Below are 72089 nucleotides of genomic sequence, written 5' to 3'. Positions count from 1 at the left end.
AAACAAATGAACAGAAATAAATTATACAGACATATGTATATGTGTGTAAGGCAATGGGTTCTTGGGTTCTGGATTTTTTGCTTTTTGATCGTCTCCTTTTTGACCCTTTTATTGTAGATGAGTCTCACACCTGCTGACTTACCAACAGTAAACACATGGTAAATGGATGCACCTCTTTACCACCAGTGTCTGCCTTTTAAAATAAGGCTGCTGCAGCACAACAAGTGAAAGGGGCACTTGGCTGGTTACACATGTGAGAGCTGCACATGTGAGACTCCTGTTGTGTGCAGTGCAGTAACTGCACATGGGTAGCCTGGCAGAGGGGACTCTGCAGGATTGAATATTGACCTGGGTTAGGCCTCATAATGTTAATGAACACTCATCGGGTTAGTCAGTGTGATATACTCTCTTGTCTGCAGTGGCACTCCATTATACACCAACAGGAAAGAGTGCCTTAGAATGCAGTTTTGTTTCCCTTCGGCTTACGGAGAACAGCAATGTATTGAGATATGGTGGAACTTTAATGCCCAATCCAACTCTGAGAGTTACAAGATGATATCTGTACAACATATGGGAAATTCAGGATTGTCATATTTCTCTGGCTCAGCTCAGGATCAGACCTTAGGCTTTGTGTCACCCTGCTGTGCCAAGTTAATTACATTTCTCTCCCAGCAGCAGGAAAAAAGGCCTCCACACACAAAAGGAACAATTAACAGTGCTTCACTTAGCTCCCGAGGAGGAAAGGGGTGGGTATGAAGGATCTGCATTAATCAATCAGCTGCCACTCTGTACCAGGGATGGGCCAGCCCAATCCCACTGAACAAAGGAGGGACCTGAGATATTAGCAGAAGATGTATTTGACCTCTGACCCACCCACAGCGATCACGGGGCATGTGGAGCTCCTCTACCCAGTTGCTAAGACCCACCAGGGTGGGCCAAGGTTCTGGGGTCACCGCAAGTAAGGCTTTTTAAGTTGAAATCCTGGGAAGGGGTGTGCGAGGGCCCCCCACCCCAGCATGAGAAGGCCATTTATTTTGAAATATTTTAAAATATTTTATTTAGTATTTTTTAGTTTTTAGAAGTAAATACAGAAAGGAAACACATTGGGCCCGATTCACAGAATTAACTTAAGACAAAATCCTAAACTTACTACTTTTGGTATTCACAGACTGCACTTACTACTTTTGGTATTCACAGAATGCACTTACTACTTGTGGTATTCACAGAATGGATTTACGACTACTAACTTTACGTCCGCACAAGAACTGTTCTCACACCTCAACGGGTGCAGCGCGATTGCATTGATGGCACAGAAAAGAGTGCGTACTGGCTGGATGCTGTACCGAACACCAGGGGAGGAGCCCCTTGACTTGCCTGGCCGGGGGTTGTGCGCAGCCTACTCCTGCACACCTGAAGGTACAGGCTGTGGTGCGCAAGACACCCTTTGTGACCCAACACTGGTCTCAACCGCATTGGCGCCTTTGAAGAGAGCAGCCGTCTTTTCTACCTGCTGGGCGTCGCGGGAGCCATCGCGGACCCCAGCAGGGCTACTTGCATTATGGGACTGCTCTCGGCTCCCAGAGCTGCTGGAGGCATCATCTGTGGCGACGTTTGTTCACCGCTTGCTGGTTTCACCATGGGGGAGAGAGGAACCTGACACAGAGCACCCGACCGGCCTGCCCGGAGGACGTGAGTGGCCCGGTCCGGCATAACCACCAGTGACGGCTTCAGCGCTCTAGGCGGCCTTCATGACTCACCACTCACTCGTGCCGCATGAGCTCCAACGTGGGCAGTAACCACACTTAAAGTGAATGTAACACCACAGTTGCCAGCTTGTCGAGGAAGGCCCCAGCAGGCCCATTGAACTCAAGTGAATGCTACCCACCCAGGCAGGGCGAGAGGCCCCAAGTTACAACCATCAGGACACCACAATACGAGGGTGCAATATTTGGGAAGTGCATGAGTAATAAGGGCAGAAGACTCCACCAAAGACACACTTTGCTCCGTGAAACCTCAGTACAGAAGGACGAATGAGGAAGTGTCCAGAACATGATACTAACGTAATCCGATAATCATCGATGCAACTCCCCCCTCACCATATCCTGTTAACAGGAGCGTAACAAGGAACTACTCTAGGGGTAGGAAACCCGAAAGGCCATGTGTGGTTACCCTACACACTGGCAGGCAGTGGTGAGTACTACCACCTAGTTCATCACAAATCTAACCGCTCAACTTTTACTTGGAATCATGGGAGGCAGGGTTCTGCGTGTCATGTACCAAACCAAGTTGGACAAATACACTTGTGACAAATCGAGCCAGGAGCTGCTGTAGCATCCCGAGACGCCCACTGAGGAACACGCCGGGAAGGCGAGCGAAGAAGTCACTTTGCAGGACATAATGTCGACGCTTAACAAGGTACACTTAACAATAGACACTGTTGCCACAGAACTCATGCTAATACGAGCGGATTTCCGTAAAATGAGCACCAGAGTGTCGGAAGTAGAGACAATAACAGCTAGCCTCTCTGTAGATACGGCTGCCCTCAAAAGACATGTGATGCACTTAGAAACTGAACACTGGCGGCAAACCTGGATGATTTCGAGGGCCGCTCCCAGTGAAATAATGTGCGCATTTTAGGCGTGCCAGAAGGATCGGGGGGACTGGCAGTTGACCTTTTTGTGGAAGACCTAATCAAAACCACTTGCAACCTCGAGGTCTTTCGCAGTACTTCTCAGTCGAGAGAGCCCATCGAGTCCCAGGAGGCAGGCCCAAACCAGGTGCACCTCCAAGATTTATTCTAGCCCGCATTTTCAATTTTAGAGATCGTGATCTCATTCTGCAGACTGCCAGAATAGCTCCTCCAGTGCAATACGAGCACAGTACAATCTCATTCTTTCTCAATTACACAGCTGCCGTAGCCAAACAAGAAAGAACTTCGTGCTCATGAGCTCAAATCCTCAATGATATTCCCATCGAAATTGAGAGTAGTAGCGGACGGGAAAGTGTGGTTCTCTGCATCCCCGGAGGAAGCGCAAGAGTGGCTTAATGGGTGGCGCCAGGTCACCAATCGCAGAACATCCGGAAGAGACAACTATCGAATGGCATTAAGTGCAACACAGACACAGCAACAACAGTAAGGAACCAAGTACAACAGCTCCAATAAAGTCAAGTATTTCACAACGCACTAGAGTTCCTCTCGGAGGCTGAAAGCCTCACACACTACCTGACAAGATAACAAGATGTTGGGGTAGCGTCAGTATGGAGGCGGCAATAACCTACTCGACACGTATGACCCAGACAATCTACATGAATATTTTCTTGGACGCTCACAACTTTCAACGCCACTTACAGCACTGCCCTCGGACAGTATACCAAGACCTTGGGAGAAACGTGTTCACCACTGTGGACCCATGCACAACCGCAAGATACACCGCAACAGATAAGAAAAGGGGCTGGGGGATACCAGGGAGGACTTTCCCCACAAAGGTACTGAACAATGGGTACTAGGCCCTCTGCTAGGTTGGCGAGGCGGGTAGTTCGTAAACTGTCATGCAGGGAGGCAGGGATTGGGGGTGCGGCAACAGTTTTAGTTCTTAGTTTTTGTTTGTTTGTTTCATCTTCTTTATTTGATGTTCAGGTTTATGGTACAACAGGCCTATCTCCGTGTGAGACCGCACTTCATACGTCAGATAAAAAGCTCTGATTTTAATAGTCCTAATGTCACACATAACCACACACCCTAACCCAGTTATTCGCCAGTCCACACATGCCCAGCACCTGCCATTAATTTCCTGGAATGTGAATGGCCTCGGAGATAAAGTGAAGAGGGGATTAGTGCTACAATTTCTTAAACGCAGAGCACCTTCAGTGGTGCTCCTGCAGGAAACCCACCTAGTAGACACTACATGGAAGGCCTTAGACAGATGGGGCTTCAAACTAATTCTCTACGGGCTCCCGAGGGTTTGGGATTCTAGACAAACGGGAGCGAGAGAGCCGCTGGGTGGCAGAGCTCCAGCCCGTGCCGGGTGTGGTGGTAAAGGATCCCCAAGTTATCGTAGACACATTAGCGTGCCACTACTCCGAGGTGTATACCCCAGCAGTCTCGATAAAGCAGGAAGAAGCAGAGTTATTTCTCAGAGATATCCGCCTCGCTACGCTAGCAGAAGATGATGCCAAACTGCTAGAGTCAGGGCTCACTACTGAGGAATTAACGTTGGCAATAGGAAACATACAGTCCGGGAAAGCCCTAGGAGCAAATGGCATTCTTATTAAAGGATTTTTAAAAAGCACAACTACGCTTACCCCCTACCTATTGAAAATGTACAAAGCCTGCTTAGAAAGAGATGAACTCCATAAAGATCAGAGAACAGCAACGGTTGTGGCCATACATAAACCAGGGAAGCCAGCCAGAGACTGTGCTTTCTACAGACCCATCTCCCTAGTCAACGCAGAAGCCAAGATTTTGGCCAAAGTGTTAGCAATTAGAATCACACCCCACCTCACTAACTTGATCCACCCAGCCCAGTCGGGGTTCATGCCTGGCAGGAACTCAGCCCTAAACTTAAGGTGACTCCAGAATGTACTAGGACGTAAACACACAATACAGGAAGAGGCCGTGATAGTGTCCCTTGACGCCTGTATGGCCTTTGATACGGTAGAGTGGCCAGTCCCATTTGCAGTCCTCACATGGTTTGGTTTTGGACCTAGATTCTGCTCATGGGTAAGATTACTCTACGCGAAACATCTTGCGCATGTAGTGGCGAATGGGCACATTTCTAGGGAATTCCTGCTAGGGAGAGGCACAAGACAGGGAAGCCTGTTGTCGCCGCTGCTTTTAGCACTGGTTTTGGAGCCTCTCACGGCATGGATAAGACAAGACCCGGTTACTCGGAGGCTCTGCTGGACGGAGAGCTGCGAGGAACGCATATCCCTATATGCTGATGATATCCTGTTATACATGGCTTCCCCCTATCGTTCCTTAAATAGCATCCTGCATATTTGCGAGGCCTATGGAAAACGCTCAGGATATACCATTAATTGGAGTAAATCCATACTCTATGTCCTACACGGTCCACCTCGAAGACTGCCTAAAGGCTGCGCAGTGAAAATAGTAGAAGACTGCTTCAAATACATTCCATCTGACTCAGAGGATTTTTATGATCCTAAACCTGCCTGAACCCCTAAAGAGATTGCGTAAGGACACCAAACAATGGCAGTTCCTGCCATTGACACTTCTAGGAAGGGCAACACTTTTTAAATTGATGGCACTTCCCCGATTTTTATATGCCCTACCGAACACCCCATTCCTGGTTCCTCCAGCCTACTTCCGGGCCATTGAGACAGAGGTGACCAAACTCTTATGGAATGGGAAACCGGCCCCGATATCAATGAGCAAACAATTTCGCTCATGGTATGATGGGGGCATCGCACTACCTAGCATACAAATGTACTATTGGGCATCTCAGCTGACCGTAATAAACCAATGGATACATGTCCCACACACTGATCCGGCCTATCATCTTGACAGACTTGCACTAGTGGTAGGGGGTCTTAATCGAGCACTGTATAACACTAACCGCCATTTGGCCCTGGTAGGGCTGACTAAACATGCGGTCCATCTTTGGCACACCGTACTCAGAAAGCTCGGATGGAATAAAAAGATCACACAAGCAACACCCCTTTGGGACAGTGCCATGTTGGGTACACTACGCAACAGTAAAGGATTCAAGCGATGGGATGACATAGGGATATCGCACGTTCTCGCGCGATCTCTGGGCCAAGGGAAGGTAATTCCATTCACCCAACTCCAAGACCAATACAAGATGGCGACTACAGAAATGTTTCGCTATCACCAAATTCGACACGCTTTAGAGACAGATATTCTGCCTGTAACCGTCCTTCCAAAGGCTTCCCCCTTGGAAGACAGGATACTGACTGAACACATGCACAAAAACGCCACATCCTTAACATATCGTAAACTCACTAATAATCACCCCAACCTCACACTTTCCCTAAAGGAAAGGTGGCAGGAAGAGGTAGGAGAAATGGACGAGACGGATTGGCAAGAGGCGCTAGCGTCCCTGAGGGAGGTGGCGATCTCTTCAAAACTACGTTTAATCCAACTGAAAGTGTTACACTGGATTTATTACACTAGGGTAACGCTATACAAAATAGGAAGGTCGGACAGTCAGCTCTGCCTAAGACAGTGTGGGGCAACGGGTACATTTTACCATACATTGTGGGAGTGTCCTGAAATTATGACATATTGGGAGGCAGTGATGTCCACAATCACAAATGTAAGTGGGGCCCCGGTACCAACGGAGCCTAGGAGATGTTTTCTGAATATCTGGGAGGCCACAGACCTTAATAATGCAGCACAAACTTGGGCGACACTAGGTATAACTATAGCTAAAAGGAACATTGCAAAACAGTGGGGAGCACAAAATACTCCCACCGTAAGGGACTGGAGTAAGGATATGGATATGGCGATGGTGGCCGAAAGAGCGGTATACCTACATAGGGGGTGCCCTACGAAGTGGAAACGGGTGTGGGGAAAGTGGAATGCCTTCAGAGGTAACATATGTGCATTGCCGACCGGCGATTTATCAATGGACAACAGTGAATGAATCACGGACTACAGAATGACCCTAACTGTACAGACTCAATGTTATATTGTACGAGATATTGGGGAACAGCGGAGAATGCTACAATGTAAAATGATTGATGGTCTCATTGTTTATTAAACCTGATGATGTTTCATACCAATTATCAATAAAAAGAGTTATAAAAAAAAGAAAAGGGAGATATGGGGAGTTTTGTGTCACAGTTCATTCTTGGGTTGCGGCCAAAGCTCAGTATGCACATACAGCAGAATGTGATTTGTTGGCAGACAAAACCTTTAGATGAGATCCTGGGGTAAGCGAAAATTTGCAGTCATGAGTAGAAAAGGGTTAGTTTATGCTTGCACAGACAAAGTTGGCTCAAAAACGGTTTCAGAATCAATCATATGGAAGAGATGTTGGTGGACAACAAGGTGTTGGGTTTCAGGTTGGAGGTCAAATGGCACACGGTAGAGGTTGTGTTTCACATGGTGGAGTTCGAAGTGTTTTGGTTGATCCAAACCTAGGAATGGACATTGAAACATTCAAGTAAACAACTCCTTGTCACTACTGTAATAAGCTTGGGCATTGGAAGAGAACGTGTAGACAGAATCCAAATCGATGGTGATGCTCAAATGCAGGGTGTAAATCAAAGATGCAAAATGTTTCAGTTCAAGTACCTGCTCAGAGAAAACAGATGCCAGTGCAATCACCAGGCCCCATGATGCAATTCCTACAAGCTCTAATGGCCCCACAAGTTAAGGGGAATCCTAGAGTTATTATGAATTAGGTACCAAGAGCAAATTTAAATCCATTCCAAAACCAAAACTCATTTATACAATTTCACATAAGTGTTATACTACAAATATATGTTAATATATGACTGTATTTAAGGAAATCAAATCCTATTTTTTAATTACCCCTGCTGCCTATCTGCTTAGCTTTTGGAATTCATGAAAGACAGCATGGCGAGTCTTTCATAAAAAGCAACATTTTCAGTCTTTGTTTAGCTTTTAAAAGTAAATACAGACAGGAAATACATTGTTTTCTGTCTCTATTTACCTGTAAAAATAAGTAAAAATGGAAAACTGGGAGCCTTAGTTAAGATACAGTGGAAATACCAAACTGCAGGTCCATGTTAGAATTCTCCAGCACTTGGGAGCCATGGTGAAATCCGATTCAACCTATCATGTCATTTGACACTTTAAACAGTACCACAATAACAATTTCAACTGTCTAAAATATTTTGTTATTGAATCGATCTTAAAGTTGAGGCAGGGTGGTAATCGAGAAATACTGCTTAGGCAATTGGAAAGTCAATATATATTGATTTAAATCTTAACACCAAGGCACCCAAAGGGTTAAACCTTGGTGAAGATTTTTTTTTTATAAACAACAGACTATGTTTGACTATGTTACTGTATAAAATTCAAACAAAACTTGACTGTACCAAATGTGGAGACATGAGACGATTTGGATGGTTATACCATGTTTGTTAGGAAAATGTATGCTGCTATTCAATATTTTTTGCACTTTAGCAGGTATTGCACTTTATTAGGAAATAGGAATTGCAGAATCTGCAATGTTTTGGACATAATGGAATCAATTAACTAAAGTTGTTTGCTATTATGTATGCTGGGGCTGCTATAAGTTGAGGATAGCTACAATTATATGAAAAGTTATTTAAGAGTAAATGACTGTTGGAAATGAGGGTCTCTTTTTGGCAGAGGTATGTACCTTTGTCCAAATAGGGACCCTTGCTTCTACTTAGCATAAGGGGAATACACACTTTAGGTTAACCCATGCTCACCCCCTTGGTAGCTTGGCACGAGCAGACAGGCTTATCCCAAACCACAAACAATAACACCACAAATGGACATGACACCAGTTTAGGAAAATAAACGACAAAAATCTAACATACATGTAATAGGAATATGACATTAAAAAGGTTTCAAGCAACTGGGTCCATAGAAAACCATGGATGCATAATTTCTCACAAAGTACCTGTAGATGTGTCAAAATTCTCAAAGGCAAACAGCCGAAGAGATGGGAAGTGTTGAGAAACAAAGAGAACGCATCAGTTCCTGAGATTATGGTGAGGCAATGCAACAGTTATGCGGCACGTAGGAGAAGTGATGCGTTGAATCCGGTCTATAGGGGTGTTAGACCTGGTACCATTGGCGTGAGTCCCCCTTCCATTTTTTCTGATTGCCTCCTCTGTTTTTGATATGTTTTGCTGGTTTAGGCGCTTTGGGCACTGTGCCACTGCAATTCAGTGCCACAGTGCAAGTGCTCCCTATGTTAAATTAATGTATTGATTAGTGACTCCATGACTGGGTTATTTGATTTACTTGTCAGACCCTAGTACAGTGCACCATGTGTGCCCGGGGCTTGTAAATCAAATGCTGCTGGTGGGCTTGCAGCTCCGGTTGTGCCACCCACAGAAGCAGCTTGTAAAGTGTGTCTCAGGTCTGCCATTGCAGAGCCTATGTGCACTCTGGTACTGCCATGCTGACTGACCAAGTGCACCCACTTGCCAGTCCCTAAACCTTCCCTTATCTTCATATCAGACACCCCTATGGTAGGCCCAAGGGCAGGGTGCATTGTAAGTATAAGGTAGGACATGCCCTGGTGTGTGTGTGTGGCATGTCCCTAATGTGAATTACAGCCATTTTCATTTTTCACTGTTGCAAGGCTACCTGTTCTCCATAGGCCAGAATGGGCAGTTAGATTATTACATTTTATAATCCTAACTGACTCAGGGAACATGGTAGAAATTCGAATTTAGTATGCCTGAACTCAAAATGATAAAATACATCTTTAATTGAAGTTGGTTTTAACGTTCTGTGTTTGAAAATACCACTTTTAGAAAGAAGGTATTTTCTTGTTTAACTGTCCAAGCCTGCCTCTGCTAGGTTGTGTATTGTGTGTCTGGGTCTGTGAGTGACAGGGGCTGGGGATTCCAGGGGAGAGGGTGAGTCAGCACAGGGCTGAATAGGAAGATCTGCATGTAGATGGGTGGGAGGAGTTGCACCTGCGACCTGAATAGGGCTGTGCCTTCCCTCCACAGTGCTGGCTCTAACTCCTGTGGTGTGTCTGATGTCTCTGCCCTGCACTCTGAAAGGAAAGAAGGAGTCAGGTAAACAAAGTGCTCCAGGACGAACCAGAACTGGTTTGGACTAGGCAAAGGCCTCTCCGCCTTCAGAGAACAAAGAGAAAAGTAGTATAAATATGGGGACCCAAACCCCAAGACTTTAGATCACTTCTGGAATAACAAGACAAACCTCTCCCAAGGAGAAGAACCAAAGGAAGCTGTAGGAGTTGGACTGCCCCCCTGCCAGTGTGCTGTGTTGTTGGGTTGGCCTGCAGTAGTGTCTTCATTGCCAAGGAGAGGAGAAGGAACTTTTACAGAACTTTAATCATCTTGCAGAATATTTCTCCAAGGGCTTGAACTTGTGCTTGCCTCCTGCTAAAGTCTCAGGGACAACAGACTTCACCACCAGCTCCCCTCTGAATTTCCCTGCTGGGAATTCTATCTGCAGAAGCCTGCGTGTCGCTGGGAGATGGAAGCGGGACGCACCAAGAAGAAGCGTGTCGCTGCTGCAGCTGTAGTCATCGCATCGCCGGAGAAGCGTGCCTCTACTGCAACTCCCAGAAGCGTACCTTCGTCGCAGCTGTCTGCTGTCGCATCACCGGAGAAGCGTGTCGCAACCGTGAGGGTTGCCGTTGCATCATCGGAAAAGCGTGTCGCAGGGCCTGTCGCGGCTCCAAAGTACGAGAGTCACCGCAAGGCTGCCATGGTGTGTCGCATTGTCTCAACAACGTTGCATCAAGGGCGCCATCTTATTGCATTGCACCGGATTGTCGCATCGCATCGAGGTGCCATCTTTCCGCATCGCAACCGGGATGCAGCACGAGAATCTACACATCACCTCATCTCCGGTAAGGATCAAGACGCATCCCCTACTCTGCGCAAGCATTGAGGCGTGACGCATTGTATCCCCCGAAGCAAGGAACCGACGCATCTCCAATGCTGCGAGCCTTTTGTTTATTTTGCGTTACGCATCCAGGTACTTTTGTGAGAACTGTGTCGCATTTACCAACAACTTGAACTAATTCTACCATCTTTGAAACCAATTTTAACCCCTTCGCTGCCAGGCCTTTTCCCCCTCCTGTGCCACGCCCTTTTTTGGCTATTTGGGGTAGTGTGCGCTGAGGCCCCTGTAACTTTTTGACTACATAGGGTATCCACGCCAAATTTGCGTCCTTTTCTTCCAACATCATGGGGATTCTGAAGGTACTCAGGGTTTGTGGATTCCCCTGGAGGGGTCACAGAAAAGAGCCAAAATACAGCAACATTTTTTTTTTTTGGGAAAATGGGAAAAACGGGCTGCAAATGAAAGCATCTGGGTTTTCCCTGCAAATGTTATCAAAAAAGGGTTTGTGGGGCTGAAATCACCATTTTCCCAGATTTTAGGGGATACCAGACTTTTGTCAGAATCCCAACATTTTTACACAGTTTTGGCATTTTTCTGGGACATAGAGTATTTTTGCTATTTTTTGTGCTTTCAACCTCCTTCCAGTTAATGGTAGAAATGGGTACAAAAGCAATAATGGATCCTGGAAAGCTATACATTTGAGAGAGGTAGACAAAATTCTGAATTCAGCAAGGGGTCATTTGTGAAGATCCATCAAGGTTTCTTTATAGAAACTAACAGTTAAATATAGGATAAATTGAAAATTTGTTGAAAAAAAAAAGCCTTTTGTGTCAACGTTTTTCACCTGTAACTTCTTCTAATTTTGACAGCTCTTTGAAAGCAATATACCGTTACATCTGCTGGACATTACTGGTTGTGGGGATATATACGACTTGTAGGTTCACCAAGAACCCGACGAACCCAGAGCCAAAAACTGAGCAGCAACTTGCAATGGTTTTTTATTATGTACCGGGTATATAGTAATTATTCTGTAAAAATGTGTACATGTAAAAATCGGTATGAAAGACACCTATGTATTTCTGAAATGGGAACAAAATATAGAGTTTAGAAACAGTAGATATTTGCACATTTCCGAAATTGGGAATAATCATACTAGCATGAGAATTATCAGTCATTCTTTAGAATGACTTCTTTTTTACACAATGTCTTTCATTTGGAAGGCAGAAATGCATCAAAAGTCAATAGGTAATACCAGTTCCTTTACAAATCTGAATTACACTAAGTCTCCCGATAAAAATGGTACCTCACTTGTAGGGGTAGGCATAGTGCCCACGACAGGAAATGCCTCAAAACCCAACGTGAACACACCACATTTTCACAATGCAAAATTACCCTTTTTTAGCAAAGTGCCTAGCTGTAGTTTTTTAACCCTAGCTCTGCCGACACCTAGGGAAACCTAGCAAACCTATATATTTGTGAAAACTAGACACCCAGGGGAATCCAGGATGGGGTGACTTGACTGCCTCCCACCAGGTTCTGTTACCCAGAATCCCTTGCAAACCTAAAAAATTGCCAAAAACCCCACTTTTTCCCCACATTTCTCTGGTGGAAAGTTCTGGAATCTGCGTGGATCCACAAATTTCCACCCACCCCGCTTTCCCCAAAGTCTTCCGAGAAAAATGGTACCTCACTTGTGTGGGTCAGCCTAGTGCCCGCGACAGGAAACGGCACAAAACGTAACGTGGACACACCTCAATTTCACAGCGAAAAATGGCCCTTTTTTGGCAAAGTGCCTAGCTGTAGTTTTTGGACCCTAGCTCTGCCGGCACCTAGGGAAACCTACCAAACCCACACATTTCTGAAAACTAGACACCCGGGGAATTCCAGAGAGGTATGGCTTGCGTGGATCCCCCAACGTTTCCTTACACAGAATGCCCTGCAAACCTCACATTTTTGTGTGGGAAAGTTGTGGCATCACCGGGCTGACACAAATTTCCTACCTCCCAGCGTTCCCCCGGGGCTCCCGATAAAAACGGTGCCTCACTCGTGTGGAAGGCCCAAGTACCCGCGACAGGCAAGGACCCGCAACGTAGTGAGGCGACATGAAAATTGCCTACCTCAAAACAACGTGGTTTTGCAAGGGGGGGTCACTTGGGTTTTTGGCCCGATGCTCGGCGGACACCTAGGGAAACCTACCAAACCCACACATTTCTGAAAACTAGACACCCGGGGAATTCCAGGGAGGTATGGCTTGCGTGGATACCCCAACGTTTCCTTACCCAGAATGCCCTGCAAACCTCAAATTTAGCTGAAAAAATCACCTTTTTCCCAAATTTTTGTGTGGGAAAGCCCCCACCCTAAAAAAAACCTGAAAACAAATCCCTGGTGTATAGTGGGCTTTCTGCCCCCCCGAAGGGGCAGATTAGGGGCCAATGCCCCATCTGCCCCCCAGGGGGCAGAAAGACTGTGATAATTTGGGGGTGGGGCGGGGGCATGGGCCTGCCCGTTTTGGGCAGCCCCCACCCCTATTTCCATTTTTTTTTAATTCCCTGGTGTCTAGTGGTCTTTTTGCCCCCCCGGGGGGGGCAGATTGGGGGGCAATGCCCCATCTGCCCCCCAGGGGGAGCAGAAAGGCTGTAATGGTGGTGGGTGGGTGGGGGCATTGGCGTGCCCATTTCGGGCAGCCCGCACCCTAAAAAAAAACTGAAAACAAATCCCTTGTGTATAGTGGGCTTTCTGCCCCCCCCCCCCGAAGGGGAAGATTATGGGCTAATGCCCCATCTGCCCGGGGGGGCAAAAAGACTCCATGGTGCCAACATAATTAGGGGGGAGCAAAGGCCCTTGCCCAAGGGGCTGCTCCCCTCTCCCTGGTGTCTAGTGGGTGGATCCCCTTTCCAACGATACCTCTCCCGTCTTTCTACGTGCTCAGGGGGCTGAGATACCCCCTGAGCACGTAGAAAGTGAAACTGAAATGAGCCTCTTGGCTCATTTCAGTTTCAGTGTAATGACGTCGGCGCCGATCGTCATTACACTGAAAGCAGGGGGGGGGCCTTCAGTGAAAGGGAATCCCTCTGGTGCCCACACCAGAGGGATTCCCCAGGGAATGCCTCATGACGAGCTGGACTCGTCATGGGCACAGCGCAAGTGTGCTCCATGACGAGTCCAGCTCGTCATGGGCACAGAAGGGGTTATGTACAGTATTGTGGATTTTTGTTGTTTGTGGTCTTGTGTTAAGTTTATATAAAGAATACTTATTTTTATAAAACCTGTGTGTTGTCCAGCTGTAGTGTTTTCACTGTATTACTGTATGTGTTCACAAATGCTTAACACACTTCCTCTGAGATAAGCCTGTCTGCTCATGCCAAGCTACCAAGGGGGTGAGCAGGGGTTATCCAGTAGTGTAATCCCCTTTCCCTGACTTAGAAGCAAGGGTCCCTATTTGGTCAAAGGTACCTATCTCTGCCAACTAAAGACCCCCAGTTCTAACAAGGGGGAAGTGATGCATCGACCCCAAGGTGATTCTGGTCTGCGGGTGATGTGTCAGGAAAACTTGCCACACAGGTACAATGCGTGGAAATCCGGGATGCGATCCATGCAGTGGTGTTGAGCGGTGCTGCTTCGGTTTCTTCAGCCGTGATCCCTCAATGTGTCAGTTCTTTGATCTGTGTCGGTTCGACAATGATCGAAAATGATGATTTAGAAAAAACAGCCGCAAGAAGAGAGATGCGTTGAAATCTTCAGTTCTTTGGGTTTCCAGCTCTCAACAGCAGCAGCAATCTCCAGAGACCCACAACTGGAATAGGCACCTCCAGGTATGTCAGAACTCACAGCAGCAGAGTTCAGGGGAGCTGGGGGTGACGTCTTTGTGTCCCTGAGACTTTAGAACAGGAGTCCAGCACACACACACAGGCCTTTGGAGATATTCTTCAAGAAGGTTTAAAGTAAAACATTCCAGTCTTTGTCCTCTCCTTGGCAAAAACAGCAACTGCAGGCCAACCCCCCAAAGCACACGGAAAAGGGGCAGTACTCCTCCTCACAGGTCTACAGCTCCTCTCCTTGCAAAGGCTCCTTTTGTATCCAGAAGTGATCTAATGTTCTGGGGTTAAAGTCTAATACTTATACCCCATTTTGTCTTTGTTCTCTTTGTGCAAGGGTCTCTGAACCCAGTCCAAACCAGTTCTGTCCTCACTGGTGTAGTATGACCACAAGGGGCAAAGACAGCATTGCGCAAAGGAGACAGGCCCTATTCAGCTGCAAGGAAATCTCCTCCCATTACTCTAAATGCAGCCAAGCCCCATTCAGCTCAGCTCTGAGTCATCCAGGAAGAGCCAGGCACACCCCAATCTCCCCAGTGGCTGTCTGCAGTGAATGCACATCCCCAGCCTATGTCACTCCAAAACCAAGCAGTCAATCCACAAACAGGCAGGGGCACACAGAATGGTTAAACAAGAATATGCCTATTTCAAACACACAACTTAAAAAACACCTTTACTAAAAGATGTGCTATTAAATTCTGAGTTCAGGGAGCCAGAAGTTATACTTCCCATTTTAGCCTACGGGCAGATAGCCTTTCAATACTGAAAAACAAAATTGGCAGTATTTTACTATCAGGACATGTCACACACACCAGTACATGTCCTACCTTTCACATACACTGCACCATGCAAATGTTATATTATGTTATAAAACTTGTAAAGCGCATGGCTGTAACAGTGTTAAATGCCCGGACAGAGAGTGGGAGAGGAAACTGCTGATCACTGGAAAAGCCAGGTCTTCACCGCCCTTCTAAATAGTAGAAGGTTGGGGATGCTTCTGATGGACAGAGGTAGAGAATTCCAGAGGGTTGACGTAAGCACCTTGAATGAACACCCTTCTGCACATACCAGATGGAGGTCGGCTGAGCATAGTACATGTGTCGGGATGTAGGGAAGGCAGAGGTCGTTCAGAATTGCTGGGCTAGAGCCAGCCAGAATTTTGTGCGTGAAGCAAAGCACTTTAAAATGGATTCTTTGCTCTATGGGCAGCCAGTGAAGGTGGCGCAGTAAGCCGGAGACCAAGCAGTGCCTAGGTAGGGCAAAAAGCATGTAGGCTGCAGCGTTCATAGAACGCTGAAGCCTTTCAATCACAGATTTATTGGTGCCAAGCAGCAGACCGTTTGAATAGTCCAGCCTGGCCAGAACAGTAGCTTGAAAAATCAGCTGAAGGGTGTGAGGGTCAAAAAATCCCAGAATGGGGGTAAAGCTCACACAGCAAGCCAAAGCATGTCCCTGCAACAGACTTGGCGTGGTCCACGAAAGGGAGCTAACGATCCAGTTGTCTAGATTTTTCTACAACGGTTTTCAGCAGAGGGGTCCACCAAGCTAAGGAGTCCAACAGTTGCTGGCCCAAATGTGGGACTCTCTGCCTAGTAGGAGGATCTCAGTATAGGGGAGTTGAGCTGGGGTAGTTAGCCTCCATCCAGGCTATGTCCTCCTGAAATTTGGCAGTATCCAGGCTAGGATTCTTAGTAAAGGACAGTATTAGCTGCGTGACATCCGCATATGACACTAGAGAGATATTACAGGCTTTGGCCAGAAAAGCCAGCGGCCGAATGTAAACATTGAACAGGGTCGGGCTAAGTGCTGATCCCTGGGAACGCCGCAGCGTGGGGAGTGTGTCTGGGAATGGAAGGGGGGGGGGGGGGGGGCGATGACTTGAAAGGACCTGCTGGTAAAAAATGATGTGAACCAGGCGAGGGCTTTGCCGGTGATACCAATCTTCCACAGCCGAAAAAGCAAGATGTCGTGAGAGACCGTGTCGAAGGCAGCACTGAGATCTAACAGGATCAGTGCTGACGTTCTGCCCTCATCCAGGGATGCCCTGAGTTGTTCAGTAACTGCCAATAAGGCTGTTTCCATGCTATGATGTGGCCTAAAGCCATTTTGCAAGGGATCTAGTATGGAGCATGCTTCCAGATACTGAGTAAGAGTGGTGTTCATGTGGGATTCTAGCTAAAAAAGGAAGCAGAGAGATCGGAGGGTTATTCTCTTGTCTTGAAGCATCTAGTGATGGCTTTTTCAAAAGTGGAATGACTTTTGCATGTTTCCAAGATTGCGAGGACCCTGCTGACGAAAAGGACATATTGATGAGTTCCAGACAACGAGATAGGAGGCAGTCTTGGAACTTAAAGATGAGTTCCGGTTTAAGGGGAAAATCTGGAGACCCAGATTTTACCTTAGTGAATAAGGCCAGAAGGCCTTCGGTGTTGATTAAAGGGAGGGCTGGGAGGGAGTGGATATTCGTGCCAGTAAAAACACCCTTCACGGGTTCCCGAGTGTTGGTCTTAGAATAGAAACTGTCATAGATGCCCTTCACCTTGTTGATAAAATAGGTGGCCAATACCTCACATTGGAAATTTGATGTTGTGGTGTTTTCGGGTGACGGAGGAGATTTCACCATATCCTTTAGCAAAGAGAAAATTGTTTTAGAGAAGTTATTGCTGGTATTAATTTTATCTGCAAAATAGGCGGCGCGGGATTTCTGTATCAATTTATGATAGGTTGTAATGCCCGATTTATAGTCAAGTTTAGCAGTGGGACTATATGACTATATGCAGTTCTTCCTGGCTGTTGTAAGGTACCTTGGGCATACTATAGGGGTGACTTACATGTAAGAAAAGGGAAGCTAGGGCCTGGCAAGTGGGTGCACGTGCCAAGTCGATATGGCAGTTCACAAACTGCACACTGACAATGCAGTGGTAGGTCTGAGATACCTTTTCAGGGCCTACTCATGTGGGTGGCACAATCAATGCTGCAGGCCCACTAGTAGCATTTGATTTACATGCCCTGGCATGCTCAGTGCAATTTACTTGGGAATTACCAGTAAAACAAATTTGCCAATCATGGATAACCAATCATGACAGCAATTTTATACAGAGAGGATATGCATTTTAGCATTGATCAGCCCAGAGTCCTAAAGTCATCAACACCATGTCAGGAATGAATAGGAGGAAGAAGCAAAAAGTTTGGGGATAACACTACAAAAAGAGCCAAGTCCAACAATGACAAAGCCCACTAAGGGTACAATTTCTGCATTTTGGCATCATTTGATGACCAATGTTATTTCATTAATGAATGAATGAAGCAATCAATCAGGGGGTTTGTTTAGCGCAAGCTACTCACCCAGAACGGGTCTCAAGGTGCTGAGGGAGAGGGGAGAATGGGGGGGATACGTAGATCCTGGAGGTTTACTGAGTTCCATCGAAGAGCCAAGTCTTGAGGTCCTTTAGGAATTTGGGGAGTAATACAGTCTGTCAGAGGTGGAGAGGGAGGGAGTTTCATGCCTTGGCCACGAGGAGGGAGAAGGAGCGCCTTCCTGTTCTGCTTTTCTTGATCTGAGGTACTGTTGGGAGGGAGAGCTTGGCTTAGCGGAGAGAGTGCTGGAGACCGTGGTTCAGGTTGGCTGGTCCTGCGTTGTGGAGGGCCTTGTGTGCATTGGTAAGAAGCTTGAAGGTGATTCTCTTCTTGATGGGGAGCCAATGTAAAGTCCGTAGGTGATGGCGATGTGGCAGTGGTGCAGTAAGTTGAGGACTAGTCTGGCAGCGGCGTTCTGGATGTCCTGGGGTTTGCGGGTGAGGTTCTTGCTGATCCATGCATAGAGTACATTGCCGTAGTCCAGTCTGCTACTGATGAGGGCATGTGTGACTGTTTTCCTGTGTTTGGGGAGGTACACTTGAAGGTCTTACGGAGTTGGCGGAGGGTGTGGTAGCATGAGGAGGTGATGGTGTTGATCTGGCAGTCCATTTTGAGTTTTGAGTCCAGCATGATTCCAAGGTTGCATGCGTGGTCTGTGGGGGCAGGGGGCTCCCCGAGGGTAGGGGGATCACAGGTGTCATTCCAGGCATTGGGGTGTGGGCCCATGATGACTATCTCTGTTTTGTCCATGTTGAGTTGAAGGCAGCTGTTTTTTATCCATATGGTGACGGCTTCCATTCCATCTAGAAAGTTGCGTTTGGTGATGTTCGGTTCATTGAATAGGGAGAGGATGAGTAGGGTGTCATCTGCGTATGATGTGATGTGATGTTGAGTCCATGTGCTCTGACAATGGCTGCAGGCGGGGCCATGTAGATATTGAATTGAGCAATATATAATTATCTTCTATTCCAATCAGTATGTATTTCGTAATTATATGCAAGACCCTATCAGCTGAAATAATTTGGAATGGTCTTCTGAATGTACATATTTATTCTTATAATTATGGATATTCTTTTTGTAGATTGTCATTAGTATTTATTTATGCTACATATGTACGATTTTACCAAATGGATACAATGGTATAGACATAGTGCCATAAAGCAAATTGTATGTCTGTTTTTTGTTAACAACAAGATCGATCAATATATAGCCTGTTGTCAGTTACCGTCGTTTGCACTTGATCACATAGTGAATACACAAAGAGACGCTTCAGCTTATAGCGCATATGTGAGCAAGGTCAGTCTTGGCCGAAACACATCATATGGTGGACATGCTTTGAAAATAATAAAATGCACTTACAAATGTGGAGTCTGCACCCAGATCTAATTTCAGAGTTGTTGCGGGATTTCAGCTGATATATATATATATATATATATATATATAATTTTTTTTTTCACTTAAAAAACCATAGGTTTCACACATGTTATAGTTAGGTGGATATTTCACTCGTAAAAAAACAATGAAATTCCCCCGTTATAGTTAGTTGAGATAACTATAACTCGCGCGCCCGCAATCCTCTGCTCATGACGTCACATATTACATCACTCATGACATGGTCAGTGGCATCACTCATGACATCACTGATGACATCATCCTTGTGATAGAGTGGCGGTCGCGCGAGTTATAGTTATCTCAACTAACTATAACGGGGGAATTTCATTGGTTTTTTACGAGTGAAATATCCACCTAACTATAACATGTGTGAAACCTATGGTTTTTTAAGTGAATTTGCAAGGTTTTTTAAATGCTAATTCCTAACTATAACGTGTGTGAAACCTATGGTTTTTTCAGTGAATTTGTATGGTTTTTTAAATGCTAAGTTATGTATGTATTATTATTTTTTTATGGTTTTTCACCATGCGCGCACGGTGCGTGCACCCCCGTGATTTTTAAAAAAAAAAATGTAAATATTTTTTTCTGCCTTCGGTGTCCTTCAGGGACCAAGGTTAGGGGGTCAGGAACTCTCTACCCCGCCCCCTTTTCACATTCGCCACCTTCCTTTTCCACTCTCGCACTGAAAACAAACAAAATGGTGGCCGACACTTCCTGATTTCGACCGATTCGAACGTTGACTGACATGTAATAACCAATCAGAATTACGCTTGCGCACGTTAGGGTGCGCGCACGGTGCGCGCACGGTGCGAGGCTCCAGATATGTATGTGCTTTTTACTGCAATTTTCTCTGGAACTACTGAACAGATTGACTCCATATATGCAAAAGGCACATCCCTGACCTGAGGACTACCTCCCTGCCACATTTCAAGTAATTCAGTTCAGCCGTTCGGGCTGTACCTTCGACTAAAGGTCCTATGGGAAAATGCATGGGGAAAACGCATTTTGGGACCCCCCTTTTTTCTCGGCACCCGCTTGACGAATCCCCCCGAGACTTTTAGGGTAGGAGCTGAGCGGAGCGCCCCATTAGTTTTGAAAATTTCGCGAAGATTCGTCAACCGGCGCCAAAGTTATTCAAAATAGAATTTTGAGATTTCCTATGGAAACACGGTCCTAACTATAACTATCTACTGGCGACTGCCAGTAGATAATATATATATATATATATATATATATATATATTCACTGAAAAAACCATAGGTTTCACACAAGTTATAGTTAGCTGTACATTTCACTCGTAAAAAACCAATGAAATTCCCCCGTTATAGTTAGTGCAGGCAACTATAACTCACGCGACCGCAATCCTCTGCTGATGCTAATACTGTATTTAGACACTTATTTGCCCATGTCTTCTTCCATTAAATTTTAGCTATACATATATTACAAATATTTTTTTTTCATAAAGACACATATGTCATCAGCAGAAGATTGCGGTCGCGTGAGTTATAGTTGCCTGCACTAACTATAACGGAGGAATTTCATTGGTTTTTTACGAGTGAAATGTACAGCTAACTATAACTTGTGTGAAACCTATGGTTTTTTCAGTGAATTTGCAAGGTTTTTTAAATGCTAATTCCTAACTATAACGTGTGTGAAACCTATGGTTTTTTCAGTGAATTTGTACGGTTTTTTAAATGCTAAGTTACTTTACGCCATTCGTGGCGTGCGCGCCCAGTTAACGCAGTTCGTTCCATGCGCGGACGGTGCGCTTCGTGCACCGTGCGCGCACAGTGAGCACGCAGTGCGCTTCGCGCACCGCGCGCCCACTTTACGCAGTTAGTGCCGTGCACGCACGGTGGTCACGCGGTGCGCTGCGCGCACCGCGTGCCCACGTTACGCGGGATGGCCCATGTACGCACCATGCGCTTCGCGCACCGTGCGCACATGGGGGACATATTATGCGCTTCGTTGAGAAAGGTATTCATTTGTAGTTTCCAATGAAAAAAATTATGCCATGCACAAATGGTGCACCTCGGGCACCATTTGCACACGGGGTGGGGAAAGTGTGGATAATTTATTTTTTTTTAAATAATTTTAAGCGTACGCGTACGGTAAGCGTAATCGGCGATTTTTCGAAAAAAATTAAAATAGTTTTTTTGGCCTTGGGGGTTGTTTGGGGACACCTATATCGATGCTGTGTGGTTAAGAACAGAATATACTGCCCCTTTAGATGTTTTGGGACTTTGTTTATGCTGCTCCCCTCAGAGTGCGAGAGAGAAAATGGCGGCCGCCGCTTCCTGGTTTCGACCGATTCGAATGTTTACTTAGATCGAACAGCCAATCAGAATCGGGCTCGCGCACGTCACCGTACGAGTACGGTAAGCGCACCGTAAGCGCACCGTAAGCTGGCTCAGATATATATATTGATTTAAAGGCTATTTTCTCAGAATCTACTGAACAGATTTACACCAAACCTACAAAAGGCACTTCCTTGACCTGTAGACTACCTCTCTGCCAAATTTCAAGGAACTCTGTTCAGCCGTTCGGGCTGTAGCTGTGTCTAAAGGTCCTATGGAAAAATGCATGGGAAAAACGCGTTTTGGGACCCCCCTTTTACCTCAGCCCCCGCTTGACGAATCCCCCCGAGACTTTCAGGGTAGGAGCGGAGCGTAGCGCCCATACCTATTTTGAAAATTTCGCGAGGATTTGTCGACCGGCGCCAAAGTTATTCAAAATAGAATGTTGCGGTTTTCCTATGGAAACAGGGTCCTAACTATAACTACCTACTGGCGACCGCCAGTAGGTAATATATATATATATATATTCACTGAAAAATCCATAGGTTTCAGGGGCGTTATAGTTAGTTGGACATTTTACTCGTACAAAACCAGAGAAATTCGAACCTTATAGTTAGTAGAGCTAACTATAACTCACGCCCCCGCAATGCACTGCTGATGACATCACATATTACATCACTCATGACATGGTCAGTGACATCACTGATGACATCTTACATGACATCACTCATGACATTACTGATGACATCATCCACTTGATAATCTGATGCACCTCCTCACACCCTAATATAACCTTTGATACACCCAGTCTAAAATACAGACTACAATTTTTGAAACCATAGACAAATCAATAGCAGTTACTATATACCCACTGACTAATTCCTAGCTATACATACACATTCATTCATTCACCCATACAGTTACTCATACATGCAGTCACTCATCACTACAGCACTATTATTTGTACTCATACACCTATACAAACACTCATACACCGTCACTCATCCATAGAATTATTGACACACCTAGGTAGTCATGTAAAGAATCAATAACACTGCCATTTACTCACCTATACAGTTATACATTCACCATCTAACCTATTCGTACAGATACTAACATATACTTACTCTCTTATACAATCATTGACACAAGCACACACTCATTTATACAGCCACTCTCACAATTACTCACTCTCACATATAGTCATTTATATACTCCAACACTCATATATACTGCCTTTCACATAAGTAGTTACTCACACATATACCAATGAGACATACATTCACTCACCAACACACTGATACACACTCACTCACCTATACCGCTATTTCCACATGCACTATTGAACCCATACACCCAGTAAATTATCCACTCACACATGTAGGCAGAAAGTCACACACCGTCCATCCACCCACACACACAAACACTGAGGCACCCATACAGATACTCATGCAACTAATAAGTAACCAATATAGACAGTCATGTACCTAATTCATCAACCCATGCAACAGCTTACACAACAACTGAAAGACTGATACAGACATTCACACAATTTAGACACTAACCCATGCATACAGTAAGACACATTTAATCACTAACTTATACAGTCAGTCACACACCTATTAAATCCTCCAACCACACACGTCTACACCAACTCGTTCTTCAATACACCTTGGCATTAACATATATAAAATATATTTAAACTTTACAGAAACACACATTCACTGGATGATGTCATCAGTGATGTCATTTGAGATGTCATCAGTGATGTTACTGACCATGTCATGAGTGATGTAATATGTGACGTCATCTGCAGTGCATTGCGGGGGAGCAAGTTATAGTTAGCTCTACTAACTATAACGTTTGAATTTCTCTGGTTTTCTACGAGTGAAATGTCCAACTAACTATAAAGGCCCTGAAACCTATGTTTTTTTCAGTGAATATATATATATATGTAAATATATATATATATATTCACTGAAAAAAACATAGGTTTCCGGCCTGAAATAGTTAGGAATTAGCATTTAAAACCTTAGAAATTCACTGAAAAAACCATAGGTTTTAGGGGTGTTATAGTTAGCTGGACATTTCACTCGAACAAAACCATTGAAATTCCTCCGATATAGATAGTTGTACTAACTACATCTCGCGAGCCCACAATCCACTGCTGATGATGTCACATATTACATCATTCATGACATGGTCAGTGACATCACTGATGACATCTCAAATGACATCACTGATGACATCACTGATTAAATCATCCAGTGAATGTTGTTTGGTTCGTTATTTAAATATGTATTATATATATATAGCAATTTGCATTGAAGAATGAGTGGATATATAAATATAAATATCTGGATGGAAGATTTAGTAACAGTGTGATTGACTGTTTACTTGACTAATTTATAGTGTCTCACTAAATATATTGGATAGTGACTAAACTGTGTGAATATCTGTATCACTTTGTCAGTTGTTGTGTATACTGCTGCACCAGTTGGTTACTAGCTATGTGAAAGTCTATATTATGTATTGATTAGTTAACTGAGTATTTGTATGGGAGAGTGAATGTGTGTGTGGTTCGGTGGGGGGTGGATGACTGCCCAAAGATGTGTGAATAGTTGATTCAGTAGGTATATGAAGTTAAAACTACATGTTTTAACAGTTGTTTGGGTGAGTGAATATCTTTATGGGTGTGGTGATGAGCCAATACATGTCTCAATGGTACATGTCCAACAAACTAGGAAAATAAAAGCCAGTGTATGTGTCAGTTGTTGTATATAAATAAGTATATATATGACTCAGTGATTGTATGAGTGACTGTATGGATAACTGCATACTTGTAATAGTGTTTTTATAACACACTAAGTATGATTTATTATCTATATGATTAGATGAAGTGGTGTTTTTATAAGTGTATAGGGAAGTAAAAGTAAGTATGATCCATTGTTTGCATAAGTGAGTAGGATGACTTCATAAGTGATTAGGATGTGTGCTGGTGTGTAATGTCGATATAGGTGTATAAGTTATAGTGTTCTATTGATCATTGACAGCATGTATGAGTGAATCTATAGGTAAGTGATTAGATGTGTGTATAGATCTAGGAATCACTGAGTGGGTGTTTAGAAACTTGTATTGGTGTGTCAATGGTTTTAAATCTGGCACTCTGTATTTTACAGTGAGTGATGAAAGGTTATACTAGTGTATGATGAGGTGTATCTGATTGTCACGTGGATGATGCCATCAGTGATGTCATCAGTGATGTCATTTGAGATGTCATCAGTGATGTCACTGACCATGTCCCTGGGGACCCTCCGACTTAATTTAAAGCCCCGGGGGGTGGTGGTCCCTGGGGTTTGGGGGTCCATAACGGACCCCCTATTTTAACTAATTGGTGCCCTGGGGAGGTGGCGGTCCCCGGGGCATGTGGGGGGGCTCAAGCCCCCCACACAGGTTTTTTTTAAAACAAACAAGCCCCGAGGGTGGCGGTCCCCAGGGCTGTGGGGGGGGCCATGAGCCCACCGCATGCATTAGCTTAAAGCCCCGTGGGGTTGCGGTCCCCATGGCTCGGGGGCCCCTCTGGGCCCCCATTACTATAAAAAATTTGCCCTCGGGACTTGGCCCCCCGGGGGCTAATTGTAAACTAAGTGCATCAGCTGTATGCGCTGATCCTATGCGCATCCCGCGATTTAAAAATATATATATATATTTTTTAGGCCTTGGGGGTCCTTGTGGGACCCCCTGAGCATGCCTAGGGGGTCAGGGTGTTTCTACCCTTCCCACTTGTCGCGTTTTGTGCCTTTTTTTTCGGTGTTCTTGTGCCTCGGTTCTGGATGCCAACACTTCCTGATTCAGAGTGTTGGCAGCCAATTAGCATTCAGCTCGTGCACGGCAGGGTGCGCGCTGGGTGCGGGGATGGTGCGCGGATCCTCTGAGGCCATAGATATCATTAACTTTTTTACCCTAATTTTCTCAGGATCTACTGAACGGATTTACACCATTTAAGCAAAAGGCACGAGTCTGAACTGAGGACTACCTCTTTGCCAAATTTGGTGTAATTCCGTTCAGCAGTTCAGGCTGTAGCTGCGTCAACAGGTCCTATGGAAAAATGCATGGGGAAAACGCATTTTGGGACCCCCTTTTTTCTCGGCCCCTGCTTGACATATCACTGTGAAATTTTCAGGATAGGAGCGGACCGGAGCTGGCCAAAAGTTTGGAAAATTTTGCGAAGATTTGTCAATCGGCGCCAACGTTATTCCAAATAGAATGTTGCAGATTTGCTATGGAAAATAGGTCCTAGCTATATCTACCTACTGGCGACTGCCAGTAGGTAATATATATATATATATTCACTGAAAAAACCATAGGTTTCACACATGTTATAGTTAGCTTGACATTTCACTCGTAAAAAACCAATGAAATTCCCCCGTTATAGTTAGTTCAGCTAACTATAACTCCCGCGCCCGCAATCCACTGCTGATGACGTCACATATTACATCACTCATGACATGGTCAGTGGCATCACTCATGACATCACTGATGACATCATCCTTGTGATAGAGTGGCGGTCGCGCGAGTTATAGTTATCTCAACTAACTATAACGGGGGAATTTCATTGGTTTTTTACGAGTGAAATATCCACCTAACTATAACATGTGTGAAACCTATGGTTTTTTAAGTGAATTTGCAAGGTTTTTTAAAGGCTAATTCCTAACTATAACGTGTGTGAAACCTATGGTTTTTTCAGTGAATTTGTATGTTTTTTTAAATGCTACTTTATGCATGTATTATTATTTTTTTTTATATACTTTTTTTTTAAAAAAATATAGTTTTTTTAATGGTTTTTCACCGTGCGCGCACGGTGCGTGCACCCCCGCGATTTTTTTCAAAAAAAATTTAAATGTTTTTTCTGCCTTCGGGGTCCTTCAGGAACTCTCTACCCTGCCCCCTTTTCACGTTCGCCACCTTCCTTTTCCACTCTCACACTGAAAACAAACAAAATGGCGGCCGACACTTCCTGATTTCGACCGATTCGAACGTTGACTGACATGTAACAACCAATCAGAATTACGCTCGCGCACGTTAGGGTGCGCGCACGGTGCGCGGCTATAGATATGTATGTGCTTTTTACTGCAATTTTCTCGAGAACTACTGAACAGATTGACTCCATATATGCAAAAGGCACATCCCTGACCTGAGGACTACCTCCTTGCCAAATTTCAAGTAATTCTGTTCAGCCGTTCGGGCTGTACCTTAGACTAAAGGTCCTATGGGAAAATGCATGGGGAAAACGCATTTTGGGACCCCCCTATTTTCTCGGCCCCCGCTTGACGAATCCCCCCGAGACGTTCAGAGTAGGAGCTGAGCGGAGCGCCCCATTAGTTTTGAAAATTTCGCGAAGCACGTATCCTCCTGAGGCGGAAGCCGGGAGTTCTTTGTTGTTTATTTTAAAATTTGATGTCACTGTAATTTCCTGTTTTTAAAAGCACTCACTTGTTCTTTGGGACCCCAGGACTTGCCCTTCGAGCATACCGCACAGCCGAGTGAAGGCTGGTAGTGGACCCAAACCAACAAACATTTCCCGCCGCCATCGCTGGCGAGCCGCGAGGCCATGCCCACTCTGAGGCCATGCCCATCGACCTTCCTACCCCTTGATAAACATGTGCTTTCACCGTACGCGCAGCGGACGGGCGCAGCGGGCGCCGTTTGCGCGCCGAAGGCGCACCTAAGGCAAGCCCGTCTGCGCCCGTCATCGACAATATATCGCCTCTCGCCTGTCCCCCTGGTCAAATCACCCGGGAAGCCCATCGCTATGATAGAGACTGTCTTCTCGCTCTAAATCCGGGACAAAACTGCGAGAAGATATCGGGAAATGTTGGACAGACATACCTACACTGTAAGTCGTGCCACTTCTCCACACCCAACCCTTGCTCTTCAAAGCGCCTTTCAGCTGCGTATAAACTCACCCCTCTCACCATTTTACAACTTAATGTGAGATCACTATGTAAGCACCATCAAGAGATCAACACCCTTCTACTTGAAGATAACCCTGATATCCTTTTTATCTGTGAAACCTGGCTACATGATGATATGACCAGTATCATCAATCTTGCGCTGCCAGAGAGCTATCACATGAAGTCGATAAATAGAGACACCAGAGGAGGTGGCATTGCTGTCATTTATAGAAAGCAATTTCTGTGCTCCTTCACTAAAGAATTTATTTCGAACTGTGAAAGCGCTCGCTTTAAGATCATAGCGGGCCCCCACTTCTCTTTATCTGTCCTCTACATATATCGGCCTCCCGGCCCTTCATCTAAATTTATAGAAGCTCTCCTTGAAACGGCGAACTCCCTGGTGGTGAGCTCGGCTAACTTTACGATACTGGGAGACTTGAATCTTCATTTCGACAGGAATCTAGATCCCACTATCAAAAACCTCCTAGCCGACCTATCAGCCCTACAACTCTGCCCCCTGATCCAGGACGCCACCCACTCGGCTGGTCACATCCTAGACCCTGTTTTTACCAACCTCCCGGAGACTATAATAGAGACGCCCAAACCTATGGATTGGTCGGATCACTACTTAGTCAAATTTACGATACTGATTAAGGAAGTGTTTAATAAAGCTGAACCTATCCGTCATCTCAAAAGAGCATGGCACAAACTCTCAGCTAACGACCTACATACCACCTTAGGAGAATTCCATCAAGAAGCACATACAAACATAAACACCACATATGCTGCTTTCTATGATTGGATTAACCAGGGATTGGATACCCTTGTATCTCTTAAATGGATTAAAGGACGCAGCTCTCCCTCTAACCCTTGGTATAACAACACCTTGAAAGCCATGCGTAAGGACTGCAAGACAGCCGAAAGAACATGGAGACAAGAATACAGTATCAAAGACAAATCTGCCTATCGACTCAAACAAAAGCTTTATCACAAAGCTATTTGTTCTGCTAGGGCCACTTTCTATGCGGAAGAAATTACTTCCAGTACCAACCCCTCCAAAGATATATTTAATTTAGTAGATGAGCTGCAGAAAAAACAGATCTCCTTCCTCCAATGCTATGTCAGCACAGCAATGTGAGGATCTTGCCTCTTTCTTTGTGAACAAAGTACAAAACATCTACAAATCCTTTCCACGCCACTCTGCTATAGCTCTTAGCTCCCCTCCTCCTATTAATAAATGCACCAGGATGGAGCTTATACCTGAAATCTCTCATGAAGACCTAGCTGTACTTTGCAGGAAGGTCAAATCTGGTTCCCCAGCAGACCCCATGAGACCGGCCCACTTCTTAGAATCCCTGGATTTCTTTTTACCCTCTCTAGCATCCATATTAAATTTGTCCTTTTTCTCGGCCACTGTCCCGACTGTCTGGAAGCAAGCATGGGTCTCTCCTATCATTAAAAAACCGACCCTTGACCCCTCCAAACCGGAGAATTATAGACCCATTTCGCTGCTTCCATGGATTTCCAAACTCGCAGAAGCTCACGTTAACAACATCCTAACCAAATACATGGATCTACATAACATCTTAGATCCATCCCAAAATGGGTTTAGGCCACGCCATAGCACTGAATCTGCCCTCCTAGCCACGTCAGAACATCTTCGGACGATACTTGATGCCGGCCAAAGTGCTGCGCTGATCTTATTAGATCTCAGCGCGGCCTTTGACACGGTATCACATAACATTCTACTGTATCGTCTGAACATGGCAGGTATCTCGGACCGTGCATTGGACTGGTTCCGCTCCTTTTTGGAGGACAGGTCTTTTCGGGTGTCAGCCCCTCCTTTCCTCTCCCTCTCCTTTCCTCTCCCAGTCCCACTCCATCGGACAGGGAGTACCTCAGGGCTCCGCACTCAGCCCATCCCTTTTTAACCTATATGTACAGCCGAGCTAGAGAATGGGACCTCTCGCTGGTGTCCTACGCTGATGACACGCAGCTAGTAATCACTCTTACTGAGGGTCCCTCTATTGCTGCAGCGAGGTTCAGGGATGGGCTGGCTGCCGTAGCTCAATGGATGACGGATAATTGCCTGCAGCTCAATGCAGGCAAGACGGAGGTACTGCTTCTTGGAAAGAATACCAGCTACTGGAACCAACACTGGTGGCCTTTGTCACTAGGTACCATCCCTCCCCCAAATCCCTGGTTAAAAACCTGGGCGTTTGGATGGACTCATCACTCAATTTCCAGACCCACACAAAAAGAGTAGCGGCCACTTGTGTGGGCCTGATGAGGAGCCTTAATCCCATACTCGGCTTCTTCGACTCCAAGGTTCGCCAAACAATTATACAAGCCACAATTCTGTCCCGCCTAGACTACGCTAACGTCTTACTCCTGGGCGCTAATAAAGCTGAGATTGCGCATCTACAGCGTGTACAGAACACCGCGGCAAGAACCTTGGTCGGACTTCCCCATAGGTGCTCGGCTAGAGCCACTATACGAAAGCTGCATTGGCTGCCGATTGAGTCCCGTATCCAGTTTAAAGCTCTCGTTATGATCTTTAAAATGTTCAAAACTGGACGCCCAAAACTTCTCCGCCCTCTCCTTATACCTTACGTGCCACAGCGCAATCTGCACTCTCTTGGCCAACATTTATTGACAGTTCCCCTCACAAAGTTAGCTCGCATAGGTTGGCGCTCCTTTAGAGTACTAGGAGCCAAACTTTGGAACAATCTGCCGGTGAACATCCGCTCAATGGAAAATCTGTCTGCTTTCCGGAGAGCTGTCAAAACCCATCTATTTCCTCCCCTTTAGGTTTCTGACTCCTGGTTTTCTGTTTTTTGTGAAGATTCTGTGGTTCTTTAGCGCCGGGACGCCCCTTTGCTGGGGCAGCTGTTTTGCGCTCTACCAAATTTTAACATAACATAACATAACATAAACGGCGCCAAAGTTCTTCAAGATAGAATTTTGAGATTTCCTATGGAAACACGGTCCTAACTATAACTATCTACTGGCGACCGCCAGTAGATAATATAAATATATATATATATATATATATATATATTACTTATTACTGTCCAAACATTATAATGAGGGTTTTTAATTGATGACCCATTTACTAGTTTTAAATGCGTATTTTTCTCTTGTTTTTTGGTTCTTTTTCTTCTGCCTCTCTCCGCCTTCCGATTGGTTACTTTTGCCCAGCCTACTGCCATCCCAAACTATCGCCCATATACTGGCCGGAACCGATGTTTGCAACATCTTCAATGGAAAATACACCCAATATAGCCTCCACAAAGCCCACAAGCCATCATATGTTTGGGAATATTGTGACTGAAGAAATGCATATCTTAATTTTGAGGCGAACGCCCACTAACCAACCTTCACAACTTGAAATTGGACTTTGATTTTGGACAGAATTTCTCTGGTTTTCTACGAGTGAAATGTCCAACTAACTATAACGGCCCTGAAACCTATGGTTGTTTCAGTGAATATATCTATATGTAAATATATATATATATATATATTCACTGAAAAAACCATAGGTTTCCGGCATGATATAGTTAGGAATTAGCATTTAAAAAACCTTAGAAATTCACTGAAAAAACCATAGGTTTTAGGGGTGTTATAGTTAGCTGGACATTTCATTCGAACAAAACCATTGAAATTCCTCCGATATAGTTAGTTGTACTAACTACATCTCGCGCACCCGCAATCCACTGCTGATGATGTCACATATTACATCATTCATGACATGGTCAGTGACATCACTGATGACATCTCAAATGACATCACTGATGACATCAATGATTAAATCATCCAGTGAATGTTGTTTGGTTCGTTATTTAAATACGTATTATATATATATAGCAATTTGCATTGAAGAATGAGTGGATATATAAATATAAATATCTGGATGGAGGATTTAGTAGCACTGTGATTGACTGTTTACTTGACTAATTTATAGTGTCTCACTAAATATGTTGGATAGTGACTAAACTGTGTGAATATCTGTATCACTTTGTCAGTTGTTGTGTATACTGCTGCACCAGTTGGTTACTAGCTATGTGAAAGTCTATATTATTTATTGATTAGTTAACTGAGTATTTGTATGGGAGAGTGAATGTGTGTGTGGTTCGGTGGGGAGTGGATGACTGCCCAAAGATGTGTGAATAGTTGATTCAGTAGGTATATGAAGTTAAAACTACATGTTATAACAGTTGTTTGGGTGAGTGAATATCTTTATGGGTGTGGTGATGAGCCAATACATGTCTCAATGGTACATGTCCAACAAACTAGGAAAATAAAAGCCAGTGTATGTGTCAGTTGTTGTATATAAATAAGTATATATATGACTCAGTGATTGTATGAGTGACTGTATGGATAACTGTATACTTGTAATAGTGTTTTTATAACACACTAAGTATGATGTATTATCCATTTGAATAGATGAAGTGGTGTTTTTATAAGTGTATAGGTAAGTAAAAGTAAGTATGATCCATTGTTTGCATAAGTGAGTAGGATGACTTCATAAGTGATTAGGATGTGTGCTGGTGTGTAATGTCGATATAGGTGTATAAGTTATAGTGTTCTATTGATCATTGACAGCATGTATGAGTGAATCTATAGGTAAGTGATTAGATGTGTGTATAGATCTAGGAATCAATGAGTGGGTGTTTAGAAACTTGTATTGGTGTGTCAATGGTTTTAAATCTGGCACTCTGTATTTTACAGTGAGTGATGAAAGGTTATACTAGTGTATGATGAGGTGTATCTGATTGTCATGTGGATGATGCCATCAGTGATGTCATCAGTGATGTCATTTGAGATGTCATCAGTGATGTCACTGACCATGTCCCTGGGGACCCTCCCACTTAATTTAAAGCCCCGGGGGGTGGTGGTCCCCGAGGCTTGGGGGTCCATAACGGACCCCCTATTTTAACTAATTAGTGCCCCGGGCAGGTGGGGGTCCCTGGGGCAAGTGGGGGGGCTCAAGCCCCCCCACACAGGTTTTTTTTTAAAACAAATAAGCCCCGGGGGTGGCGGTCCCCGGGGCTGTGGGGGAGGCGATGAGCCCCCCGCATGCATTAGCTTAAAGCCCCGGGGGGTGGCAGTCCCCAGGGCTCAGGGGCCCCTCTGGGCCCCCCATTACTATAAAAAATTGCCCCCGGGACTTGGCCCCCCCAGGGGCTAATTGTAAACTAAGTGCATCAGCTGGATGCGCTGATCCTACGCGCATCCCGCGATTTAAAAAAATATATATATATTTTTTGGGCCTTGGGGGTCCTTGTGGGACCCCCTGAGCATGCCTAGGGGGTCAGGGTGTTTCTACCCTGGCCCCTTGTCGCGTTTTGTGCCTTTTTTTTCAGTGTTCTTGTGCCTCGGTTCTGGCCGCCAACACTTCCTGATTCAGAGTGTTGGCAGCCAATTAGCATTCAGCTCGTGCACAGCAGGGTGCGCGCTGGGTGCGGGGAGGGTGCGCGGATCCTCCGAGGCCATAGATATCACTAACTTTTTTACCCTAATTTTCTCAGGAACTACTGAACGGATTTACACCATTTAAGCAAAAGGCACAAGTCTGAACTGAGGACTACCTCTTTGCCAAATTTGGTGTAATTCCGTTCAGCAGTTCAGGCTGTAGCTGCGTCAACAGGTCCTATGGAAAAATGCATGGGGAAAACGCATTTTGGGACCCCCTTTTTTCTCGGCCCCTGCTTGACGTATCACTGTGAAATTTTCAGGATAGGAGCGGACCTGAGCTGGCCAAAAGTTTGGAAAATTTTGCGAAGATTTGTCAATCGGTGCCAACGTTATTCCAAATAGAATGTTGCAGATTTGCTATGGAAAATAGGTCCTAGCTATATCTATCTACTGGCGACTGCCAGTAGGTAATATATATATATATATATTTACTGAAAAAACCATAGGTTTCACACATGCTATAGTTAGCTGGACATTTCACTCGTAAAAAACCAATGAAATTCCCCCGTTATAGTTAGTTCAGCTAACTATAACTCGCGCGCCCGCAGTCCACTGCTGATGACGTCACATATTACATCACTCATGACATGGTCAGTGACATCACTCATGACATCACTCATGACATCTCAAATGACATCACTGATGACATCACTGATGACATCATCCATTGAGTATGTGTTTCTGAACAATTTTAATATGTTCAATATATATAGGGAAAGGCCTGTTGAAGAATGAGTGGGTGTACAAGTGTGTAAATGGATGATTTTCTGTGGTGCGTAACTGACTCTATAAGTGAGTCATTAAATGTATCTTACTGCAGACTAGTGACTAAACTGTGTAAATGTTTGTATGTGTCTGTATGTTGGTGTATAAGTAGCAGCATTGTTTGGTGAATACCTATATAAGTGTCTATATGAGTTATTGATTGCTTGTCTCTGTATCGATATGGGTTCCTGAGTGTTTGTGTGGGTAGGGTGTGTGGCTTATACTCGAGCTGCTAGAGAAAACCCTCCAGCAGCTCAGCCGAGCACATCTGCAGCAGCTCAGCCGAGCACATCATCGGCAGCTCAGCCGAGCACTTCATCTGCGGCGGCAGCTTCACCTGCTTCTGTTCCTCTGGATATACACCCTCTGTTTAAGAGGGTGCATATACGGTGCAATGCGTGCAATGCTCTTCTCTCTTATGGGGACACCAGCATTCCCCTAATAGAGAGCAAGATCCAGCAGCACACGTGCGGCACCCTATAATTTTTGTCATTTTTTTGTTCCTCTGTCCCTCAATTAACACAACGACTCTTTTTAGAGCCACCTAACATCTAAACACTTAAATTTGATTTTTAATTCTATTTTTTTTATGATTTTTTTCCGCCGTGTGCGCACCGTGCACACACCTCACGATGGTGCGCGCACCGTGCGCGCACCCCGCGATTTTTTAAAAACAATTAAATGTTTTTTTACCCTTCATGGTCCTTCAGGGACCCCCTGACAAAAGCTAGGGGGTCAGAAACTCTGTACCCTGCCCCCTTTTCACGTTCTCCACCGTTCTTTTTCACTGTCACACACAAAATGGTGGACAACACTTCCTGATTTCGACCGATTCGAATGTTGACTGACATGTAACCACCAATCAGAATTACGCTCACGCACGTCACCGTGCGCGCACGGTGCGCGCATATAGATATTTATGTACTTTTAACTGCAATTTTCACAGGAACTACTGAACAGATTTACACCATATATGCAAAAGGCACATGCCTGACCTGAGGACTACCTCTTTGCCAAATTTCACGTAATTCTGTTCAGCCGTTCGGGCTGTACCTTCGACTAAATGTCCTATGGGAAAATGCATGGGGAAAATGCGTTTTGGGACCCCCCTTTCTCTCGTCCCCCGCTTGACGAATCCCCCCGAGACTTTCAGGGTAGGAGCTGAGCGGAGCGCCCCATTAGTTTTGCAAATTTCGCGAGGATTCGTCAACCGGCGCCAAAGTTATTCAAAATAGTCCGCCAGTGGATAATATATATTCATATATATATATATATATATATATATATATATATATATATTACCTACTGGCGGTCGCCAGTAGGTAGTTATAGTTAGGACCCTGTTTCCATAGGAAATCCGCAACATTCTATGTGGAATAACTTTGGCGCCGGTCGACGAATCCTCGCGAATTTCTCAAAATAGGTGGGGCGCTACGCTACGCTCCTACCCTGAAAGTCTCGGGGGGATTCGTAAAGCGGGGGCGGAGATAAAAGGGGGGTCCCAAAACGCGTTTTTCCCATGCATTTTTCCATAGGACCTTTAGACAGGGCTACAGCCCGAACGGCTGAACAGAATTACTAGAAATTTGGCAGAGAGGTAGTCCTCAGGTCAAGGAAGTGCCTTTTGTAGGTTTGGTGTAAATCTGTTCAGTAGATTCTGAGAAAATAGCCTTTAAATCAATATATATATCTGAGCCAGCTTACGGTACGCTTACCGTAAGCTTACCGTACGCGTACGGTGGCGTGCGCGAGCGCGATTCTGATTGGCTGTTAGATCTTAGTAAACATTCGAATCGGCCGAAACCAGGAAGCGGCGGCCGCCATTTTGTGTATTTCACTCCGGTAAAAAAGAGTGATATCTTGAAAAGGGGGCAAGGGAGAGAGTTACAGACCCCCTAACATTTGTAAGGGGGTCAAAGAAGGACAGAAAAGTACAAAGGAAACATTTATTGATTTTAAAAAAAATCACGGGGTACGCGTACGGTAAGCTTACGGTAAGCGTACGGTAAAAAAAAAATACAAAAAAGAAATGAAATTCAGATTTAAGTGTTTAGATATTAGGGGGCTCTAAAAAGAGCCGTTGTGTTTATTAAGTGATTTTTTTGTGGTACCTACAAGTAAGTACCGATGCAGAGTCTAAGGTTCAAGAGGAAGACTCTGTTCCCTTCATCATTGAAGTGCACACCATCTCCTCTATAAATGTCTTGCATGTCGTAACGCAAGTTGTTGTGGTAAATGGAACCCATACCATAGTCGCGGAGGAAAGCAGAAACAGATTTGTTGACGTGCTTTCTTGCTTTGTCAATCTGCGGACAGAAATGATTGGACCAGTTCCATTGTTGCCTTTGGCATATGTTAGAAAACACAAAGGCAGTTTTAGGGAAAAGTGAAAACAGTTGTGCAAAGGTGTCCTTCATAAGCATTTCCAGACCTACCCCAGTCAAAGTGCCTAGGTCATTGCCACCACAGTGCACTATTATGAGGTCAGGGTGTTGGATTTGCATGAAGGATTTCACCAATGGCATCAATTGGTGCCACTTTAACCCTCTCTGACCAATCCATTTAATGTCTACATTTGGCAAAGCAAGGTCTCTCACCATACCTGTTTTCTCTGCAAACTTTTCACTCCAGAAGACATAGCTGTGCCCTACAATCCACACTGTGAACATCTTCAAAGGAGAACTGGATGCACTCAGGAGGTGTCTTTCAGTAGAATGGCAATATGAAAAGAAAGACAGTTTGGAAATGGAGGCATACATATTTTTTTCAAAACAAAAAGAACTGATTGGCTGTTTCATACCATTCTACACTAAAAACTAGGCTGTATGTGTAAATTAATAGAAGCATGTTTTGTATTGGTACAGAAAAATGTGTTACCAAAGAACAGTACTATGGATTTGCTGTTAGGTTTGAAAAGTCAAGCACTCTTGCTCTGTGGAATTGAAACATTGTGTGGCGAACTTCTGACCTAACTCCACACAGCAGTGTTCCATGAGCTGTTGCTATGGTAGCAGGCAGAAGTCAAGTTGGGGGAAGGGTACTAGGCAGAAGTCAAGTTGGGGGCAGGGTACTTTTGGAAAAGGGTTGGTTTTCAACCAATAGAAATGTGTGATTACATTTGAAAAAAAGGGGGAAGCACTGAGATTTGAAACTTACATGTATATGTGTGGAAAAATAGAGGGAAACTTTGCCATTATCTGGTTCTGCTGAGAGGAGAGAGGTGTAGAGAACAGAGATCCTGGCTCTGATAATCTGCTGTTTGAGTGCCACATTTCTTTCACAACTAACTAATTTTAAAGGTGAGGTTAGAGTTTGAGAGGGGATGTATATGGTAAATTAAGAAATGAATAATAGAAATGTAATTCTTTTTGTTGAAGTTGCGTTTATTATTTTCTGTTTTGGGAGAAATTTAAATGTGAGGAACATGTAAAATAATATGGACTATGTTTTCACGATAAATTAAGGTGTATTGGTATAAAAAATGAATAGTTTAAGGGTTTGAGGTTGGACTCAGTAATGCAAATACATTCAGCATCACTAAGGCTGGTTGCCCTTGGTGGAATGTAGGCAGTCACCCAGGTTACACATGTTGGGAAATATATGCAGAGATTTATTGTGTACAACTCTGGTAATTTTATATTTGCATTAGTAGGAAAAAGGGGGAGCGATTTTTTGGTGCAGAAGCAGACTCTTAGCACACACCCAGCTCCTTTCCATGTATAATCATGCACAGTATTTACAAGCGAGTGGGGTTTGAGGTTTCAGTCTGTAATGCAAATACATTCAGCATCACTAAGGCTGGTTGCCCTTGCTGGAGTGTAGGCAGTCACCCAGGATACACATGGTGGTGCTCTGAAAAAGCAGTTTGGACATGTGCATTTAAAAAAATCTGAAAAGTGGATTCATAATGTGTCAGTCTGTAAAAGTGTTTATCACTTGCCAAAAAAAAGAGCAGTAAGTGTGCATTCAAATTGGCAAAGAAATTTCGTTTTGTGACTAATGTGAAAACATGACTCTGTGTGCAAATAGGAATTACAGGCAGAGATTTATTGCGTTTTGCTCTGGTGATTTCACAGTTGCATTAGTAGGAAAAAGGGGGAGCGATTTTTTGGTGCAGAAGCAGACTCTTAGCACACACCCAGCTCCTTTCCATGTATAATCATGCACAGTATTTACAAGCGAGTGGGGTTTGAGGTTTCAGTCTGTAATGCAAAGACATTCAGCATCACTAAGGCTGGTTGCCCTTGCTGGAGTGTAGGCAGTCACCCAGGATACACATGGTGGTGGTCTGAAAAAGCAGTCTGGACATGGGCATTTAAAAAAATCTGAAAAGTGGATTCATAATGTGTCAGTCTGTAAAAGTGATTATCACTTGCCAAAAAAAAAGAGCAGTAAGTGTGCATTCAAATTGGCAAAGAAATTTCGTTTTGTGACTAATGTGAAAACATGACTCTGTGTGCAAATAGGAATTACAGGCAGAGATTTATTGCGTTTTGCTCTGGTGATTTCACAGTTGCATTAGTAGGAAAAAGGGGGAGCGATTTTTTGGTGCAGAAGCAGACTCTTAGCACACACCCAGCTCCTTTCCATGTATAATCATGCACAGTATTTACAAGCGAGTGGGGTTTGAGGTTTCAGTCTGTAATGCAAAGACATTCAGCATCACTAAGGCTGGTTGCCCTTGCTGGAGAGTAGGCAGTCACCCAGGATACACATGGTGGTGGTCTGAAAAAGCAGTTTGGACATGTGCATTTAAAAAAATCTGAAAAGTGGATTCACAATGTGTCAGTCTGTAAAAGTGATTATCACTTGCCAAAAAAAAGAGCAGTAAGTGTGCATTCAAATTGGCAAAGAAATTTCGTTTTGTGACTAATGTGAAAACATGACTCTGTGTGCAAATAGGAATTACAGGCAGAGATTTATTGCGTTTTGCTCTGGTGATTTCACAGTTGCATTAGTAGGAAAAAGGGGGAGCGATTTTTTGGTGCAGAAGCAGACTCTTAGCACACACCCAGCTCCTTTCCATGTATAATCATGCACAGTATTTACAAGCGAGTGGGGTTTGAGGTTTCAGTCTGTAATGCAAAGACATTCAGCATCAGTAAGGCTGGTTGCCCTTGCTGGAGTGTAGGCAGTCACCCAGGATACACATGGTGGTGGTCTGAAAAAGCAGTCTGGACATGTGCATTTAAAAAAATCTGAAAAGTGGATTCATAATGTGTCAGTCTGTAAAAGTGATTATCACTTGCCAAAAAAAAAGAGCAGTAAGTGTGCATTCAAATTGGCAAAGAAATTTCGTTGTGTGACTAATGTGAAAACATGACTCTGTGTGCAAATAGGAATTACAGGCAGAGATTTATTGCGTTTTGCTCTGGTGATTTCACAGTTGCATTAGTAGGAAAAAGGGGGAGCGATTTTTTGGTGCAGAAGCAGACTCTTAGCACACACCCAGCTCCTTTCCATGTATAATCATGCACAGTATTTACAAGCGAGTGGGGTTTGAGGTTTTAGTCTGTAATGCAAAGACATTCAGCATCACTAAGGCTGGTTGCCCTTGCTGGAGTGTAGGCAGTCACCCAGGATACACATGGTGGTGGTCTGAAGAAGCAGTCTGGACATGTGCATTTAAAAAAATCTGAAAAGTGGATTCATAATGTGTCAGTCTGTAAAAGTGATTATCACTTGCCAAAAAAAAAGAGCAGTAAGTGTGCATTCAAATTGGCAAAGAAATTTCGTTTTGTGACTAATGTGAAAACATGACTGTGTGCAAATAGGAATTACAGGCAGAGATTTATTGCGTTTTGCTCTGGTGATTTCACAGTTGCATTAGTAGGAAAAAGGGGGAGCGATTTTTTGGTGCAGAAGCAGACTCTTAGCACACACCCAGCTCCTTTCCATGTATAATCATGCACAGTATTTACAAGCGAGTGGGGTTTGAGGTTTCAGTCTGTAATGCAAAGACATTCAGCATCACTAAGGCTGGTTGCCCTTGCTGGAGTGTAGGCAGTCACCCAGGATACACATGGTGGTGGTCTGAAGAAGCAGTCTGGACATGTGCATTTAAAAAAATCTGAAAAGTGGATTCATAATGTGTCAGTCTGTAAAAGTGATTATCACTTGCCAAAAAAAAAGAGCAGTAAGTGTGCATTCAAATTGGCAAAGAAATTTCGTTTTGTGACTAATGTGAAAACATGACTCTGTGTGCAAATAGGAATTACAGGCAGAGATTTATTGCGTTTTGCTCTGGTGATTTCACAGTTGCATTAGTAGGAAAAAGGGGGAGCGATTTTTTGGTGCAGAAGCAGACTCTTAGCACACACCCAGCTCCTTTCCATGTATAATCATGCACAGTATTTACAAGCGAGTGGGGTTTGAGGTTTCAGTCTGTAATGCAAAGACATTCAGCATCACTAAGGCTGGTTGCCCTTGCTGGAGTGTAGGCAGTCACCCAGGATACACATGGTGGTGGTCTGAAAAAGCAGTCTGGACATGGGCATTTAAAAAAATCTGAAAAGTGGATTCATAATGTGTCAGTCTGTAAAAGTGATTATCACTTGCCAAAAAAAAAGAGCAGTAAGTGTGCATTCAAATTGGCAAAGAAATTTCGTTTTGTGACTAATGTGAAAACATGACTCTGTGTGCAAATAGGAATTACAGGCAGAGATTTATTGCGTTTTGCTCTGGTGATTTCACAGTTGCATTAGTAGGAAAAAGGGGGAGCGATTTTTTGGTGCAGAAGCAGACTCTTAGCACACACCCAGCTCCTTTCCATGTATAATCATGCACAGTATTTACAAGCGAGTGGGGTTTGAGGTTTCAGTCTGTAATGCAAAGACATTCAGCATCACTAAGGCTGGTTGCCCTTGCTGGAGTGTAGGCAGTCACCCAGGATACACATGGTGGTGGTCTGAAAAAGCAGTCTGGACATGTGCATTTAAAAAAATCTGAAAAGTGGATTTATAATGTGTCAGTCTGTAAAAGTGATTATCACTTGCCAAAAAAAGAGCAGTAAGTGTGCATTCAAATTGGCAAAGAAATTTCGTTTTGTGACTATTGTGAAAAGAAATGTAGTAATATATTTAAATAAAATAAAGGAATTTTTTTTTAGTTTTTTTCAGGTATTGCTGAAGAGCAGTGAACAAAATTTAAGATGCCTACAAAATCCAGAGTTCAAAAAACTCACAAAAAAAACCTATGTTTGAAGACAACTGGAGGACCAAAGTTAGTAGAAGATGCTCATGTTGGGAAAAAGAAAAAATCTTCTGGTAAGCAGAAAAAACAATTTCTAAAAAATATATTCAAAAGAATGAAAAATGTACAAAATGTCTGTACTGGAAAGAATGTTTTGAAAAGAAAAGGACAGGAAAAAATTGAGAATTTAGTTAATGCAAATATACCTTCTGCAACTGAAAAGATTTACATAAATAGAAAAACAGCGTTTAAAGAGATACGTAGAAAAATGTTTCAGAGAAGAGTTATGTCCAATTTGATAAAGGATGTGAAGAAATATAAGCAAAAGAGTAAGTTTTATAACAGAAAAAAAGAAATTGAAGCCATTGCAGCAAAGGCATTAGAATTAAAAAGGAAACTATTCATTTTAATTTTGAATAGGATGCGTACATTAGACAAAATGGTTAATGTACTGAAATCACATAGCAAAAGGAAAAGAGTAGTGAACAGAACAAACTTTTGTAAAGTGTTTTTAGGAAAGTGGATGCATAGTTCAAGTAGTGAACCTTTTTTTAATGAAGAGAGCTATTTTCAAAGTAATAGTTTGCTGCATGCAGTTGACACCAGAGGTCGTGCTTACGAAGTAAAAAATGGTTGCATAATGGAGAAGGAGATAATGGTTCCAAGAGATGAGGTACAAGTGATGGCGGATGAGGCTATGGGGAGACGTCCTAAAGCCCCAGTGTACACTTGGAATTGTAGTAGTATTTGCACTGTGCGTCAGGAATCTATTGACACATTTCGTGAGTTTCTAAGAGAATTTAGTAAAAAAAAGTATAAAACAGAAGATTAAGGTGCTTCAAAGTCTAGATCCATGCAGAGTGAGAGAGAATACTGGTTTGCAGGGTCATTCTCTGGCTTGTCTATCTAGAAAAGTGTGTAATAGTGTTTTCCATCATTTTAGGATGCTGGCTGTTCATCATACTGAAATGAGAAAGTTTGTGAGACGGTTGTATTTTGCTAAAAGTCCAGCAATAAAGTTAGATGAATTGAATAGGGCTCTGTTCCGTGGAACGGTATCAGATGTAGAGAAGGTTGTTGATGAAATTCAGTTTTGTTACTTTGGTCCTGAACAAAACAGTGCAGAGAAGGACACAGTAAATGAGGAACAAGTGGAAGAGAATGTAGAACCCTCTTTAAGTAAGACATTTAATGATCACATAACAAAATTTGCAATAATCTCTAATGAAAGACCAAATATTACTTGTATTTGTTGCCGCAGAACTCATTATAGAAAACAAACCAGGTATGTTGATCTCTACAGAAAGAGTGAAAATGAAGATAATTATAAGTGGAAGGATTTTGCCACATATATATTTCTTGAAAATTGTTTTGAATTGGGTGAAGTACAGCGTATTTGTAAATACTGTTACAACAAGTTAGAGGAAAATAGAATGCCGACCAGAGCTGTACATAATAATTTAGAATTGGATGCTATTCCTGCTGAACTTTCTGAATTAAATACATATGAGTCTATACTCATTCAATGTGTTCATCCGTTCCAGACCATAGTACGTATGGAGCCCAAAACTGGTAAATTACCTCCTTCTGATTTACTGAGAGGTTTAAAAGGTAGAGTGGTGTATTTGCCCTTGGATTTGAAAAAAAATATGGAAACTATTGATGCGGATACTTTGGAAACTGAACCATTAATTATTCTGGTTAATGGTGTACCTACAAAGAATAAGAAGATTTGGCAGGAGCTGGTAGATGTACGGAAAGTACAAAGAGCAAATTTGTATTTGAAAAGGAATAACAAATGGTATGAATCAATTTATATAGAAGAAGAAGAAGAAGAAGATTTACAAGAAGACACAGAAACACCAACTGGACAAATTGAAAAAGTGGACAAGTCAAAGGAAGAAGAAATTTATGAACATTTTAGCATACATCCTCTTCATTCAAAAGAGGTTATGGGAGACAATATTGATCTCTTTCAGATGAAGAAAGCAAAAGGAAGTCCCGTGAGTGTATGGGAGGAGAGCTTGGAAGCTCGATGTTTTCCCCAGCTGTTTCCTAAAGGAAAAGGAGGACGATACGATGAACGTCCGGAACAGATTCCAGCTTCTGAGTATCGGACTACAAGACTATATGCTGAAGATCCCAGATTTCGACAAAGTATTCCTTATTTGTTCCATCTTTTATTTGAAAGCGACTTGTCTGCACTGTCTTATGCAGTAAATCACATTTTAAAAAGTGGAGTACATTTACAAAATGTGTCTGCTAAGGATTTTATGGAGAAAGTGCAGCACCGAGATGATCATTTGGAAACACAACTGATCAATCTGATGGCTTGTCAGCGTGGGACAAATGAATATTGGTACCGACGCCATGGTGAATTAAAATGCATGTTACGGAATTTAGGAACACCAACATGGTTCGTTACCCTAAGCTGTGCGGAGTACGCTTGGGATGATTTACTGGATTTTCTACGAGAGGCAAATTCAAACATTAAAAACATCGAATACAAGACAGCAGGAGAACTGTGCTCATTGGATCCGGTTAATGTTTGCAGATATTTCAATCATAGATTTGAGGCTATGATGTCCTTCATCTGCAATAAAAAAAATCCACCTCTTGGAGAAGTAGTAGATTTCTTTTGGAGAAAAGAGTACCAGGCAAGAGGTGCTCCTCATATTCATATGCTGTTGTGGATCAAGGATGCCCCAAAGTTTGGAACAGATACTGATGAAGCAGTGTTATCTTACATTGAAGAATATGCAACATGTGCTATACCAAAAAGCACAGAAGAGAAAAAGTTAAAGGAGCAAGTTTTACGTTTCCAAAGTCATCGGTGTGGAAAATACTGTCGACGGAAATACAAGAGCAAAGATAAATACTACACCTAGGTGCCAATTCCGATCCGGTAAAAACCGGGTACGAACCGTCGGACGGAGCCTTTTCTCCGTCCGACTCGTACCCGGTGCGAAATCCATCCGAAAATGCAAGTACGATTCATACGGAAACACCATTTCCGTACGATTCGAACAAAACACCGACCGAACAGAAACTAAACACAATTCCGATCCTGAAAGGAGCCGACGTGACGTCGGTACGCATCCAGCCTACGTTTCACGAACCAGGAAGTACGATTCGAACCGACGTCATCCCGCACGGAAAATATTTACCGGCTGCCAAAAACTGCCGGGAAATCAGGACGACACACGCAAGGAGCAGCTGGACGCGACGAACAGACATGGACCCGAACCTACGTGCCATCCCTGCCCTCCTAGCAGTCCACCTGGCGTACAGGAACCGACGCAGACGCCGCAGAAGGTCAGCACAACAACCAGGGGCAAAGGGGGGGGCAGGGGCAGGACACACAACACCAACACATGGTACCAAATCACACATGGCCTGGACATACCTGACCATCAGGGCCTGGTCACTTCCAGGGGGTGGGGGCAAGGCCAGCAACGCAAGCGTCCGCCACAACGGAAGTGGATGGTCACGCGAACCGGTACGTACCCTACCCAGGCCGCAAGAGCGTGGGTACGGAACGTACCACGCGTCCCCCTACGTCACTCCAACAATAGCGGTACGGCCCGTACCCACGTCAGAAAGGCCTTGGTACAGCTCGTACCAGCATTGCTGGGGTCATGTAGGGGTACGCGTGGTACGACCCGTAGCCACGCCCCCAAGGCCTGTGTACGGTGCGGACCCCACGGCCCGCAACAATGGTGGGACGCACCGTACCCACACACCAAAGGCATGGGTACGGCCCGTACCCAGGCACGCAGAGCGTGGGCAGGGGTATGTACGGACCGTACCCCCACCCGTGGAAGTACGGCCCGTACCCCCACCCGTGCATGTACGCCCCGAACCCCCACTCGTGTATGTACGCCCCGAACCCCCACCCGTGTATGTACGCCCCGAACCGCCACCCGTGTATGTACGCACCCAAGCGCCACCCGTGTATGTACGCCCCGAACCCCCACCCCACCCTGGTATGTACGCCCCGAACCCCCACCCGTGTATGTACGCACCCAAGCGCCACCCGTGCATGTACGCCCCGAACCCCCACCCCACCCTGGTATGTACGCCCCGAACCCCCAGCCGTGTATGTACGCACCAAACCCCCACCCGTGTATGTACGCACCAAACCACCACACCAGCCGTGTATGTACGCACCAAACCCCCACCCCAGCCGTGTATGTACGCACCGAACCACCACCCGTGTATGTACGCACCGAACCACCACCCGTGTATGTACGCCCCCGAACCCCCACCCCAGCAGAGTATGTACGCCCCGAACCCCCACCCGTGTATGTACGGACCGAACCCCCACCCCAGCCGTGTATGTACGCACCAAACCACCACCCGTGTATGTACGCCCCCTAACCCCCCCCAGCCGTGTATGTACGCACCGAACCACCAGCCGTGTATGTACGCACCAAACCCCCACCCGTGTATGTACGCACCTAACACCCACCCCAGCAGAGTATGTACGCCCCGAACCCCCACCCGTGTATGTACGGACCGAACCCCCACCCCAGCAGAGTATGTACGCCCCGAACCCCCACCCGTGTATGTACGGACCGAACCCCCACCCCAGCCGTGTATGTACGCACCAAACCACCACCCGTGTATGTACGCCCCCGAACCCCCCCCCAGCCGTGTATGTACGCACCGAACCACCAGCCGTGTATGTACGCACCAAACCCCCACCCCAGCCGTGTATGTACGCACCGAACCACCAGCCGTGTATGTACGCACCAAACCCCCACCCCAGCCGTGTATGTACGCACCGAACCACCACCCGTGTATGTACGCACCGAACCACCACCCGTGTATGTACGCCCCCGAACCCCCCCCAGCCGTGTATGTACGCACCAAACCCCCACCCGTGTATGTACGCACCTAACACCCACCCCAGCCGTGTATGTACGCACCGAACCACCACCCGTGTATGTACGGACCGAACCCCCACCCCAGCAGAGTATGTACGCCCCGAACCCCCACCCGTGTATGTACGGACCGAACCCCCACCCCAGCCGTGTATGTACGCACCAAACCACCACCCGTGTATGTACGCACCAAACCACCACCCCAGCCGTGTATGTACGCACCAAACCACCACCCGTGTATGTACGCACCAAACGCCCACCCGTGTATGTACGCACCAAACCACCACACCAGCCGTGTATGTACGCACCAAACCCCCACCCCAGCCGTGTATGTACGCACCGAACCACCACCCGTGTATGTACGCACCGAACCCCCCCCCAGCCGTGTATGTACGCACCGAACCACCAGCCGTGTATGTACGCACCAAACCCCCACCCGTGTATGTACGCACCTAACACCCACCCCAGCCGTGTATGTACGCACCGAACCACCACCCGTGTATGTACGGACCGAACCCCCACCCCAGCAGAGTATGTACGCCCCGAACCCCCACCCGTGTATGTACGGACCGAACCCCCACCCCAGCCGTGTATGTACGCACCAAACCCCCACCCGTGTATGTACGCACCAAACCACCACCCCAGCCGTGTATGTACGCACCAAACCACCACCCGTGTATGTACGCACCAAACGCCCACCCGTGTATGTACGCACCAAACCACCACACCAGCCGTGTATGTACGCACCAAACCCCCACCCCAGCCGTGTATGTACGCACCGAACCACCACCCGTGTATGTACGCACCGAACCCCCACCCCAGCAGAGTATGTACGCCCCGAACCCCCACCCGTGTATGTACGGACCGAACCCCCACCCGTGTATGTACGCACCAAACCACCACACCAGCCGTGTATGTACGCACCAAACCCCCACCCCAGCCGTGTATGTACGCACCGAACCACCACCCGTGTATGTACGCACCGAACCCCCACCCCAGCAGAGTATGTACGCCCCGAACCCCCACCCGTGTATGTACGGACCGAACCCCCACCCGTGTATGTACGCACCAAACCCCCACCCGTGCATGTACGCACCGAACCTGCTATAAGAATGGGGTGTGCAAAACACCCCCAGCAGTGCCCAGACACAGGAGGGGTGGGTGCAGGGTCCTCCCAGCAGTGCCCAGACACAGGAGGGGTGTGTGCCTATCACTCCCAGCAGTGCCCAGACACAGGAGGGGTGTGTACCTATCACTCCCAGCAGTGCCCAGACATCGGACAATATACCCCATCAACAAGTTCAGTGACCTACAAGGGTGATACCCCAGATGCAGGCGGAGCCATCGCTGAGCCAGCATGGCTATATTGAAAGGCAACCCTCACACATCCAGGAAATGTAGACACAGCACAGCACAGCATTTGGGAGACACCCTGCAGGAAAAATGGCCTGGGCCACAGAGGACGGAACACACCTTGGGACAATGTCACCATACAGTGAGAGCAAACATGACCAAATACCATTTGCAGAGACCTTTGTGATGGCACGCAGATGGCAGGGTACACCCCATGAGCAGCACACTCCAACATTTCACAGACCCCTAACACATTATCACCACCCCAACGCAGGGAGCACCAGCACCAACAGCAAGTCCAGGAAAGCATCAGTGTGCAAAACAAAAAGAAAAGGCTTTATTCAGCAGGAAAATATATCAGAGAAAATGTCCACTATGTACAAGGGCCATGGGCCAGCCCAGCAGCAATGTCCGGGGGGGGGGTACACATCGGGACGTGTGTCCCCTAGCTTGCCTGCACAGTTCACAAGTCCATTTCATCCACAGAAGAGGGGGCATCAGGGGGGAGGGTGGAAACAGGCACCGCAGGGACAGGAGGGGAAAGGGTAGGTGTTGTGGGTGCAGGGAGGGATGAATCTGCCACAGGGGGGGTGCCAGCGCCAAAGGTGGAGGACAGAATGGCGCTGCACACGTCGGCAAGTTCCCCCAGCGACTCCCCCGTACCCAATCCAACCACAGGCCCCAAGGAGGGGGGGGGGGCAAAGGGATGGGTCGCAGCGCCACTGGGGGAGGGTGTGGACAGGGTGGGGGACTCAACTCCCCTGGCCGGGTCCCGCCTCCACCGCTTGCGGGGTGGTGTCATCCTGGGGCTGGGGGGCACACTCGCAGTGGATGATGCTGTCACTGACTGTTGGCCAGGAGAGCTAAGGGGAGTGGATTTGGAGGGAGTGGGTTGTGTGGAATGCGGACTCCCACTGTGGCTGCGTGTTCTACGTTTCCCCCCCGACCCAGTGGGTGTGCCTTCCTCACCCTGTGTGTGCGTGACAGGAGGTGTGCGCTTCGACTTCCCTGGTGGTGTGGTGCCTGTGTCTGTTGGGGTGCGTGCACGCTGACGTCTGGATGTGCGTGGGACAGGCACGGGAGTGGGAATTGTGGATGGGGCAGGGGTAGGGGGTGTTACGCAGCGCTGCAGGAGATCCAGTGCTGCAGTCAGTGTGGAGTCTATGGACCTCAGCAACTGCCGTTGGTCAGACTGCGCAGCCGACATGCCCTCCATGTATGCCTCCATCTGGGTCAGCACCTGGGTGTGGGCATGGAGGACATTTAGCATCGCAGTCTGACCAACCTGCAACTGCCTCAGGATGTCCACAGACTCCGCACTCACCGCAGCAGTGGTGACAGGGGCAGGGGGTGCGGTGCCTGGCAGGAAGGAGACATGTGGGGACCGAGCACGGAGGGAAGGGCCACGAGCATGTGGGAGGCCGGTGATGGAACCTGAGGTGGCGGGGGGATGTGGAGGGCTGCCATCAGCTGGGGGGGCAGACTCCGCCACCTCTGGGAGCTCAGCCTCGGACCCGTCTGCGTCATAGTCTGTGTTGGCAGTCAACAGGTCCTCCGCCTCACTCCCTTCGGCCTCCGTGCCACTCCATGTGCCAGACAGGACAGCACTGCTGGTACTGGTGCTCAATCTCTCCTCCCGGTCCGTGCTAGTGTCTCCTTCCGTGTCCCCCGGCGATGCTGTGGGCAAGGTGAAGAGACAGGAGAAAATCAGACACCTGTACACTTATGTCACATGAGTCAAATATACATAGGTCACATTGCATAGCCTGAAAAGCAACAGGAGTAACACCTACAAAACAATGTACACATGTAGGCCATGGAACACACAGTTTTTCTACCCACCATGCCACTGAGACACAATGGAGATCATGACACAACAGCAAATCACTGCACCTGAAATTTTAGAGAGGAGTCAGCCTCTGGGGACAAATGTGCACAGCACCTGCACCACACTGCGTCGTCAAAAAGGGATGAGCATGAATCATATCCATTTACTCTTGCCGCATGCTGCAAAGGCAATACATGAAACCAGGCCACACATGACAGGGTCACTGCACCTTGAGCGTATGTCCAGTCAAACATCACACACAGGCTAAACCCAGCAAGGAGGATGAAGCTTCTGACATGTAGGCCTTGTACGCACAAACCACCCACACCTGAGACAATCTCATTGAGACGGAGAAAGTATGTACACCTCTTACTCTGGGATGGAAACACATGGCCTCCACTAATTCATGACTGTAAACACACAGCCCCTGGTGGCCATGTCCACACATCATTGACAGGCAAACATCATCAGATTGTCTCAACAACACACACAGGTAATGCCCACTGTGAGTATGCACAAGCAAAATGGGTCCCCCTGTACAGTGGACACATGTAGCAACCTGTAGGTCCTAACAGTTGAGCCCAGGGTACAATGCCACCCTACGCAACCCATGGCAAAGACACAGTGAATGGCCATATTGTTGGATGACGCACATGATACCTAGGAAGAGGTGCCCCAGGGCACAGTAGTGCCCACACTCCTCCATGGTCCAGGATGGACATGACTGCAAATTAAGCAACCGTCCCTGCACTTAGCAGGCCTCCCACTCAGGCACATCATGTCAGAGGGCACACAATTGGACATGCATGCTGGAAGGCTGTACATTTTGGAGACACACCCCTATGTCGTGATTCACAATCAGTGCCAAGTGACATGGACACCACAATGACTGAAATTGGCCATGGCACACGCAAGGTCCCCATACCTGTGGCACATCACCCCCACACATGATGCTGATAGCATAGGGCACCTGCATGAACTGCCTGCATAAATAACCTTGTGCAAGAGTGGCGACAGACCAGGGAACACATTGCAAGGAGGGGAAGGGAGGGAGTGAGAACAGCACTGTGCTACTTTGTGGAGAAGTTGACGCACTGCACAATCAAACCCTGGCAGTGTATCCATGCAACTGCACACTTACATTGGCTGGGGACACACAACTGACACACATGTACCTACCCCCTTCCTGCTGCTGCCTCTCCTGTAGGCGCCTGTCCATATCGGGGAAGACCACCGCCAGCACACGCTTCTGGATGTGGGTCAGACGACGGCGGCCACGGTTCTTACGGCTCTCAGGTGAGTCCCCCAGCAGGAGCCGTGCAATCCTCCTCGTCCAGCACCGGATGTCCTGCCAGCGTTTCCTCACCTGAGACAGGCTCCGCCTCCGACCCTCTGTACCCCTCACGGCACTGACGGCTTCCCTCCAGATCTCCCCCTTGGCAATGGCGCCTACCTGTGAGGATGCAAAAGAGAGAATACATTAATCCACATGAGCAAAGACACAGAGACACACATATAGAACAATCCTCATTATGAACAGGCCATGGTATGCATGCAACTAATTGCACCTTTGTCATAGGGACATTATCCACTGTGGAAGGCCAAATGCACTACGTGCCAGTGGAAGCACACGGGTGGCATGAGGGGTACCACACACTCACTGACCAGGGATCACACTGTGCCTCACAGGCTACACCAGGATTATGTACAGCACCTCACAGCAGTCACCTGCCCCAGCACACTGATGCTACCTCAGCAGAGTACACAGACACACACAGGTACAGGACAATCACATGGCATTGCCAACTGCGGGTACACACCTCACTCTGCCCATGTGCCAGTAGACGGGGGTGTCACAGGTGTGGGGCTGGCTCAGCACGGCATGCACACAGCACTGCTCCCTGCTCACATCCGATGGCCAGGCCATATCCATCCCTCATGCTGCTTGTGTGCAACACTCCCCATATGCACTCACCCACATGACAGGGGACTAACACACACACCAATGTGCAGGGGACGAACACGGCCTTTGGACACTCACAGCACAGGTACACTGAACAAACACACATCCATGGGTACTGACACCTGTCACACTGGGGGGAACACAGGATCACATCAGGACTGTGGAAACAACATCCCCAGGAGGAGTATGCAGGCAGAATGTGGCATGCACCTTGCATTCATTGTCACAGTAGGCACTATGCAAGTGAGGAGTGCACACAGGAAACACAGCATGCTCTGCATGGGTGACATGAGGCCTTCCACACCCTGGGACCCACTCCAAACAACAGTGCATGTCTGTCACACATGGACACAATGCCAGAAGTCACTGTCACACAAAAGGGGCACAGTCTAAGCTAGTGGAGTCTGCACTCACCTGAACCCCTGGTCGACCATACAGGCTCTGGAACTGTGGGAGGATCACATCTATCAGGGCAAGGTTCTCCTCCTGGGTGAATGGCTGTGACCTCTCCACAGTCCTGGACATGGTGCCAGAGGAATCACTATCAGCAGCAGTGGTCATGGATGAATGGATGTGCAGGCAAGTGCTCTCTCATGGGACCTGGCTGCCTTATATATGCCTGGCTGGCCTGTTCATGTATAGGAGTACAGATTGATTGGTCAGTCACATTAGCATCCTACGTTTCATCCAATCCCTTCAAACCTACCCCAGTGTGTGGCTTTGCATGGTTTCAGTTTTGATAATGATGTCAAGTCAACATCCACATTGCAACAATGTAGATTCTTTCAAACTGACTTCTGCTGTGCACCTGGTGCTCAAATTCAAAAATTTAACTCAGTCTCCATGGCAACCATCAGGCATTTAGGCCCTTATACTTGTCCCTCATGTGTCCCCTATGTGTTTTCATACATTTACACACAGGTACGGTGCGTTCCACGCCCTAGGGCACCCCACAAGCAGTGATACCGACCGTACATGCGCTTGTACGGTCCGGATCACAATATGGGCGCTGGCGTATGCGTACGCCACAGTAGTACGGACTGTACACGCGCTTGTACGGTCCGGATCACAATATGGGCGCTGGCGTATGCGTACGCCACAGTAGTACGGACTGTACACGCGCTTGTACGGTCCGGATCACAATATGGGCGCTGGCGTATGCGTACGCCACAGTAGTACGGACTGTACACGCGCTTGTACGGTCCGGATCACAATATGGGCGCTGGCGTATGCGTACGCCACAGTAGTACGGACTGTACACGCGCTTGTACGGTCCGGATCACAATATGGGCGCTGGCGTATGCGTACGCCACAGTAGTACGGACCGTACAAGCGCGTGTACAGTCCGTACTACTGTGGCGTACGCATACGCCAGCGCCCATATTGTGATCCGGACCGTACAAGCGCGTGTACAGTCCGTACTACTGTGGCGTACGCATACGCCAGCGCCCATATTGTGATCCGGACCGTACAAGCGCGTGTACAGTCCGTACTACTGTGGCGTACGCATACGCCAGCGCCCATATTGTGATCCGGACCGTACAAGCGCGTGTACAGTCCGTACTACTGTGGCGTACGCATACGCCAGCGCCCATATTGTGATCCGGACCGCACAAGCGCGTGTACAGTCCGTACTACTGTGGCGTACGCATACGCCAGCGGCAATATTGGCCCAGGGACCCTATACACGCGCTCCGAGCGTATGTACGGTGCGTATAACAACTGTCAGTGGTGACAGGCGGCACACAGACAGGAATGGAGCGGACAGGTATTGCCAAGGGTGGACACCAATGCATTGTCTGTGCAATACCACCTGTGTGTGACACAGGTGTGTCAGGATGTGATGTGGCACTTTACCCCTGAGGTGTGGGCAAAGCACATGTACGATGAGCTGTGTACACATGTCGTGTGTGATGGTGCGCATTGTACCACACATCCCCTGCACTCCTTTGACATGTGTGCATGTCGTACACACTAGTGGAGCCATGAGTCACTTGCATGTCCCAGTCACGGACACCCGCACCTGTCCCCTGATGCCAGGTACACGGAATATTACATATGACACGTGTATGGCTGCGTTGCATGCTGCAACCATGTCATGTGTGTGGCATGTCTTTCCATGATTTTGCTGTAGGTGTGTGATTCAATGTGTCAGCAGTTGCTGCTGCCAACATGTGTCTGTGTGTCGATGGGCATGGCACACTGTTCCGCACACCAGCCCACATATGTGATTTGCCATGAGGTGTGTATGTATCCAACTACACGGAGTATCAACACAAGTACATATCCACATGCTCCCTATGTATGTTCTGTCTCGACATGTACTCCTCAAAGGCAATGTGTGTGGCCTGTCCTATTCCTATGACATGTGACCAGTGCATATCGCATCCAACTACCTGTCTGTACCATACGCATACTACCTCTGCACATGTGTGGATGTCTGTGAATCCTGTGATGCGTGTGCATGTTCACTTACACTGGCCCACAGCTAGTCTCATGCCATGTCATCGTGATCTTGCCCCCCTCCGTTAGTGGCTGTCCCTTGGTAGGAGTGTAACCTGACTGGCGTTCGTGTCCAGGAACTGTGGCACAGACCTGACTCACAACGTGGCATATGTGTATTGGCTGTGTAACATGTGCTCAGTGCATTGACGATGTTGTTGTACAGTGCTCACTCTTAGGTGTTCCTTCCATTTCACTGCAGGGCTCCGCCTCTCCCTCGACGTATGCCAGACATTGCTGCCCTGCATGAACGGGACTGTATACGCCGCTACAGATTCAGCCAACGGTTGATTGATGAGTTGACTGGCCGGCTGGAAGCACAACTCCTCCCGCGCCACAGGTATCCAAGTGCACTGACACCCAAGTTGAAGGTGATGGCAGCCCTACATTTCCTTGCCACGGGTACGTTCCAACATACCATTGCTGATGTCGGGGGCATGTCCCAGACGATGTTCAGCCGTGTTCTGCATGATTTCTTAGAGGCCATGTTGGTTCACCTGGATGAGTACATTAAATTCCCAAATCGTGAGCAGTTGACAGATGTCAAGCGTGAGTTCTATGCCCTGGGAGGGATGCCCCATGTCATTGGGTCCATAGATGGGACACATGTTGCGTTGGTACCACCACAGGCACAGGAGGTGGTGTATAGGAATCGCAAACATTATCACTCCATTAATGCCCTTGTGGTGTGTCTGTCCAACATGGTGATTTCACATGTCTGTGTTCGCTTTCCAGGATCAGCACACGATGCCTTCATCATGAGGCGTAGCAGGGTGCCAGAAATGATGCTGCAGCTGCGGAACGAGCGAGCATGTATTGTTGGTGGGTAGACTCTGGCAGTTCAGTGTTTGGCGTCATCTTCCAATCTCACTGCCTGTGCTGACACACTTCTGTCCATGATGTTTCCTTGTAGGGGACGCTGGCTATCCCAACATGCCATGGCTGATGACGCCTGTCCGCAACCCCAGCACGGCTGCCGAGCACCTCTACAACAACGCACATGGGCGGACCAGGAGAGTCATTGAGAGGACGTTTGGACTTCTGAAGAGCCGATTCCGGTGCCTCCACAAGACCGGCGGAGCACTCCCATATGCCCCGGTGAAGGTGTGCAAGATCATCATCGTCTGCTGCATGCTGCACAACATGGCAGTGGAGGAAGCTGTTCCACTCATACTGGATCAAGATGACCAGGACCATCCACCCGTGGAGGATGAAGGGCTTGGTGACGGGGCAAGTGATGTGGAGGAGGAGGAGGCTGTGGAGGACATGCGGAGTCGGCTCATACGCAACTTCTTTGCTTAGTGGTGAGTTCCAGTGTCTGAGTGTGCACGCATTGGGCCGTGTGTGGCATGTGTTGCAATGTGTGTGTCCATCTGCATGTCTGCCAAGTGAGTCAGTGGTGTGTATTGAAGTGTCACTCAAGTGATGGCGCAATGGAAGGATGTTGTCTGAGGGTCATCATTGTCACCTGTCATGTTAACAACATGATACGTGTTAAGTACATGCTTGCGGATGTGCTCCTTTGTGCTGAATCCTTGTGTGTCTCTCTTCCACAGGTCCATGTGCATGCTGTCTGCTGGTGGCATTGTTGTGCTCCTGCTACTCCTCATGAACACAGCGACATGTGCTGATTCAGCGTCACATGCACGGGCAAGTGTTGAAATCTCCTCAGGGTAAGGGATGCCTCACGTCGTTTTGGGTGTGTGAATTGTTTGTAGTCTGTGTGCACTTCTCCGGTTCATGTGTGTTCCATTTGCATACATGGTGATCCTACATGGGGAACATGACATGGGGCAGGCTTCACCTGGAGCCATGCTCAGACTTGGTGACTGTCATGTGGCAGGGGATTGGGGATTGTGATGAGGCCATCATTGTGTGTAACACTGGCCTCGGAAACATACAGGTTGCACCGGGTTGACATGGTGTGTGATTGCCCCATCAGGGCCTCAATGGTGTATAGCGGCCTCTCCGTGGCAGCAGGGGGTGTTTAGCTGTTATCCGTCACTTGTGTGCCAGGTCAATGGGATGCCAGCATCTGTGTTGCAATGGGGGGTGCCAGTGTTGCTCCCACATGTACATCCACATGACCTGTGTATGTGTTGACAGAGTATCATTGTCATTCCAACACACATGACTAATAAATTTGTCCCTCTGTCTCCAAGGTGCCTCTTCCCTGTCAATGGTGCCCTGTTGCCACTGTGCGTGCCGCAGGTCTGGCATAGTTTTCATAGGTGGTGCATATGTGTCTATGTGTAGAGTGACAAGATGCTAGGGGTTTGTCAGGGAGTGGGAACTGTATTATGCACAAGATGCACAGTTCCATCCACCTCAAGGCAAGAGAGACCATCCCCCAGGGAAACTACAACATCTGTGTAGAATCCTACCCTGCAGTCTACGGACATGTGCCTCACGACTCCCATGGTACTTGTCCATATCCGGAGTGCATCTGCACAGCTCTGCTACTGCGTCGGGCAACCAGGCCACATCAACGTCCTAACGGGATGGGGGGAATGTTTCACAGCCAGCTGCAGGATGACCTTCTAGATCCACGCCCACACTCATGATGCAGCCCACAACCCCAACACAACCATGTGGCACAGTGATCCTAAACTGCATTCTGGCATCTCCATGCATCCAACCTTGGCCTAGCCACCATTCTCAACATCCGCCTGACGCAAGCATGCTGCACATTGTAGGGACACATGTCTAGACATACCTGGGAGCGGCAAGCCAGGTCACTCCACATGATCCCTGACCTCTGCGCATGACTGTTGCTCCCCTGAATGTGTCTGTAGCCACAGTTGTGCGGGAACCACTCAGCTGGTTGGGCCCAGCACAGGTGAGTTTGGTACTCCATGTCTGTATCAGATGAGACATTGGGACCCATGTGTGTCCTGGGCAAGACTGCGACCCCACGGTTTGGATGGTTGGAGTTAATTCTGAGATCAGGCATGCTTTGACTGTACGACACACACATGTATTGTAATAATGTAGAATCACGGCATCATCTTGTAAGTGTGATTAATTTATTTGTGGTGGGGTACGGGTTTGTGGGGATGACAAGAGGTGCACAGCGGGAGTGTAGAATCCAAAGTTCACTGGGGGAGTTGGTATCCTTGTCGTAGCAAAATGTCAGAGTCCATGCCACAGTCTTCGTCAACATAGGTCAGACAGTGACCAGCAAGTCCATGTGGCAGAGAATGTCATGTGCTGCTATTGGGCCAGAGGGCCAGGTGCCAGGCCAGGTGACCTGGGAGATGGTGATGTTCTGCTGACTCTCACAGTCTTTTTCGTGGACGACCCACCTTCCTGCGGGGACCCTCGGAAGCAGTCCGTGACGATGTCTGTGACGCTCCGTCGGATGAATCCTCCTCCTCCTGATCCCTCCCTGTGTCTGGTAATGGCCTTCGCCTGGTGCCACAGGGAGGGTTGCCCATGTTGTCGGCAATCCGACGGAGTACACCGGTCATTTGGGTTTGCACCGCCACGAGCTCAGCCTGTCTATCCTCCATCCTTCCTTGGTGTTGCAGTTGACAGGCATGTTGCTGGGACTGCAGGGTCTTCATCTCCTGGAGGGTCCCCTTGATGTCATTGAGGGTGGACGCAATCTGGTCCATGCCCCTGGTGTCACGCCGGTATGTATCCAGGATGTTGCTGACCTGGGACACTACCGGGTCCTGAGCTGCCTGGTCAGGTTCGCGCCTCCGCCGTCCTCCACTCCCGCCACCCCTGCCCACGTGCACCTGGCCTGCCGTTGTGGGTGCATCGGGTCTCCGGGACCCCTGAGGGATGGCATCTGCGTTGCCGCCTGCCTCCTCCTGGGTGCCCGGAGGACCGTGTCCCTCCTGGGCAGACTGGCTGGGTGGTCGTGTGCGGGCAGGGCTCCTGGACGTCTCCTGGGATGTGGCAGGAATGGGGGTGGTGGTTGGCACAGTTGTACCTGACGCAGGTGCTGCAGGTGGTTGGACACCAGAGGGGCCAGGTTGGTCTGGGTCATCCACGGAGTGGTGAGAGTCATCGCTGGCGGTGGGGTCATCATCCCGCGGAGCCTGGTCCTGTGTGACTTCCCCCCCAGTGTTGGGGGGTGTTCGTCGACGTTGACCTGTGTGTGAGAGAGACAATGTTAACAGTGTCACATGTGGCATCCATGTTGCATGCATTTCTGATTTGGCACTCTTCCTCTGGGTAGTTGGATCTGTCCTGCATTCCTCTCACAGTGCACTTGTGCATGGCTATGTCCCTTGGCCACAGCTGTCAGGGCTTTACGCATGTGTGAGACACAATCTTAGTTGATGCATCTATTTGGGTACACAGTCAGCAGTGTGGTGTGCGGGCGTAGCGAGCCATGCAGAGGCGCCTTACGTGTTGCACTGTACGTGGCCAAATGGTGTTTTGGCAAGGCAATTTGATGTTGCAGGTAGGGGACTGAAGCATTTGTGACAGGGTTCTTACCGACACGGTGGGTGGGTATACTGGGTGTGTGGTTAGGTCTGTGCCTGCAGCACGGATGGACTCGTGCACAGATTGACACATGGACCGGTCTTCATCTACGGAAGGGGGGGTTGAGGCACTGCCAGACCTGGTCTGCATGCACACAGTCCACCGGCTGACGAGTGGACATGGCCACACCACCCAAGGGTGATTTAGTCTCCCTGTGTCTCCCTTCCTCCCTCCCTCTGTCACCCTCCTCCCTCCCTCTGTCGGTCTCCCTCTGTCACCCTACTCCCTCCCTCTGTCTGTCTCCCTGTGTCCCCCCTCTGTCTCCTTCCCTCTCATTCCCCCTCTCCCTCCCTCTCTTTGTCACTCTCTGTCACCTCAGGCCAGCTTCCTGGGCACACACAGTTAGCCGGTCTTTGAATGGCCATTGGCTTGTTCATGTGAGTTAGTCCCTGTTCTCCGGGCACCCATTGGGCAGTGTGTCTGAGTGTAGGCTGCTGCTGTGGCGGTGTGTGCTGAGACTCTATCAGAGCGATGCATCTTCATTGTCTGCTGTTATGTGCAAATTGTGCCTTCAGACCCATGGCATCCTGCATGGCAGCCATCATTTGCAGGCAAGACAGTACTGTGTGGGTACACACAGTTTGTATGGCTGTGCCCTGGGCCATATGGGCTGAGGGCATTGTTGTGTGCTTGTGAGTTGCTCAATGTTAGTTTTGCTGCCCCCACTCCCAGCATCGACCACATCCTGTGTTGTGTTGGTGTTTTGTGTGGCCTGTGACTTGGCATGGCCCTGATTGATGCATGGGGCATGGAGGTGCCAGTGGCATGTGTGTGTTTGTGGAGTGTTGTTGTGTCCGGTGGTGGCTTGGGGGGGGTGGCATGCATGATTGATTGTGTATGGCATCCCCCCCATGTGAGGTGAGTTGTTTGTGTACTCACCAGGGTCTGGGAGTCCTGGCAGTCCGTGTAGTCCCTCCACCGCCAGCGTGGACATCACCTTCTCCTCCCAGGGATGGTATTGTACCGGTCTGGGGGGCGGCCCTCCTCCAGTGATGTTCCCCTGGTTGTGATTGTCAGTCATCTTCCTCTTGACCGTCCTCCGCAGATCGTACCACCTGGATTGGCACTCGTGCCTGGTCCTTCTGGTTGTCCCAACAGCATTCACAGAATCGACGATCCTCTGCCACATGGCGGTTTTTTCGGATATGCTGGTCTGTCTGACCAATGTCCCAAAGAGCTGTGGCTCGACTCTGAGGATTTCGTCGACAAGGATCTCCAGCTCCTCCTTTGTGAACTTTGGATTCTTGGTGGTGGACATGGCGTGGGGTGTGGTTGTGGGGGTGTGGGTGTGGATGGCTGTGGGTGTGTGGGTGTGGTAGTGGAGGTGTGTGTGTGAATGTGATGAGGGGGTGTTTGTGTAGGTGGTTGTGTGAAGGTATGCAAGTGTGAGGTTCAAGTATGGTGGTGTGGGTCGTCTGTGGGCTCTGGCAGCAGTGGGTCTGTTGCAAAGGCTCATGGTTTGTGTGTGTGGTCCATTTTTATTGGTCCATTTGTGGGTGTGGCTGTGTTTGAAATTTGTGTGGGTGTGTTATGAGGAGTGATTGAGTTTTGGGCCTCTGTTTGGCAGTTTGGCAGTTGCAGGTGAGTGTATGTGATGTTTGTGGGGTTGTTGGGCCTGTTTGGTGGTGTGGGGAAACTCTACTTGACTCTCCTTGTGTAAATATGGTTTGTCCGGGTTCAGTACGTGTTTTTTTGGCGTCAGTACGGTCCGTACATGCACTGGTGGGGGTGCGGTCCGTACATTCCCTGGTGGGGTGGTGGTTAGGTGCGTACATACACGGCTGGGGTGGGGGTTTGGTGCGTACATACACGGCTGGTGGTTCGGTGCGTACATACACGGCTGGGGGGGGTTCGGGGGCGTACATACACGGCTGGTGGTTCGGTGCGTACATACACGGCTGGGGGGGGGTTCGGGGGCGTACATACACGGGTGGGTGTTTGGTGCGTACATACACGGCTGGTGGTTCGGTGCGTACATACACGGCTGGGGGGGGGTTCGGGGGCGTACATACACGGGTGGGTGTTTGGTGCGTACATACACGGCTGGTGGTTCGGTGCGTACATACACGGCTGGGGTGGGGGTTTGGTGCGTACATACACGGCTGGTGGTTCGGTGCGTACATACACGGCTGGGGGGGGTTCGGGGGCGTACATACACGGCTGGTGGTTCGGTGCGTACATACACGGCTGGGGGGGGGTTCGGGGGCGTACATACACGGGTGGGTGTTTGGTGCGTACATACACGGCTGGTGGTTCGGTGCGTACATACACGGCTGGGGGGGGGTTCGGGGGCGTACATACACGGCTGGTGGTTCGGTGCGTACATACACGGCTGGGGGGGGGGTTCGGGGGCGTACATACATGGGTGGGTGTTTGGTGCGTACATACACGGCTGGTGGTTCGGTGCGTACATACACGGCTGGGGTGGGGGTTTGGTGCGTACATACACGGCTGGTGGTTCGGTGCGTACATACACGGCTGGGGGGGGTTCGGGGGCGTACATACACGGCTGGTGGTTCGGTGCGTACATACACGGCTGGGGGGGGTTCGGGGGCGTACATACACGGGTGGGTGTTTGGTGCGTACATACACGGCTGGTGGTTCGGTGCGTACATACACGGCTGGGGGGGGGATTCGGGGGCGTACATACACGGGTGGGTGTTTGGTGCGTACATACACGGCTGGTGGTTCGGTGCGTACATACACGGCTGGGGTGGGGGTTTGGTGCGTACATACACGGCTGGTGGTTCGGTGCGTACATACACGGCTGGGGGGGGGTTCGGGGGCGTACATACACGGCTGGTGGTTCGGTGCGTACATACACGGCTGGGGGGGGGTTCGGGGGCGTACATACACGGGTGGGTGTTTGGTGCGTACATACACGGCTGGTGGTTCGGTGCGTACATACACGGCTGGGGGGGGTTCGGGGGCGTACATACACGGGTGGGTGTTTGGTGCGTACATACACGGCTGGTGGTTCGGTCCGTACATACACGGCTGGGGGGGGTTCGGGGGCGTACATACACGGCTGGTGGTTCGGTGCGTACATACAGGGCTGGGGGGGGGGTTTGGTGCGTACATACACGGCTGGTGGTTCGGTGCGTACATACACGGCTGGGGGGGGTTCGGGGGCGTACATACACGGCTGGTGGTTCGGTGCGTACATACACGGCTGGGGGGGGTTCGGGGGCGTACATACACGGGTGGGTGTTTGGTGCGTACATACACGGGTGGGGGTTCGGGGCGTACATACGCGGGCGGGGGGTGGTGGGGTGTTCGGCGCGTATGCGGGCACATGTCTCCATGGTTGCTATGGGAGTTCGGTTCGGACGGTGTTTTTTGCGTACGGTTGTGAAATGGGGAGGACGGGAGGGATCGTACTTGCGCAGTCGGACTTTATTTTTCCGCACGGTGGGTTTCTCGCCCGGGGACGTGTCGGTGACTTTTCCCGACCCGAGGACGTGTGGGGAAATCTTCCCAATGCGATTCGTATGGACTTTTTTCCGTTCGAATCGTACTTGGCAGTTTGTACGCTACTTTGACGATTCGGACGGAAAAAAATCCGGATACGAGTCGGACGGGGAATTTTTTTACCGGATCGGAATTGGCACCTAAATGTCGATTTGGATTTCCTAGACCTGTTCTTTCAAATGGAAGAGTAAACAGTTTTATGTCAGCTGTGAGACATACTATCACAAGAAAATCACCTAAGAATACCTACAACCTTAAAAGAAAAGAAGAATCAAAAAATATAAATGACTACAACCCAGTCATTTTATCCATGTGGAACGCTAACATGGATATACAGTATGTAGCTGACAATTCCATTGCTGTTGCTCGATATGTAACGTCTTACATTACAAAATCAGAAAAAACAGAATTGAAGGAAATGTGGGAAGAGATTTCTCACGAGAAGACTGTCAGTAAGAAGCTGTACAGTTTCAGTTTGAAGATGTTATCGCATCGAGAAATTGGATCCTACGAATGTTCAGATAGGTTATCTTCTGCAAGTCTCTACTCGAAGTCAAGAAGAATAATTTGGGCAAGTTTAGGCCTTGCAGCAATGAGAAATCGGGTACTAAAATCTGTTGGAGAAATTGAATATTTGGCCGAGAATGACCCAGAAAGTACAGATATTTTGAAATCAAACATGTTGGACACATATTATCCCAAGAGAAGTCAACATCTGGAGAACATGTGTCTCTATGAAGTGCTGCAGAACTACATTTATTCACGGAAAGCCGCAGAAGACATCCACAATGGAAAATATAAAGTCATTGGTGAGGAAGGATGTTTGGTGAAGCAAACAAAAGGAAGTTTGATAAATCACAGGAAGCTGAGTTGCGACACTACTGACAAGAAGGAATTTTACTACTTGGCTCTTTTACAGTTGTTTAAACCATGGCGTACAGAGGATGAACTACTGGGAGAATTTCAAAGCTATGAAGATTCTTTTAATGCTTGCAAAGACAGCATACAATGCAGTACATTCTCAAGTTATCTGCAAATGTTAAATGAAGAAATTGAACAGGAAACTACAATTGCACCAGAAATAGCTAGAGACAGTTCTCAGGACAGCCAAAGTTCAGGAACACTCAGTCAAGATCCCCTAGGACAACCAATCGTTGAAAATGAAGCATCAATAGCCATGAATGAAGTGGAAACTGCTATGAATCAAGCTCAAGAAGAATGTATAGACTTACAAAATTTGGAAAGACAACTGAACGAAGAGCAGCAACAAATTTATGAAGAGATCAGAAACAAAATTGATCACGGATTTCTACATGAAAAAAAAGAGTGCTCATGCACATCATTTCATCCAATCAGGATGTATGTAAGCGGACAAGCTGGAACTGGAAAAAGTTTCCTAATTAAAGTCATCAGAAGCTACCTACAGCAAAAAACGGATTCTACTTTGTCTTGTGTGGTTACTGCTCCAACTGGGTTAGCAGCATATAACATAAAAGGAATCACTTTACATCGTTTGCTAATGTTACCAGTGGAGCATGAGAACAAAATACAATACAACAAGCTAACTGGAGAAGCATCCTTGGAAGTTTCAAGAGTCTTGAAGAAGATGCAAGTTCTCATTATTGATGAGGTGAGCATGGTTTCAAACTTAATGCTTGCCTTTGTGCATTTAAGAATGTAGCAAATTCTGAAGACAGACTATGACATGTTATTTGGTGGAAAACACGTCATAGTTTTTGGAGATCTTTTGCAACTTACTCCAGTTAAAGGACAACCAGTGTTTAATACTGTGACACATGAAGACACAAAGAAGTCATTGGGAAGCATCGGAAATACAAATATTTGGTCCTTCTTTGAGTACAAGGAACTTACTACTAATATGAGGCAAGCAAGCGATGAAGAATATGGAAGTATTCTGAAAGATATCAGAATTGGACTACTCACAGAAGTTGGCAAAAAAGCATTACAGAGTCGGCTGCTACATAATTTATTTCCAAAGGAAGAAATAGTTGCAGAGAAGATATACAAGAACATTGCAGAAAAGAAAAGTATCATCTGCTTAATGCCAACTCTACGTGAATGCTCAATATTCAATGAGGAGCTTTTGAAATTGGAAAAGGAAGAGATCAGGAAATTAGAAGCAGTGGACAAAATTGAGGATGGAAGAATTACTGTCACAGTAACAGGCACACTGAAAAATAAATTGGATTCACTAGAGAAGAACATTTCCAAAACAGCTGGATTAGAAAAAAATCTATATGTTTGCATGAACTGTAGAGTATTTTTAAGGAGAAATTTGGATGTTGAAAAAGGTTTAGTTAATGGAGCTATGGGAAGAGTTGTGGGTTTTATTAATTATCAGAAAAAAGATGGAATTGAATGTTTAAAAATAAAATTTGATCAGATAGAAGAAGTTAAAGACATTTGTCGTTGTCCAGTTCGTTTCATGCTTGTGAAAGACTTATATGTACGTAGGAAGCAGTTTCCGTTTTCGCTAGCATATGCTGTAACTATTCACAAGTCTCAAGGATTGACTGTAGATTGTGCATTTGTGAACATTGGTTCAACTGTGTTCAAAGAAGGTATGGCTTATGTTGCTTTGTCACGAGTGAAAACATTATCAGGTTTATTCATGATAGACTTTGATGACTCAAAAGTTAAAGAGTATAATAGATTAAGAAGAAGCTATGCTCCTCATTTAGGTCAGTATCCTGTGTTGGAGAAACGTGTAGTTTCTCGTAAAAGGAGAAATGAGAATATCTGTGATGAAGATGTACAGAGGAGGAAAAAAAAGAGGAGTGATGTAATTGCAAGCAAAAAGAGTAAGGAAAAAGAAGAACAGGTTGTAGGATGTCATTTTGAAAATAGCTCTGGTGTCAACTGCTACGCAAATGTAGTGCTGAATGTTGCATTTTATCTGGAAAGTTTGCAAGAGCAGATAATAGTAAATCAGGGAAAAAGATTCTGTTCAGAGCTGAGTCTCCTTTTTCAAAAGCTGAGTAATGATAAAACTCAAATAGAAAGTGCTACTGAAATTAGAAAACTTTTAGATGTATGTTCAGGACGAACACAGTTTTCTCAAAATGAACAGCAATATGCACACGAATTTTTGATGTTTTTTCTTCAGGTACTGGAAGAAGAAGAAGTTGCAATTGATAATTTATTTGGTCTCTCTTATAAATGGGAACATAGTTGTGAAAACTGTTATAATATATGTGGCTCTAATGTTGATAATGAAAGGTTTATTTTTTTGACATTGCCAGAGACTAAAACAGTCACTTTTGCTAAATTAGTTAAAGATGCTAATCATAGCATGCAATGCGGTGAGTGTCAATCTGACATGTTTTCAACATTAATTTTAAAGGAATACGGACAGTATGTAATTTTAATGATGCAACGATGTAGAGCTGATGGTTCAAAATTGGATACTTTAATAAAGAAGTTTACAGGACAGCAATTATCAATTTCAGGAAAAACTTTTGTAACTGTTGCAATAATTTTCCATGAAGGACCTACTGTTACTTCTGGACATTACACAGTTTATCTTAAATGTGAAAAAGGCTGGACACTGTGTAATGATTCCCAATTGGTTTTTAAGCAACGTTTGCCTTTTGATTTAGCAAATTCCTATCTAATCTTCCTGAAACCTAAATTTTAGAGAGACTTGGCAAGATCTGGACAAAACAATTTTACCATTTGATTGGATTACCATTGGAATTTTCAAAAATAAAGATTTTTTAAATTATCATTTGGCCTAATGGTGATGTCATGAGTGATGTCACTGACCATGTCATGAGTGATGTAATATGTGACGTCATCAGTAGTGCATTGCGGGCGCGCGAGTTATAGTTAGCTGAACTAACTATAACGGGGGAATTTCATTGGTTTTTTACGAGTGAAATGTCCAGCTAACTATAACATGTGTGAAACCTTTGGTTTTTTCATTGAATTTCTAAGGTTTTTTAAATGCTAATTCCTAACTATAACGTGTGTGAAACCCATGGTTTTTTCAGTGAATATATATATATATATATATATGATCTTCGTCCCCCACTCAGGCCTCTGGCATATACATTCATTATGGCACAGGTACCATGAGGCCCAAGCGACTTCATAAGTGCAATAATGTCATTAGAATCAAAAGGAAAGACCCAAATTGTGAGGCTCCCTAATGGGCAGCCCCTGAGACCCCGGGTAGCAGGAATGCAATAATTTTAAAAACCTGGATCGAAAAAGCGGGTCAGCTGCCCAAGTTTCCTGAAAAGCACATACATCATGTTTTTCTATAAATGTATTCCAGTCAGGGACATCCCCCCTGTTTCTCAGCCCCGCAATGTTCCATGATAATATAGAGATGGTGCGCGGCATTTGATGTGTATTATTAATCAGCGGGATATTGGAGGGTACAAGGCCAGAATCATGGTTAGGCTGTCTCATGACCCAATTGGGTTGGTCTTGCTTGATTGTGGGATTCCCTTTCGTAAGTGTGGTAGATGAGTTGCTGGTTCATTCTGTCGGATCTGCCAATGTACAGTACCCATTGGCCGGGGGATGCCGTCAATCAATCTCGCTAAGCATAGACGCAGATTGATGAGGGGCTGCAGGGCTTTTGGGGTTAAGTTTGGTGTTTCCTTCAAGGGGGCTAAGTTTAAAAGGAATGGCTGTTGTGAAAAGATGGTGTGTCTGTAGATCGTAAGCTACCAGATTCTCAACCAAATCTTGGTGTGATAGAGTTAGGGCAATGACATCCATTGCAACCCCCGGGGTGGAATATCGTTTAGCCCCCAACAATGTCGCCCTTTATTTTGGCACGGCAACCCGAATCCAGCGAATTCTTTTGTTTATAAGGGAAACCTCATCCTCTGTAGATAATCTGGGTGCGGGCTTGGTTATATTGATCATATATATTGTCCGTTTCTGGACTGGAATAATCCCTCTGCTGTGTGGTGAGGGGTATCTATCGGCATGCGAAAATGGGGTGCTTGTTGATAGAGCCATCACTGGTTTTGAAGATGAAGGATTTAAGTGCACCATCCTATTTATTTTGTACAATCTGCTCATTCAAAGTGCCGTGGGCTCCTATAGCCCTTCCAGTGCTTATCTTGCTGGCGCTGTCACCTCCAGCCACATTGGTGATGGCTGAGTGACCCACTATTGGTGGTTGTGTATGGTGCTGCCCAACCACGTCATGTACCGTAGAAAGGGATTGACTTCCTGATTTATCTTTTAGTGCTTGAACTACATTATGCACCCTGGCAAAGGATTCGGGAAGCTGGCCCACAGCTACCTTAAGTGCTTTTATTTCTTTAGTCAGATTCAGTAAATGAGCTGATAGTGAGTTTGGCACATGGGGGACACTACTTGTAGATTTTAACTGAGTTCTCTACAGGGGCCCATTTTCCCCCTGCTACGGGGCTCAGGGCTAATCGTTAAGTTAGCCTTTCTTTTTAATCGTCTTTTAGTCACAGGCCTCTCTTTAGTTGACTCACTTCTGATTTCATTTGACTCGTCCAAAATAACAGACATATCTGAGAGTGGGGCATAGCTTTTACTACATTGGAAGATGGAAAGGGCATCTACTGATACTACCTCTTCAATGACAGTATTTCCACGCTATGGGAGTCGCGAAGTGCTTATCAGCACCTCTGTGCGCGAAAGAGATGGCATCAGCACCTCCTGGTGCATGGTGTTGTGGGTGTTGCTGTGCCCTTAGGCTGGGTGGTGTACAGCGGCTGGTGGCTACCACGCTGCGGTAGCCATGAAGTGCTTATCAGCACCTTCGGGCGCGAAACCGATGGTGTCAGCACCTCCTGGTGCATGGGGTTGTGGTAGTTGCTGTCCCCTTTGGCTGGGTGGGGTGCAACGGCTGGCAGCTCCCACACTGCGGGAGCTGTGGAGTGCCTATCAGCGCCTCCGGGCATGAAAGAGATGGCATCAGCACCTCCTGGTGCATGGGGTTGTGGTAGTTGCTGTCCCCTTAGGCTGGATGACATGCAACGGCTGGTGGCTCCCACGCTGCGTGAGCCGCAAAGTGCTTATCAGCACCTCCGGGTGCGAAAGAGATGGCGTCAGCACCTCCTGGTGCATGGCGTTGTGGTAGTTCCTGTCCCCTTAGGCTGGATGGCATGCAGCAGCTGGCGGCTCCCCAAATTATGAAGTTCCTCTCCATTGTTGAGCCCATTGGTTGTGCGTGAATCCAACACCAATATGAATTTGGACTCCAACCGTCTCAGTATTTTTTCTCTATTTCCTCCTCTTCTTAATGAGGGCACCGCACTTATTACAAAATATATATATATAGTACATATTACCGGTTGGCAGTCTCCAAAAGGTAGTCATGGTTTAGACCCACTTTTCATAGACAAAACAATTACTTTTTTGCTTACAACTTTGATACAGTTTGAAGAATCTTCACAACATGTTTACAACTAGTACACCAGACACTTCAGCTGCTGTCTGGAAAGTTTTGTGGTGATTCAACAAGCGGGGCTGAGAAAATGGTGTTCCCACAACGTATTTTCCCCATGCAATTTCTCATAGGGATTTGAGACCCGACTACAGCCCGAACCACTGAACAAAAGTACACAAAATCTGGAAAGCTAGATCTCAGTTCAGAAAAACTTTTTTGCAGAATTATTATAGAAAAAAGATTTATTTATATCTAGAGATGTGTATCCACTATGGTGGATCCGTGGATCCACGCTCCAATAGCAATGATGTGACTCTCTGGCTGCAACCTGAGAGGAAAGTTGCTGCCACCATTTTGTTTATTAGATATGGTTCTGGGAGGAAAAAATAAACTATAAATGGGATATGAGGGGTCAGGATAGAGGCATTCTGTCCCCAGGGATCTGATGGAGGGGTCTGTGAAGGACCCCAATGGGCAAGAAATTGCCCAAGAACATTTTGAGGGGGGAGCATGAGGATCTGCGGATCCACAGCAGTGCTCAGCAAGGAACCTGACTGCATCCATGGGAACCTGCACATACATCCCCAATTAAAAAAGTGTATACCAACTCACTGATTCACTCCCACTCCCACACAACCTCTCACACACCCACACACACCCATACAGCAACTCACAGACCCACAAAACCTCTCACAGACCCAACTAAAGTCCCACACAGCCACTCACACACTTATACACCCACTTACACATCCACACCAGCACTCACACATCCACTTACACTCCCAATTACACATCCACACAAACACTCCACACCCCCTCACCCACCCATCCAGCCTTGCACACCCACTCACACATCACTTACACCCATTCAGCCACTGACATACCCACTCATGTCCCACAAAATCTCACATACCCAATCAGAGACCCACACAATCAATCACATACCCACTCACAGACCCATGCAACCAATATTGTACCCATTCACACACCCATACAGCCACTCACATGCCCAGTCACAGACCCACAACACTACTCACAGACCCACAAAACCACTCACACACAGGCCTCACAGCAACTCACATACCCACTCACACACTCATTCAGCCTCTCTCAGACCTACAAAACCACTCACATACCCACTCACAGAGCCAGTGACACACCCACTCACACATGCATTCACACACATGCACACCCACTCACACACCTATTTATACACTCACACACCCACAACACCCATTTGCACATTCACTAAACCACTCATACATGTACTCACAGACCCACACAACCACACACACACCCAATCAGCCACTCAGATATCTACTTACAGACCCACACTCACACACACACACACACACACACACACAGCTACATAGGCACTCACACAGTTATAGTTAGCTCGGGTAACTATCTCTGCTCAATTTGTATAGTGTTGAGCATGTGAAATCTGAGCCTAACTATAACATCACTGTAACCATGTTTTTTTCAGTCAGATTCAACGTTTTTAAAAATTATATTTCTAACTATAATGTCCATGTAAGTTTTAGCCTTTCAGTACATTTCTATTTTTTAATGTTATTTCCTAACTCTAATGTCCCTGTAACCTTTGGTTGTTTATTTTGTGAATCTCAAAGATTTTTTAAATTTTATTTCCTAACAGTAACCTTTGAGAGTAAGTGTGAGTAAGTGGCTGTATAGGTCAGTGAGTGGGTGTGTGAGTAGCAGTATGAGTCTGTGAGTGAATGTGTGAGTGGTTGTATGAATTACTGTACGGGTCTGTAACTGGGTGAGTGAGTAGCTGTATGGGTTGGTGAAACGGTGTGTAAGTGGTTGTATGGGTCTGTGGTTGGGTGTGTGAGTGTCTGTATAGGTGTATGAGTTGCTGTGTGAGTAGTATTGAGTGTGTGTGTAAATTTGTGGGTCAGTGAGTGTGTGTGTGAGTAGCTGTATGGGTCGATGAGTGAGGAGCTGTGTAGGTATGTGAGTGGCTGTATGGGTCTGTGAGAGGGTGTGTGTAGCTGTATGGGTTCATGAGTGGGTGTGTGAGTGGCTGTATGGATCTGTGAGTAGGTGTGTGACTGGCTGTATGGGTCGTTAAGTGGGTGTGTGAGTGGCTGTATGGGTTGGTGAGTGGGTGTGCGACTGGTTTTGTGGATGTGTGAATGGCTATATTTCCGAACTGTAACATTTGATAGTGGGTGTGTGAGTGGCTGTATAGGTCAGTGAGCAGATATGCGGGTAGCTGTATGGGTCTGTAGTAGGTGTCTGAGTGGCTGCATGAGTCTGTGAGTGGGTGTGTGAGTGGTTGTATGAGTCTGTGAGTGGGTATGTGATTGACTGTGTGGGTCTCTGATTGGGTGTATGAGTGGCTGTATGGGTCTGTAACTGGGTGTGTGAGTAGCTATATGGGTCAGTGACTTGGTGTGTAAGTGGTTGTATGGGTGTATGAGTGAGTGAGTGAGTAGCTTTGAGTGTGTGAGTGGATTTGTGAGTCAGTCAAAAGCTTTATGAGTCTAGGAGTGGGTGTGTGAGTAGCTGTGTGGGTTTGTGAGTAGCTGTATGGGTATGTGAATAGCTGTATGAGTCTGTGAGAGTGTGTGTGAGTAGCTGTATGGGTCCATGAGTGGGTGTGTGAATGGCTGCATTGATCTGTGAGTGAGTGTGTGATTGGCAGTATGGGTCTGTATGTGGGTGTGTGAGTGGCTGTATGGGTTGGTAAGTGGGTGTAAGAGTGTATTTTTAGGTGTGTGAGTGGGTTTGTGACTGACTGTCTGAGTCCATGATTAGATGTGGCAGTGCTTATGAGAGTGTGTGAGTTGCTGTATAAGTCTGTGAGTGGGAGTGGTTTTGTGGTAAAGTGGGTGTGTGAGTTCCTGAATGGGTGTATGAGTGGCTGTATGGGTCTGTGAGTAGGTGTGTGAGTGCTTCAGTGGGTCTGTGAATGAGTGCTTGAGGGCCAGCATGTGTCTGTAAGTGGATCTATGAGTAGGTGCATGGGTATATGAGTAGTTATGTGACTTCTGATGTGGGACTCTGAGTAGGTGTGGAACTACCAGCATAGAACTGTGAGTTGGTATGTCAGTGCCTGTTTGGGTCTGTGAGTGGGTGTGTGAGTGCTTCCATGGGTATGTGAGTGGGTCTGTAAGTATCTGCATGGGTCTGTGAGTGGGTATGTGAGTGCCCATGTGGATCTGTGAGTAGATCTGAGAGTGCCTGCATGGCTCTGTGAGTGGGTGTGGGAGTGCCTGCATGGCTTTGTGAGTGGGTCTGTGACTGGGTACGTGACTGCCTGTATGGTAGTCTGAATGGGACTGAAAGTGTTTTTTTTCAAAGTGCATCAAGACTTGTGGATCAATGATGGATATACACAGGGGGACATGCTGAACCTCATGGGGGAACCACGGATATGAAGTGGAAACAAAACAATATAACTCAATTTTATACTCAATATAGTTTTGCCTCACATTCCTCTAACACACCCAAGGGGTCAAGGTACCTCTACCCTGACTCCTTTAATAATTTTCCTGAAGCATTTTAAATCCCTAGGATCGTTCCCCCATACTCCTGATCAGGTTCTGGTCAGCTAATCATGTTATTGCTGGTGGTACGTGACTTTGTGGAACCACAGCGATGGATCCATGAGGGGCCGAGTCCCTAGAAATACAATTTTGTTTTTCCTTTATTAACACCACAACTATTAAATAGATTCATACCAAATCACATAAAGGTCTCTTTCTGGACTAAGAGCTACCTCTCTGCCAAATTTTGTATAGTTGCGTCAAGTAGTTTGGGCTGTAGTCATGTTCAAAATTCCTATGGGAAATTGCTGGGGAAAAGCAAAATGTTTGACCCCCCTTTTTCTTACCCCGCTTGACGAACCACGTCAAAACTTTCAATGCTGAACTAGACATACTGTGCCACTTTATTTAGGAAAATTTGTGATGATTCTTCTAACAGCGCAAAAGTCATAAGTAAGTTAAATAGCAATTTTCCTGTGGAAAGTAAGTCCTAACTATAACTGCCTAGTGACAACCGCCAGTTGGTAATAATAGTTAGTACCTAGTTTCCATAGGGAAAGCATTTTTTGGTCTGATTACATAAACCTTTGGTGCCGTTTTATGAATCTGTACGAAAGTTTCAAAATTAGTTTGCAATCACTTCAGCGGCTGTGTTGAAAGTTTCAGGTTGATTTAATGACGACTACAGCCCGAACCGTTGAACAGAATGACACCACAGTAGGGGGAAAGCTAGATTTTGGTCCAGAAAGCATGCTGATTATGATTTGGTGTAAATCCATTCAGTAGTCTTTGAGATATTAAAGGAAAACCACATTTGTATATATAGGGACGAGGACCCTCTGCAAATCTTGCAAATCACGTGCAGAGATCTGATTG

This window comes from Triturus cristatus, chromosome 7 (assembly GCF_964204655.1).
Source record: "Triturus cristatus chromosome 7, aTriCri1.1, whole genome shotgun sequence".
In the NCBI taxonomy this organism is placed as follows: domain Eukaryota; kingdom Metazoa; phylum Chordata; class Amphibia; order Caudata; family Salamandridae; genus Triturus; species Triturus cristatus.
Note: the sequence above shows the minus strand (reverse complement) of the source record.